The 66,999-nt window shown below is 57.5% G+C and overlaps 1 protein-coding gene across 1 annotated transcript; it reads right to left on the bottom strand.

Annotated features, from left to right (window-relative positions):
• Positions 1-21,981: 21,981 nt before the first annotated feature.
• RASAL3 (RAS protein activator like 3) lies at positions 21,982-59,660 on the bottom strand. Its single transcript, XM_065419743.1, has 17 exons — positions 59,628-59,660; positions 58,391-58,475; positions 47,356-47,453; positions 46,830-46,918; positions 45,884-46,016; positions 45,403-45,501; positions 44,271-44,816; positions 43,320-43,464; positions 42,135-42,279; positions 39,457-39,693; positions 37,557-37,758; positions 32,947-33,047; positions 27,717-28,041; positions 26,971-27,093; positions 26,176-26,375; positions 23,368-23,443; positions 21,982-22,453 (listed from the first exon to the last, which is right to left on the bottom strand). The coding sequence occupies exons 1-17, from the start codon at positions 59,643-59,645 to the stop codon at positions 22,310-22,312; spliced, it is 2,766 nt and encodes a 921-aa protein (XP_065275815.1). The 5' UTR covers positions 59,646-59,660; the 3' UTR covers positions 21,982-22,309.
• Between the last annotated feature and the right edge of the window lie 7,339 nt (positions 59,661-66,999).

A 66,999-nucleotide genomic window follows, 5' to 3' on the forward strand; every position in this document is an offset into this window, starting at 1 on the left:
TGACCTTTGCCTCCTTAATAAATCTCTCACTCCCTCGCCATGCCTCAGGCCTGAGATAACTGGTGAGCTCATCACCTCCTCCCATACTACTGGAGACGATGGGGTTGGCATTAGCCACTGCTGTGCTTGCACGCACCTGGACTTAAGGTGGTGCTGTTGTGGCTTGTTTCAGCCTGGGTACTTAGAGTAATGGAGTTGGCATGTACCGTGACATTTGGGGTTGCTAGTTTTGGGCTGCCCTTCAGGGTTGGGCAATCTGGTTTCATGAGGCCAAGCACACCACAGTGATTTAACCTGTTTGTTTTTGAGGTGAGAGTTCCTAACCTCTGGATCCCAGTGAGCTCCTCTATAAGAGTCAGGGCCAGGTTTACTTCTAAATCCTTCCCTCCTCTTGAACTGGGGAGAATGGTGATTAATTTTCCCCTGGGGTTTACATCCTTCCCGAGCCCTGTTTTGGGTATGGGCATCTGCAATTTCCACAGCCTGTAGGACTGACTCAGGGTCCCTATCACACACAGCTGCTCTCACATGGTCAGGAACAATGTCTAAGAACTGTTCCAAAGTTATTAAATCCAGCAATTTTTCAAAACTCCCATGTGCCTTTGCTCCCACAACCCACTTTTAACAAAACCCATCAGCTTATGAGCACATTCTACAAAAGTACAATTATTAGACATTTTAAACTTTCTAAACTTAACCCTGTAAGACTCAGGAGTGACCTTGAATTGCCTTAACACAGAATTTTTAAACAGCACATAATCTAAGGCTTCTTGTTCCCTTAATTCATTAAATACTTCCCAGCATTCGCTGCTCATCTGGGATCCCACGCAGAGTGCCTAGATGTTCGAAGGTAGACAAAAACTCCTTTATGTCTTCAGTATCTTTGTAAATGGGACGGATCCTTTCCCAGTTTCTTTCGTTATGGTGGGAAAGCGGAGTACCAGGTGGCGATGACTTTTTCTGCTCTTTCAATACTTGGAGCTGAAGTTGGTGAGCCAGATGTCTTTTATGATCCCTTTCCTCTCTTTCATCAGCTTCCTTCTTTCTTTCAGCAGCTTCTCTTTCTAATTCAGCATTCCTTTCCTTAGCTTCTTTTTCTAATTCAGCATTCTTTTGCTTTTCCAACAATCAAATGTCTGCTAGTCTTTGTTCATACTCAAGTTGCAGTTTACTTGCTGCCTTTTGCATTCTAATTCCTTTTGCAGCTTCTGTAGTATCAGGTAAGGGCTGTGCTCCTTCCTTCTGATCACTGGCCATTAACAGATCTTTCCGTTCTTGAATTGTAGCTTTCTTTTTAAAGCTTATCCCCTTTTCTGAATACAAATCTTCCAGGGCTTTTTTTGTCAAGGCCCTCATACACTTTTTGCTAACCCATTGCAACTGCTCTTTAACCAACCAAACTCTCAATACCAAAATTCAAATTTGGATAGCGTGGGGTTCTGATCCAAAGCTTAATTGAACTGGTTCTGTGGATCCTGCCGACTACGCCACTGTAACGATGCTGCCTTTGGTGGGACACAACTGAGAGTATCAATTCAGGACAAATGGCTTAGAGCAGGGCAGTCACAGCCCAAGGCTGGTGGTTCTCCACCTCTGAGGCACACCAAACCAGCCAAACAGAGAGGACTTCAGTCTTACTCCCACTGGCTAATCGTAAGTCATACAAGCAATTCCCTTAGACCGGGGTCTCAAACACACGGGCCGCGGGCTGCATGTGGCCTGCAGAGTTATTTCCTGCGGCCTGCCATAGGCGCCGACTCCACTAGCAGCCAAGCTTCCCTTTATGGAAGGATGGGAAGCCTCAGTTTCAGATTTGCCCTGGGGTCCCTAAAACCTCTGTGCAGCCCTGAAGGTGGTGGAGGATATGCGATCCAGCAAGTGCAGCTTCCTCCTGACACAGCACAGGCCTCCCAGCAGGCTCTGAGCACTGGCTGCTCCACACGCATCTCCCCTAGATCTCACTGGGCCCCATGGGGTTGGTTACTAGACCAGCTGCTTAGCCACCGTACCAGCCTCTCCCCTGCCCAGAACTGTCCGGTCGGGTCCTGCTCCTCCCAGGAGTGGAGGCCTCTTGGAGCCGTTGGGAATCAGTTACTCTGTTCAGAGGACACCGGGGGGTGAGGCCCACGTTCACAGCATCTAACTCCAGGGCAACCCAGCTCACTTTACAGTTATGATTAAGGCCCTATGTAATTTGTGATATTGTAGATCCCACCGCAATTTTGTCAGCCGGGAGGCTCCTGCCGTCAGCCGCGGGCATTAATGACTGTAATATAGTTGCAGCAAAATGTCTGGTTATTAAAAAAATTAGTAGGCACAACAGAATACAAGAGTGTTTATATTGTTCCAGCAAAGTTTTCTTAAACAAATAGCTCTTCTCTGGCCTTTCCAAATTACCACAATTAACAAAGGTCCATTATTACTTTTCCATGATTTTCCATGTCTTGTCCGCAACTCAGCCACAAGTATCTGACAATCATCCCGCGATTCAGTAGGGCCTTAGCTATGATGGTTTCTCTCCCTGTCACTGCTGCACACCGCCTGGCATGGCCGGGGTTGCTGGGCTCCTCCCAGCACACGTACAGGCCCAGGAATGGGGGCTGTCAGCCATACTGTGCCCAGCGAGACCAGAGGACCTTTCTGCCTTCACTGGGGCTGCGAGGGTGTCCCCAAGGGCAGCGTTTGGAGAGCTGGGGGCTGCATGGGTGGCGCTGCCACTGGGTCCCTTTGTTACAAACTGTATTGTTGCTGTGTGGGCCAGGAAAGAACCCCCTCCCCCAGCCAGCCAATAGCCCTTCCTGCTCCTTCCCCCATCCCAGTTCCTCCCTCTCAGCCAATAGCTCTTCCTGCTCCTCACCCCCACCCCAGTTCCCCCCCACAGCCAATAGCCCTTCCTGCTCCTTCCCCCATCCCAGTTCCTCCCTCTCAGCCAATAGCTCTTCCTGCTCCTCACCCCCCCACTTCCACCACACAGCCAATAGCCCTTCCTGCTCCTTCCCCCACCCCAGTTCCCCCCCACAGCCAATAGCCCTTCCTGCTCCTTCCCCCACCCCAGTTCCCTCCCACAGCCAATAGCCCTTCCTGTTCCCCAGAGGCGATGTGTGTGGGGGTCACACGGGGTCACATGTCTCCCTCCCCCCAGACTCCTGCCAGGGTTTATATCCACTGGAGCCACCTGACTCTTCCCCAGGGCAGAGGCTGGGGCTGGCTGGTGTATGAGACCCGCCACCAACTTCTCCTCTCCTCACACAGGCCTGGGGTCTGTAAAACTGCCATGGAGCTTCCCCTGAGTGGGCAGGGCACTTGGCAGCAGGGCGCTGGCTCCCTCGACCCTCGCCATGCTGCAGAGTGGAGAGTGCTCGCACCTGCCCTCCGCAGTGCCCACAGCACCTCTTCCCGGCTCACCTCCGCTGCACCGCTGGCTCCTGCTCCCTTTCTCTGCCCCCCCCCCCCACAGCTGGCTCTAGCCCTCAGTGCCCTGCACCTGTTCCCCACCTCCCCGGCAAGTCTGGTGCTGCCAACGAGGGACTTTCCAAGCTTGCGTCCCAGTGGGCTGTAACCTCAGGAGCAGCTCCCTGCTAGACCGGTCTCCAGCTGCTAGGACACAGAATTGTTAACATGGCATCCAAAGTTACTCTAGAAACCAAAACTCCTTTGTCTCTGGAATAACTGCCCTGAACCCCACTGCGTACCCTAGGTGAAACTTCCACCTTGCGCCCCCCCCAGCCCTGTGGCAGCTCCCCGCCTCCGCCCTGAGGCGCCCCCCCCCGCGGCAGCTCCCCCCCCGCTCTGAGGCGCCCCCCCGTGGCAGCTCCCCGGGGAGCCGTGCGGCAGCTCCCCACCCCAGCTCACCTCTGCTCTGCCTCCTCCCCGAGCACGCCGCCCCCACTCTAATTCTCCTCCCCTCCCAGGCTTGCGGTGCCAAACAGCTGATTGGTGCCTCAAGCCTGGGAGGCGGGAGAAGTGGAGCGGCCGCTGCGCTGGGAGAGGGAGTCTGAGCCGCACATGTCAGCGCGCCGCTGGCAGCCCAGCCCAGGAACGCTGTAAAAAAAAAATTGGGGGTACCGCTTTTTGGAGCCCCCAAATCTTGGCGCCCTAGGCAACTGCCTAGTTTGCCTTAATGGTAGCACCGGCCCTGAGCCTGGGGAATAAACAAGAGTAGCTGGAGACACTCAGGTAAGAGAGGACACACAACACGGTTGGTATTACTGAAACTTGCTGGATTGGATTTGTGATTGGAACGTTAAAAATCAATAGTTACAACTTGGTCAGTAAGGACAGAATGGGAAAAAGGGGAGAGGTGGTACTTTACCTCAAAGACACCGTTACCTGTCACAGACAATGCAGAATCACAGGACCACAAAGGCTAATGGATTAAAGTTCTCACTGGTAAAAGTAAAACTGGGGATGGGGAGGAAGGGGGTACTGGTGGGCGTCTGTTACAGACCACCTAATCTCACCAGGGAACAGAACAAACGGCTTCTTAAGCATCCGTCCATAATGTGTAGGAAGAAACACTGTGTTATCATGGGTAACTTCAACCTGGGAACATTTGCTCCACATTTCCTTTGGCCGGTAACAAAACTTCCTTGGGGTGTATAAAAATACTAGATGATAATTTCCTAACACAGAGAATCCTGCACCCAACACAAAGGAACTCAGTATTGAACCTCGTTCTGAGGGACAAAGAATGGTTAATCACTGAGCTGAACATTAGCAGTTGGCAAGGTACCAGTGATCATGATCCGGTTGCATTTACTTTGTGCAAACAGAATACGGCACCAACTAGGGCCACGTGTTCTTGGAATTCTAAAGGGCCAACTTCCCAAAGCTTTAAGCAGCGGCTGGCCACCATTCCTGGGGTGGTGAGATCCTGGGACAGAGAGAACTGTCACCAGGGCAGCTTGGGAAGAAAATTCTAACCACCGGGTAATGCCCACTTACTTGCCAGATAGTTGGAGACTTCCAGAAAATAACACAAACACATACAATATATTCAACACAATAATTATATTAAACAGGAGACAAATATAACATAACAGGGTCAAACACTATTCTTAGGGTCACCGGTACCCATGCTGATAATACCCTTGACTTTCCCCAGTCACGTTACCTGATGTAGCAAATGTAAGATTAGTGTCCCGTTGGTATGTGTACTTTGTTGGGGCCCTTGATGACCTATGATCACAATATCTTCTCTGCAGTGGTTTAGCAGTGTGGCTGACTAGGTTCAGTACAGCCCAAAGGACTCACAAGTGGGAAAAAGTGATAAGTCCCTCCACAGGTTTAATATGCAGCAGGTTATAAAATCCCCAAATCCTTACTCCCTGGCTTGAGGACACAGTTCAGGGAGTAGGGGGTCCCCAAAACAATTTCCCTGACTGACTGACTAACTAAAAGATGGTGAACTCACAAACTCCATGAATGATCCTCAGGTTCAGAGATGACTCTGGACTCCACAGTCGCTGCAGAGGGGCTGATCTCTGCTGGCAGGGATCCTCTTCAGGCAGGAGTCAGGCTCTTTGGTCCCAGGATTTCCCCTCACCACAAAGGGGTGCCGGGCTCAAGATGCAGATTACACAACTGAACTAAAATCCAAACTGTCGTCTCCTATTCCAGCATCCAGACACACTCACAGCAGACAGCAGCCCTGGACTAGCAGCCAGAGCAGAGCTGACCATGTGGTGACTGGTCTCACCTAGGGAGCTGGAGGGCGAACTCAGCCTGACTGGGGAAGTTTCCCAGCAAAACGCTACAAACTGGGAGTCATCAGTTGAGAGGGGAAAGTCCAGCTGTGGGATCTTGCTTTCAGGACACTAGAGGACAGTTCTCGGGGAACCCTGCATGCAGGCCTGGGACTCTCCAGCTCCCCACACAGCCAGTTCTGCCCTTGCCCTGTCTGGCTCCAGACTGACTCAAAAGTGGCTTCTCCCCTTTCCTGAGCTCCCTAGGAAAGGCATCTCACTCCCTCTTGGTTGCCAGGCAGACAGTGTGCCTCTCCCTGAGCTGCCAGGAGACAGAGCTCCAGGAATCTAGGTAATCTCCTTGGGGGTTACACTAAGAATAGGCCCAGGCCTTTATTGGGATGGAGGGGCACTACCGGAGGTTCGTGCCCCACTTTAGCTCTGGGTCAGCTCCCATCACTGAGCTATGCAAGAAGGGTAAGTCAGACAAGCTGGTCTGGACTGGGCCGTGCCAGAGGGCTCTCTGCACGCTGAAGGAGGATCAGGATATGACAAAGTGGGGGGTTATTCATCGTGTTATGTTGCATGTGACTAAGAGAACCAGGCAGAGGAAAAGACGGGCTAGTGAAGGAGAAATAGAGCTCAGGAACAGGTTTGTGGAGTTGGAAAATGAAGAAGGGGCACAGCAGGTGGTCGCTGAAGGTGAGAGGGCAAGGAAGAAGAGAAGAGCAGCTAGTCCTATAGGAAGAGGGGAAGAGTCAATGGAGATAACAACACCAAATATGAGCCCCAGGAGGATACGGGATGGGTTGCGGAGGATTGCAAGGGGCAATAGAAATTGAGAGGACTTGCAGCCAGAGGGAACAGGGAATCGACCGGAGAATCGCACCATCACCAGGAAAAGGCAGGTCTACGTGATTGGGGACTCCTTACTGCGAAGAATAGACAGGCCTGTAACCAGAGCTGATCCGGAGAACAGAAGGGTGTGCTGTCTGCCAGGTGCTAAGATACGGTATGTGGATCTGAGGCTGAAAAGGATCCTAACGGGAGCGATAAAGAATCCGCTGATTGTCCTTCATGTGGGAACAAATGATACAGCTAGATTCTCGCTGGAATCTATCAAGGGAGACTATGCCAGGCTGGGGAAGACGCTTAAGGAAATCGAGACTCAGGTGATCTTCAGTGGGATTCTGCCTGTTCCTAGAGAAGGGCAACAAAGGTTTGACAAGATTATGGCGATGAACAGATGGCTCAGGCAGTGGTGCTATAAGGAGGGCTTTGGGATGTATGGCCACTGGGAAGCATTCATGGACAGAGGACTGTTCTCTCGGGATGGACTTCACCTGAGTAAGGAGGGAAATAGACTTCTAGGATGGAGGCTGGCACAACTGATTAAGAGAGCTTTAAACTAGGAATTTGGGGGAGATTGGGAGATGTTCAGGTAATCTCCATGCCGGAATTTAACATTGAGAGGGAAGAAAACAAAGTAAGAAAGGATACAGCCGTGGGTATGAGAAAGGACATAAGGAGGAAGGGTAGTGTAGATACCAGTCTAATAGGTGATACTGGTGGTAGAATGTCTGTGCCTAATCAGGTAAAGAATGTCAGTGAAGCCAAATGGCAAAAATTAAGATGTTTGTACACTAACGCGAGAAGCCTAGGTAACAAACTGGAGGAACTAGAGCTACTGGTGCAGGAAGTGAAACCAGATATTATAGGGATAACAGAAACATGGTGGAATAGTAGTCATGACTGGAGTACAGGTATTGAAGGCTATGTGCTGTTTAGGAAAGACAGAAATAAAGGTAAAGGTGGTGGAGTAGCATTCTATATCAATGATGAGATAGACTGTAAAGAAATAAGAAGTGATGGAATGGATAAGACAGAGTCTGTCTGGGCAAAAATCACATTGGGAAAGAAAGCTACTAGAGCCTCCCCTGAGATAGTGCTTGGGGTGTGCTACAGACCGCCGGGATCCGATTTGGATATGGATAGAGACCTTTTTAATGAAATAAACACTAATGGGAATTGTGTGATCATGGGAGACTTTAACTTCCCAAGTATAGACTGGAGGACAAGTGCTAGTAATAATAATAGGGCTCAGATTTTCCTGGATGCGATAGCGGATGGATTCCTTCACCAAGTAGTTGAAGAACCAACAAGAGGGGATGCCATTTTAGATTTGGTTTTGGTGAGTAGGGAGGATCTCATAGAAGAAATGGTTGTAGGGGACAACCTTGGTTCGAGTGATCATGAGCTAATTCAGTTCAAACTAGATGGAAGGATAAACAAAAATAGATCTGGGACTAGGGTTTTTGATTTCAAAGGCGCTAACTTTAAAGAATTAAGGAAATTAGTTAGGGAAGTGTATTGGACTGAAGAACTTGTGGATCTAAAGGCGGAGGAGGCCTGGAATTACTTCAAGTCAAAGTTGCAGAAACTATCAGAAGCCTGCATCCCAAGAAAGGGGGGGGAATTCATAGGCAGGAGTTGTAGACCAAGCATCTCAGAGAGGTGATTAAGAAAAAGCAGAAAGCCTACAAGGAGTGGAAGATGGGAGGGATCAGCAAGGAACGCTACCTTATTGAGGTCAGAACATGTAGGGATAAAGTGAGAAAGGCCAAAAGCCATGTAGAGTTGGACCTTGCAAAGAGAATTAAAACCAATAGTAAAAGGTTCTATAGTCATATAAATAAGAAGAAAACAAAGAAAGAAGAAGTGGGACTGCTAAACACTGAGGATGGAGTGGAGGTTAAGGATAATCTAGCATAGCCCAATATCTAAACAAATACTTTGCCTCAGTCTTTAATGAGGCTAATGAGGAGATTAGGGATAATGGTAGGATGACAAATGGGAATGAGGATATGGAGGTAGATATTACCACATCCGAGGTAGAAGCCAAACTCGAAAAGCTTAATGGGACTTAATTGGGAGGCCCAGATAATCTTCATCCAGGAATATTAAAAGAACTGGCACATGAAATTGCAAGCCCATTAGCAAGAATTTTTAATGAATCAGTAAACTCAGGGGTTGTACCGTACAACTGGAGAATTGCTAACATAGTGCTTATTTTTAAGAAAGGAAAAAATAGTGATCCGAGTAACTATAGGCCTGTTAGTTTGACATCTGTAGTATGCAAGGTCTTGGAAAAATTTTTGAAGGAGAAAGTAGTTAAGGACATTGAGGTCAATGGTAACTGGGACAAAATACAACATGGTTTTACAAAAGGTAGATCGTGCCAAACCAACCTGATCTCCTTCTTTGAGAAGGTAACAGATCTTTTAGACAAAGGAAATGCAGTGGATCTAATTTACCTCAATTTCAGTAAGACATTTGATACGGTTCCACATGGGGAATTATTCGTTAAATTGGAAAAGATGGGGATCAATATGAAAATTGAAAGGTGGATAAGGAACTGGTTAAAGGGGAGACTACAACAGGTCATACTGAAAGGTGAACTGTCAGGCTGGAGGGAGGTTACTAGTGGAGTTCCTCAGGGATTGGTTTTGGGACCAATCTTATTTAATCTTTTTATTACTGACCTTGGCACAAAAAGCGGGAATGTGCTAATAAAGTTTGCGGATGACACAAAGCTGGGAGGTATTGCCAATACAGAGAAGGACCGGGATAACATTTTCTTCTTTTCCACCCTGTAGGAGAAAGAGCCTATTCCATGTAATGTGTGCATGCTGTGAGCACGTGGATGCATAAAAAATTGGAATTGGAAAATGATGAGGGTGTAACCGTGTCTTTGTGGGTCACAGCTGAGAATACCAAATTCAGGACAAACTGCTGAGAAATAGGGAGGACTCACCCCAAAACTGGAGGTTATTCTACCATGAGAGAAACCAAACCAGCAACAAAAGTAAACTTCTGTTTCACCACACTGGCTAACAAGAAGTCATAAAAGCAGTTTCCTTAGGCATTCCAGTCCTTATATTACCACCAAGAACACTAGACCAAGGGCTTGTCTACACCACGCAGCTTTTGGCGACAAAGCTGTGTTGACACAGTCATGTCGCTAAAAGTCAGCGTGTGTAAACGCTCTTTGTCGGTACTTTGTCAGCACTTTTGCCGACAAAATACTTCCAGCCCCAGGAGCGGTGTTAGCTTTGTTGGCAGGAGAGCACCACATTCACACTGCCACTTGCGTCAGCAAAACTTTTGTCTTTCACGGGGGGTGGGGGGGTGGGGTGGGGAAGGGGTTAAGTACCCGTGAAAGACCAAAGTTTTGTCGACAACTTCACAGTGTAGACAAACCCTTAGAGATGAGTGGTTCTTTAAAACTAATCTCCTCATATAAAAGGTTCTTCTGATCCCAAAGGACCAGCCACACACCCAGGTCAATATATAACTCAGATCTTACCCAAAAATCACACTGTTGACAATACTTTGGTATCTAAAATCGAAAGGTTTATTTATAGAAAGAAAGAAAGAAAGAAAGAAAGAAAGAAAGAAAGAAAGAAAGAAAGAAAGGTGACAGTTAAAATTGGTTAAAGGAATCAAATACATACAATAATTGCAAAGTTCTTGGTTCAGGCTTGTAGCAGTGATGGCATAAACTGCTGGCTTAAGTCAAGTCTCTGGCTGCTTCCAAATCATTGGAAAGACCTCAGGCCCTTGGTTAGAATGCTCCTATTAATATAAGTCCATAGTCCAGAGGTTTGAGCAGGAAAGAGGCAAAATGGAGATGTTTCCAGGGCCTTTTATAGCTTCTGCCACGTGTGGAGGGAAACCCATTGTTTCAAACAAAATTCTTGGCACAACTAATGGAAAATTACAGGTAAAAGATGGGAGTTTGGAGTCACATGGGCAAGTCACCTGTCCATGCCGGATTTTGCTTAGTTGTAGCTGGAAGTCATTACCTATACTTCAGATGGAACGTTCACAGAAAAGTCCATTCAGTTTAGATGGGTGTCTCCCATGGTCCATTGTGAGTTAAGTGTCCTTTTGATGGGCCATTCAATTTGAACAGTCCCTCCAAGATGTGCTGGCTAAGTACTTTGTGGGCGTTACCCCAAGTGCAAACATTTGAAATCCAGGTATAGAGCCAATACTCATAACTTCAAATACAAAAATGATACATGCATACAGATAGCATAATCATAACCAGCAAATCATAACCTTTTCATAGACATCTTACATGCCACATTTTGTACAAGATTTTTTGCAAATATATAACAGTGGTTGCAACAATGCTCTATATGGTCATATTTTAATCAGATAACATCACAGGGGGGCATGGAACAGCTTCCAGATGAGGAGCGATTAAAAAGACTGGGCCCCTTCAGCTTGGAAAAGAGACAAAGATGGGGACATGATAGAGTCTATAAAATCATGACTGGTGTGGAGAAAATAAATAGGGAATTTGTTATTTACACCTTCTCATAACACAAGTAGAGGTCACCAAATGAAATTAATAGGCAGCAGGTTTAAAAGAAACAAACGGAAGTATTTCTTCACACAACGCACAGTCTATCTGGGGAACTCTTTGCCAGAGGATGTTGTGAAGGCCAAGACTATAACAGGGTTCAAAAAAGAACTAGATACATTCATAGAATCATAGAATCATAGGACTGGAAGGGACCTCGAGAGGTCATCTAGTCCAGTCCCCTGCACTCATGGCAGGACTGAGTATTATCTAGACCATTCCTGACAGGTGTTTGTCTAACCTGTTCTTAAAAATCTCCAATGATGGAGATTCCACAACCTCCCTAGGCAATTTATTCCAGTGCTTAACCACCCTGAAAGTTAGGAAGTTTTCCCTAATGTCCAACCTAAACCTCCCTTGCTGCAATGTAAGCCCATTGCTTCTTGTCCTATCCTCAGCAGTTAAGAAGAACAATTTTTCTCCGTCCTCCTTGTAACAACCTTTTATATACTTGAAAACTGTTATCATGTCCCCTCTCAGTCTTCTCTTTTCCAGACTAAACAAACCCAGTTTTTTCAATCTTTCCTCATAGGTCATATTTTCTAGATCTTTAATCATTTTTGTTGCTCTTCTCTGGGCTTTCTCCAATTTGTCCACATCTTTCCTGAAATGTGGCACCCAGAACTGGACACAATCGTTCAGTTGAGGCCTAATCAGCGTGGAGTAGAGCAGAAGAATTACTTCTCATGTTTTGCTTACAACACTCCAAGAGCTAGAATCCAAGAGCTTTTCTATGCCCATGTGCTGAGAGCTTGTGTTTGGGACAAAGGATGTACAACTACATGGCAAAGGATATAAAAGGCAGCTGCATCTTCTCCATTTTGTCTTCAGTCCTGCTTCTCACCTGTGGAGTAACTTCTCTACAAACTGAAGCTTTGAAGACAGGACTGATAGACCCATCTAAGCTTTGGATGTGTTCCAGAGGAACTTTCAAGCCAGCAAACTCACCAGCATTGCTAAGAACCTGATATATGGACTCTGAAGTCATATGGATGTATCTGACTGCTTTAACATTTAACAACTCTCTTCTCATTTTTTTCTTTTCTAATAAACCTTTAGTTTTAGATACTAAAGGACTGGCTGGCAGTGTGGTATCTTGGGTAATATCCAAATTAGGGTTGATCTAGTAATGTGCTTGGCCTTTTGGGGTCAGAAGAACATTTTGTATAGTGAGCACAGTTTTAAATAACTTCTCACTTTACTGTACCTATTTGCTGATTGGGAGCTAGAGAACTGGAATGCAGCAAAGGGGACTGTGTCATTTCTTTTTTTTTTTTTTTTCAGCTTCTCGATAACCAGTGTGGGGGATCCGGAGCACAGTTTGTCACTGGTTGGTGAATCTAACTGCCGTGTTAACCACCAGTTTGGGGAGAATCTGCTCTCCTTTTTGCAGCTTACCCTGACCTTGGCATTTTCAGTGTGGGCTACTCTAGGCATCTCAGGTCACACTGCATAAATAAATGTGGACTCTGTGTCTGTGCACATGCGAGCACATGTGTACACTGTGCACACATGTAGTATGGAGCAGGGACCGTCTTTTTGTTCTGTGTTTTTACAGCACCTGTCACAATGGGGTCCTGGTCAAAGACCGAGCCTCCAAGGGGCCACCATAATACACCTAATAAATAATAATTGTGTGTGTGTGTACGCTGTGGGGGGGGGGAGAGGGAGGGTACTTGTGTGCAGTATGTGTTTGGTATAGTGTGTGTGTGTGCACCATGTGAATCTGTACACTGTGTGCATGAATGTGGAGTCTGTGTGCACATGTGTGTAGAATTTCCTGGGGGGAAGCTGAGTCTCGGAAGGAGCTGCGCTTCAGAGTTGCCAGCTAAGCTCTCACAATTTTATCACATGTCTTATGATCTTGGTGTGTTTTTCTTAACCACACACACCCCAGCTGGACTCATGCAGGAGAAACTCAAATGGCATTTTAAAAAATGTCAGTTTCCAGCCTTGGTGGTTGCAGAGAAAAGCTGGGCAAGGTGCCCAAGTGCAGCCCAGTGGCTCAGAGACCCCCAGGGGAGGAACCAGCGCCCAGCGAGCAATTCATTTTAAAACTATCTGGTGATTCTGGGGGTCTGGCTGCTGGTTTCTGATAGTTGGAGGCTGGCAATGCAGGGGTGGCAGTGAGCTCTGAGCGCAGTGGGCCCTGGGGGTCTCCTCTGTGTTGTGGGGCCCGATTCCATAGTCCAGCTCCTGTGAAAGTCCAGCCTCTGGCACTGCCACCCCCGTCACGGTCAGCAGTTCCATTGTCACTGGAACAGAACTGATGCTGCTTTCGGGTAGCAGGGCCTGTCCCACGCAGAACACTGAATATTAACACAGAGGCCTTGAACTAGGCCCTAGACCACTTGGGGTATGTGCAGGCGGGAGGGGAACAGCATCTGGTGTTGCTGAGCAGAGGGGCTGCTGCGTCCTAGGGTGTGCATATTGATAACTGTGTTAAATTGACAAGCTATCAATTTAAATTCGCTGGCCTTTTGCTGGTCCTGCTTGCAGGTATGGGGCACTCTAGGGAAGGATGTGACCTGGTCTCCTAACAGCACAGCAGTCAGTCTGCCCCCAGCCAGACTGGAGCAAAGGGGGATAAGTTGTGCCCCCCTGCGTTAGAGAGCAGCCTGCTTTGTCTCTCTCTGGTTTGGGGTTCTTTTGTGATATCGTTCTGGAGTCTATGAAATAAAGTTGTGTTACAGCACAGCCTTCCGGACAGACAATACTTTATGTTTTTGTCTCACTGCTTTGTGTGTGTGTGCACGTACGTGTGCCGTGAACATAGCAGGGCATGGATAATAATTAGAGCAAGGAGATAGGGAAACTATGGGGGCTGAGAGCACCCCTCTCCCGGAAGACAGGTGGGGATCCGTGGGGAAGAGGGCACAGCCAACCCATAGCACCCTCTTCTGTGCAAACATGGCGCCGCTGGCCCTCCCTGCCTCAGCTTCCTTCCCCGAGATGGGTCTCCTTGGCTCTCCACACACAAATCAGTGGTGGTAGCCATGGCTCAGCCCTCTGCCAGGTTGCCAACAAACCCCTCCCGGGCAGGGCCGGTGCAAGGATATTTTGCGCCCTAGGCGAAACTTCCACCTTGTATCCCACCCCCCTCCAACCTCCGAAAACTAGTAAACTTAGCATTATAAACAGCCTGTCAGAACCAGAACGGGTAAGGGCTTTGTAATGTTTCTTTTTTACCTTTAAGGCATTTCAATTGTTTGCCATTGCCTCTGATGGTGTCCCATTCAAAGGCTTAGTATTGTGCAAAGCTAAACAATTGAGCCTTGCATTGTGTAAGGGGACTGTTGCCCCCTTACTAACATTCAGCTGGCGTGCTTTGGTTGGCTAGCTCCCAGCACTAAAAGATTGGGGAGAGGCCAATGCTCCAGGTCAGCCTCAGTCTCTGAGCCTGATTGACAGGGCGGGCAGGCTAATCAGGGAGTCAGGAGGCCAGGGGGTCCCATCCTCCATGTGAGCTGGAATTGCCTGGGCCAGAGTGGGGCCGAGCTAAGGAGAAAGCAGGGGCCCAAGCTGAGCTGGGGAGCAGAGCCGTGCCAGATCCAGAGCGGGCAGAAAAGCAGGTCAGGAAGCAGGTCAGAGTTGGGAGCAGAGCCAGAGACAGCCCAGGGAGAGCAGATCCTGTGCTGGGAGCAGAGCTGCAGCCACAGAGCCAGGTGTGGTGAGCAAGTGGGGCCAGCCAAGGGGGGACCTTGGGCAAAGGGCCCAGCACAGAAAGACACCCCCAGACAAGGGCCCTTGCAGGCCAGACCGGGAGGGGGACCGTAACCTGACGGGGGGCTGACGCTGGGAAGAAGGGTCCCACCACTCAAAGCCCGGAGGTGTGTGGCCACCACCATTGCAAGTGTCCAACCCGCAGCATCCCTGCAGCACAGCCAGCGCCTGAGAAGGAGACCTGGGACCTACAAGGAATAGACTGTGAAGTTCCCTGATGTCCAGAGACACTGTTTGTGATGTTCCCTGCCACAGAGCGGGGTGATGTGTTTTCCTTTAACCTTTCCCATTTTTCCTCATTCTTTTTTTAAATTAATTGTTAATTAAACAACTTGTATTTGCTTTAAATTGTATGAAATGATCAGTGAGTCACGGAGGTGCCCAGTGCAGAGAGAGTACCCTGGAGTGGGGACACCCTAGTCCCTGTTCCAGGTGACCACAGCAGAGTTGGGGGTTGAGCCCCCCAGGAATCCTGGGCCCAGCCTTGTCGGGGTTACGAGGACTCTGCCAGACAGGAGAGTGGAAGGGGAGTCCTCGAGGGCAGGGAGGTCTCTGGGTAAAGGAAGTGGGAGCGAGGACTCAGATCCTTTCGCTAGCCCACTTCACCAGGATAGTGCAGAAGCCAGGAAAGTTCCCCACAATAGTGGGACCATTGCCCCGCTTACAATTGCATCACCAGCCAGGTTAGGCAGGGTGACAAATCCCCCTTGCCCCAAAGGGCCATTATCCCCTGGTGACTAATTTTACTCCAAGTCTATAAAGCAGACTTTTAAGGTAAATACATTATTCCTTCAATATTACCCATGCACACATCTCACAAAGATTCTCACTCTTGACAAGTTACCAGCCTTGTGTAGATCCCTTCCACGTTCCTCTTTGTGGGGAAGTGCCCTGTAAGACACGTGTGGGGTGCAGTGAGTTTATCAGGCCTGCGGTGACAGCTATTTGTGAAGATCAGGGGGCCCTTTGCCAAGGGGTGCTGGTGTCACAGTGAGCTTGGGGTGGCTGACAGTATGGGGCAGGGCACTGAGGCTGGTGGGGCAAGTAACACTCACTGGCTGGGGGGCAGGCGATGCCAGGATGGGGCAGGGGCAGGGGCAGGTACCTGTCGGTCTCCAGCGCTCGGGCCGCACCAGCAGCCTCTTCACCTCAGAGTCTCCCCAGCTTGCCTGGGGGGCCACTCCTCCTCTCAGGCTCCCTGGCTGCTGCCGCCGCGGCCGCCCGGGAGGACGCAGGTTGGGGGTGCCACCGCGGAGGAGACGCAAGGGGTTGGGCTCGGCTGGGGCCCCGCACCTGCCAGCCGAGAGCAGCAGGAACTGGGCGCTGCTCCGGGGCAGCTGGGCGGCCCAAGCCCAGGGCGGTGGCAGCCTCCGCAGCAGCAGGGGCAGGCATGGAGCGTAGCCCGCCATGGGGCAGGAGAGGCCGTGCTGCTGCTGCTGTTTCCCACCTACAGCCGTCCTTCTCCTATGCCCGGGAGCCGCAGAACCCGAGTGCGGCGAGGCGGGAGCCAGGTGCCGCACGGGGGCTGCCACCCGCATGCATCAGCTACTCCCCACTAGCGGCGCTGCCACCTTTGCAGGGCTGCTGCCCACCTGCGCTGCGCCAGCTCCTCCATGGCTGGGGCTCGCCGCCCCCGCAAGCCGACGCTCTGGCTCTCCGGTCCTCCGGAAGGTGGCTCCTCCCTGCCAAGCCAGGGCACCGCTTTTTGGCGCCCCCAACCACTTGGCGCCCTAGGTGACCACCTAGTTCGCCCTGAGCCCACGTGGCCTCCCCGCCTCCGAGACTGAGCCCCTGGGCTCCAGCCCTCCTGCTGCACCCCGTGAGCTCCGCCCGGCGTATCCAGCTGAGAAAGACGCCTGGCCAGAGACTTGCCAACTCCTCAGGGCCCAGCACACCCTGGCAAGGATGTGCAGCGACACCAGGCGACATTTTCAAACTGAGTCGGGTTTATTAGTTGGCTGAAACCAGGCCGGGAAGTCCCCAGGTTAGCGCAGAGAAGCAAAGGCTAAGACACCATCCATCCTGGCCAAGCCAGCACGCCACCCAGCCATGGACTCCACTTTTGGTCCTCTCCCCCTGGCAGTCCCTGATGAGAGCTTGGTGTCTCTCCCAAAGCCAGATCTTGTCCCCCGCTGCAGATCCCTGCTGAGTTCACATGTTCTGCCCACAAGACGCTCATGGGTAGGTGTCAATTGTTGGGGCTCCCTTTGTCTTTCCAGACCCTCCATTGACATGGGTTGGCCTGAAAGGACCCCTTCACTCCACCCCAGACAGTCACATGACCTAACACCTCATGGCTCCTGCTCTGCCCCAAGAGCAGCCTTTTAACCCTTTTGCACCCACTGGGCAGCAACATAAAGTGCAGAGGGAAGTTGAGGCACACACAGGCATAAAAATATTCCAGACAATTCTGACTTTGCCACCCCCTGTGATGGGGGGTTGTTGGAAGGGCCCTTCCCAGGAGGAGGGAACTCTCTGTGAGTGTGGGGGTGCGTGGAAGAGCCCCTCCATGAGGGAGAAGGGGAAGCAGCCCAAGGGGGGATGAGAATCCCCAGCAGTGGATCCTCTGGGGCGCTTCAGTTCAGGGCACCCTCCTGCCTGCCCCTTGGTGCACATCAGTGCCTCAAACTTCCCTGCACTCGGACTGTGGAGCCCTTGCCTCAGCCAAAGGCTGGTACCTGGCACCCCCCCAGCCTGGCGCATAGCAATTGGGCACAACGATGCCCTGCTCTCAAATCAAACTGATAGGTGCTCCACAGCTCTGAAGGCCTCTTTCCAGCCAGAGATCAACCCCTGCCCCAGTGTGGGGCTGGATCAAGCCCAAGGCGACAGGGGGCTGGAGGCCTACAAGGTCCCCATCCCCACCCCCATCCTCCTCATCCTCCAGTCTCACACTGTAAAACAAAATATCCTCTCTCTGGGCACACCCCCAATGGCTGACTTGCTTAGCCAGTCCGGCTGCTCCAGTGGATGCTGCCTGAGTCCTGCAAACCAGGCCCCTTACAGGGCCCAAGTTGGGGAGCCAGCCAGCCCCACAAGGCACTTGGGAAAATCTTGGCCCAAGGCTAGGAAGTGCAGGCAGGTCAGAGCTAGGGGGATTCGAATGGAAATATGCCTGCAGACCTCTCCCCTTCCCCTCCCTCCCCCCACATGGACACACTGGCACATGGACACCAGGGCTGCTGGCTGCCATGTAGAAGAGCACAGGAGGAGCCCTTTGTCTGTGTCTTCACAGCAGCGACCGCCCTGAGAGTGGGACAGGGGAGCCAGTGTCTGGAGACTGCAGTGCTCCAGTGCTCGCTGCTCCCAGACAGCCTGCCTGACCCGTGGAGGCAGGCAGCCCCCCGAGGTTGCTGGGCCGGAGCACGGAGCTCCCAGCCAGGCTTCATTCTCTTGTTCTGCCATTTATCAGGAGATGCTCTGGCTGAGCCCTTCCAGACTGCGGAAGCACTGCGGGCCCCGGCTTCTCATTACAATGTTCAGGGCTCAGTGAAACTCTCTGCCTGCCAGAGACTCTCCTGAAATCCAGCCAAACGGGCATCCTGGGGCTGCAGGTCTCTGCATCATCCCCCTCCCCCCCCCTTAGCTCCCTGCAGGGGCTGCCCTCCCCCTCCCCTGAACCACCAGGGAATTTGCTCTACTAAGCTGGCCTTTGGGGCAGGACATGGCGGGTAGGAGAAACAGAGAGGAAGGATGGCCCGCTCTGTGCACCAGGGATGCCAGCCCTGCCCTGCCCCAGAGGGGCCTGGATCCCTGGGTGATGGGGCCAGACCAGAACCTCAGATTCCTGGGTCCCTTTCCTCAGGCTCCATGCTGGGCTGACGTTATTCACCCAACACAGCCTGGGGGGGAGGGGGGTTGGCACATCTGTGTGCCACGGCCCTTCCCTTGCAAGGTGACAGCTGCTGGGATCTCACAAGAGTTTGTGTTGGTGTCACAGCAGCTGAACTGTATCCCACGGAGCTGGGGACAGGGTGTGTGTGTGTGTATGTGTGTGTCCCTAAGTGGTGCTGCTCCAGCCCCCTCTGTTAACCCAAAAGCCCAGAGGCATCTAGGTCCAGCTCCTCAATGCGATTCAGGTGCCTAGCTCCTGTTGAAGCCAATGGAAGTGAGCCCTGATCTACACTACTAAGCTGGGTCCTAGTCACTTGCCCTCAGAGCAGTGGAGACAGGTTCCCTCCCGCTTAGATCCTCCCTCCCAACTGCTCACCCCTCCCTCTCCCACCTGGCTCCATGCTGCGGCTTCCCCTCCCTGCAGTCATGAGCCCGGCCGGACCCCTCCAGGACCAGAATGCACCTGTCCTCAGGAAGGCAACTCCTACAGGTGCTAGGAAACATTGGGGAGACACAGCGGCGTATTATCGCCTAGGCCAACAAGGCCTAGGCCTAGGGTGGCAAATTTGCAGAGGCGGCAAATTTGCTCGCTCCCCCCAACTCCGCCCCTTCCCCAAATCCCCGGCCCGCCTCCCCCCCGGGCACGCCACGCTTCCCTCCTTCCGCCTCCCTCCCAGGCTTGCTGCGCGAAAGTGCTGGGAGGGAAGGAGGAGAAGCGAGTAGCGGCGCGCTCAGAGGAGGAGGCGGAGCGGAGGTGAGCTGGGGCCGGCGGGCGCGGGGAGTAACCCTTGGGGGTGGGGCACGGAACCGCTCCCCGCCCCAGCTCACCTCCGCTCCACCGCCGCCATCCCCCGAGCGCGCCGCAAAGCCCCTTCTCCCCCCTCCCTCCCAGGCTTGCCGCGGGGGAGCGGAGGTGAGCTGGCGCGCAGGGAGGGTGGGGGCAATTTTTTCAGGGCCTAGGGGAGGCAAATTTGTTAATCCGCCACTGGGGAGACAGGCTGCAGGAGTCACCCCAAGACCCTGACTATCATCCCACTGCAAATGCACAGGCCAGCCCCGGCAGACAGGCTGGTTCCTAGGGGCTGAGGGGCGAGCTGGCTCTGTCTGTGCGTTGCTGGACTGTCATGGGAGCAGAAGCCAGCTGTAGCTCTGAGACGGAGTGGTTTCCATTCTAAGGCTTTGTCTACACTGGACTTTCGTCAGTAAAACCTTTGTCATTCGGGGGTGTGAAAAAAACACTCCCCTCCCCCGAACGACGCAAGTTTTACTGACAAAAAGTGCTCTCCTGCCAACAGAGCTACCGCCGCTCGTTGGGGGGGACGTTTTTTGTCGGTGGGAGAGCTCTCTCCTGTCGACAGAGCTACCGTCGCTCGTTGGGGGGGACGTTTTTTGTCGGTGGGAGAGCTCTCTCCTGTCGACAGAGCTACCGCCGCTCGTTGGGGTGGACGTTTTTTGTCGGTGGGAGAGCTCTCTCCTGTCGACAGAGCTACCGTCGCTCGTTGGGGTGGACGTTTTTTGTTGGTGGGAGAGCTCTCTCCTGCCGACAGAGCTACCGCCACTCGTTGGGGTGGACGTTTTTTGTCGGTGGGAGAGCTCTCTCCTGCCAACAGAGCTACCGCCGCTCGTTGGGGTGGACGTTTTTTGTCGGTGGGAGAGCTCTCTCCTGCCAACAGAGCTACCGCCGCTCGTTGGGGGGGACGTTTTTTGTCGGTGGGAGAGCTCTCTCCTGTCGACAGAGCTACCGTCGCTCGTTGGGGTGGACGTTTTTTGTCGGTGGGAGAGCTCTCTCCTGCCGACAGAGCTACCGCTGCTCGTTGGGGGGGACGTTTTTTGTCGGTGGGAGAGCTCTCTCCTGCCAACAGAGCTACCGCCGCTCGTTGGGGGGGACGTTTTTTGTCGGTGGGAGAGCTCTCTCCTGCCAACAGAGCTACCGCCGCTCGTTGTGGGGGACGTTTTTTGTCGGTGGGAGAGCTCTCTCCTGCCGACAGAGCTACCGCCGCTCGTTGGGGTGGACGTTTTTTGTCGGTGGGAGAGCTCTCTCCTGCTGACAGAGCTACCGCCGCTCATTGGGGGGGACGTTTTTTGTCGGTGGGAGAGCTCTCTCCTGCCGACAAAGAGCAGCTACGCTGTGTGCCTTTTAGCGGCAAAAGCTATGTTGCTAAGAGGTGCGTAGTGTAGTCATAGCCTAACTCCCTGAATTTGATGACCCTTCCCAGCTGGCCTGCCCCAGACCCAGCCTGCAGGGGACAGGGAACCAGTCTGGAGTTTGGGCCAAGTCAGGTCACCCATTTTGGAGGATGAGAAGAGCTCACTCCCGCCTCCAATATCCCCATTATTCTCATTTTGCCCAGTGCCAGGGTCCCAGTGGTGGGGGACAGAGCTGGGAATGGCCCCAGTATGCAGGGGACATGGGGACCTGGGGGAAGCTGGCTTGGAATTCAGCAAATGATAAACCTTTGCAAGTGACAGCCAGCCCTGCCGTGCCCTCCCAGGTGTGCACTGCACACACTCTGGGTGCCAGCTGTGACGGGGTCTCAGCCCTGCATGCCTTGGAAGGTGTCTGTGTGAGCGCTCTGGGGCGCAGGGAGAGACTTGCAGAAGTGCTTGGCCCCCAGCAGCACCCACTGAGAACAAAGTGAGCCGCACATGTGTGTGCACAGGTTGTGCCATGTGTGTGCGCACACATACATGTGTGTTGTTCCTGTGTGTGCTTGTGCACGTGTGTATGTGTGTGTGCATGAACAGCAGGGCTGGGAGGTTCTCCATTGTTCTCAATAGGAGCTGGGCTTTTCTGAAACCTGGCCCTGTGGCAAGAGGCTCTCGGAGCTTGGTGCCTGCCATGCTTTCCTCTGAATCCTTGGGCCCTGGCCTGTCTGGTCCCGTGTGGTGAGTGCTCCGGGCTCCAACCCACATGCTCGTCACAAAAGGCACCATGTTTACTGCCTGGCTGCAGGGGACCCTCAGAGACAAGGAAGGTTTTGACAAAGCAGCCACTGCATTTCTGGCTCTGCAGGGAGTCGTGGCCCAAGCACGAACCCGGAGACAAGTTCACTGTGGCAGCCCATCCCTGAATCCCCCAAGAGCCAAATGAGGCCTGAATACTGGTCTGGGGGCATCCCTTCTAGTCAGCCCCCTGGCCCAGGGCTGGGCCTGTCAGCAGTCACTGGGCAGTGGCCCTGGGCAGCTGGTGCTATGTAGCAGCCAGAGCCCCAGGGAAGCTTGGGCATGTTGGGGCAATGTTCCACTACTGGCAGCATGGGTACGATGGAGGGGGCAGCAAGGCATCGGGAGTGTGTGTGTGTGGGGGGGGGGTTCAGAAGGAAGCACCTGGGGACCCTTTGGATGCAGGGATAGGGAGGGGAACCCCAGCTGGGCTGAGAGAGGGCCTCTCACAAATCCAATCACTCTCCACCACCCCAGCTCCCTGGGACTCCATTATCTGGAACAACATCCCTGGCAGACTCAGGACCCTCCCAGGCTGGACTCATACCAGGCAAGGGCTGCTGGGCTTCGGTCTGTGACAAATTTCTAGAGACAAGGTCTGGCTGGCAGGGTATCCAAAGCGGGTGGTAGCTGCTGGGGTGGGGTGCGTCCCACGCAGGGCCCAGGGGCTGGCCGTCTGGGCCCACCAAGCTGGCTAAACCTCCTGCCAGTCCTCGGCCCCATCCGGTGGCGCTGGCATCAGCAGTGAGTTGGGTGGCTTGTCCTGGAGTCCAGGCCGCTGGCTGATGGCACAGAGCAGCTCGGCGTGTTCCAGCTCCAGGGCTGACAGGCGGCGCTCCTACAGGGACAAAGGGCTCAGTTACCCCAGCCTGCTGCCCTGTTCCCCTAGTCAGACGCCCAAAGCCGGCAGCACACGCCACGCTGCACGGGGCTCTGACACCAAAGGCAACTAGCACCATCACCCTTCACTCCTGGGCAAGGTCTGGGGCAGCTCCCTTCATTCCCAGGGTCTCCCTCTTCCACGCTCCACCCCAGGAGAGACTGCCGTAAGGGACCCTCCCCAACCCTCCCCATCCCCTTTAGTGCTGCCTTCTTAGCCACCCTTCCACGCAGCCCCGCAGGAGCTGTGGCTGAACTTACCCCACTCCCATGAGGTCTAGGAGACAAAGAGTATCAGGTGGGTCAGAGCAGGGGGGGCTGGGAGTCAGGACTCCTGGGTTCTATTCCCAATGCTGGTAGGGGAGTGCGGGCTGGTGGGCAGAGCAAGGACTACTTCACCCCACTAATATCGGCCCTCCTAGCTCAACGGCTCTAGGTATTTTCCCGCTCTCTGAGCGCTGAGCAGGGATCGGCCATAAGGGTGGGTGGAGGACACTGGTCCCTCTTGTTTGACTCACTGTGGGTGTAGGAGGAGCTCAGGTGCTGGGGGTCCTGGTCCTTCCACCTCAGGGCCCGGGGGTCCCCAGCTCTGCTGGATGCAGGTGCTGGGGGTCACCCATGGGCAACCTTGGGCCCTGTGTGACTGGGCGGGAGGGGCGCGGACATCACACACTCCTGGGGCTAACTCCCCCTGCCTCCCCTCCTCCTCCCCACGCAGTGAAAGCAATGGGGCTGCACAGGCTGGAGCTGGGATCCAGCGTGCCCCATAATACATTGTGCAGGGTGGCTCCCAGAATCCCCTCGGTTACTCCCTGATAGACCAATGGGGCGGAGTCGCTGGGCTCGTCAGCCTCAGGGGGCCGTGGATCTTACCAGACGCTTCGTCCTCTCCTCGCTGGCCTTCAGCTTCTCCTGGTCCTTCCTCCGGCTGCCCTCTGCCGCCGCCACCCTGCAGGAGGGAGGGTGTCAGTGGAGCCTGCAGCTTGCTCTGCCTGGCTGCGAGAGCCCCGGCACTGGACACCTCCCTCTGCCCTGGCCCCAGGCACTTCACCGCATTGCTTCCCAGGCACCTCCCCACCCCCAAGCACCTCCCTGCCCCTGGACACCTCACTGCCCCACCCCTGGACACCTCACTGCCCCTGGACACCTCACTGCCCCACCCCTGGGCACCTCACTGCCCTGCCCCCAGGCACCTCCCCGCCCTTGGACACCTCACTGCCCCGCCCCCAGCACCACCCTGCCCCTGGACACCTCACTGCCCCACCCCTGGACACCTCACTGCCCCACCCCTGGACACCTCACTGCCCCACCCCTGGGCACCTCACTGCCCCTGGACACCTCACTGCCCCACCCCTGGGCACCTCACTGCCCTGCCCCCAGGCACCTCACTGCCCCTGGACACCTCACTGCCCCACCCCTGGGCACCTCACTGCCCTGCCCCCAGGCACCTCACTGCCCCTGGACACCTCACTGCCCCACCCCTGGGCACCTCACTGCCCTGCCCCCAGGCACCTCCCCGCCCTTGGACACCTCACTGCCCCGCCCCCAGCACCACCCTGCCCCTGGGCACCTCACTGCCCCTGGACACCTCACTGCCCCACCCCTGGGCACCTCACTGCCCTGCCCCCAGGCACCTCACTGCCCCTGGACACCTCACTGCCCCACCCCTGGGCACCTCACTGCCCTGCCCCCAGGCACCTCCCCGCCCTTGGACACCTCACTGCCCCGCCCCCAGCACCACCCTGCCCCTGGACACCTCACTGCCCCACCCCTGGGCACCTCACTGCCCTGCCCCCAGGCACCTCCCCGCCCTTGGACACCTCACTGCCCCGCCCCCAGCACCACCCTGCCCCTGGACACCTCACTGCCCCACCCCTGGGCACCTCACTGCCCTGCCCCCAGGCACCTCCCCGCCCTTGGACACCTCACTGCCCCGCCCCCAGCACCACCCTGCCCCTGGACACCTCACTGCCCCACCCCTGGGCACCTCACTGCCCTGCCCCCAGGCACCTCCCCGCCCTTGGACACCTCACTGCCCCGCCCCCAGCACCACCCTGCCCCTGGACACCTCACTGCCCCACCCCTGGGCACCTCACTGCCCTGCCCCCAGGCACCTCCCCGCCCTTGGACACCTCACTGCCCCGCCCCCAGGCACCACCCTGCCCCTGGACACCTCACTGCCCCACCCCTGGGCACCTCACTGCCCTGCCCCCAGGCACCTCCCCGCCCTTGGACACCTCACTGCCCCGCCCCCAGGCACCTCCCTGCCCCTGGACACCTCACTGCCCCGCTCCCAGGCACCTCCCTGCCCCTGGACACCTCACTGCCCCACCCCCAGGCACCTCCCCGCCCCTGGACACCTCACTGCCCCACCCCTGGGCACCTCACTGCCCCGCCCCCAGGCACCTGATCATCCTGCCCAGGGCTCACCGCCCTGCCCCTGGGCACGTCACCACCTTGACACCTCACTGTCCTGCCCCTTGGCACATGCTCCCAAACACCTCATCGCCTCACCCCCGGGCACCTTATCACCCAACCCTGCCCCCGGGCACCTCCCCACCTCTGGACACCTCACTGCCCTGTCCCCGGCACCTCCCCCTTACCTGCCCCCAAACACCACATCGCCCCACCCCTGGGCACGTGATTGCCCCACCCCCGGACACATCATTGCCCCAACCCTGGGCACCTCCCCCTGCCCTGCCCCCAACACCTCATCACTCTGCCCCCAAGCACCTCATCGCCCCACCCCCGTGCACTTCACCACCCTGCCCTCGTGCACCTCACCGCCCCACCCCTAGGCACCTCACTGCCACGCATGTGTGAATATACTCCTGGCCCCTGGGCACCTCCCCCTGCCCTGCCCTCGGGCACCTCACCATCCCACCCCTGGACACCTCATCGTCCCACCTCCTGGCACCTCACTGTCCTGCCCCTGGGCACTTCCCCCTGTCCTGGCCCTGGGCACCTCACTGCCCCACCCACTGGCACCTCACTGTCTCACACCTGGGCACCTCCCCCTGCCACGCCCCTGAGCACCTCAATGCACTGCCTCTGGGCACCTCCCCCTGCTCCTGGAAAATCTCACCCCACCTCACTCCGCACTGTTCCTGGGGTACCTCCCCATATCCCCTGGGAACCTGCCCCCATTCCATCATGGGGCACCTCCCCGCACAAAATGGAATCAGATTATCCGAGGGCCCTGACAGCTGCTGAACCTACCCCGAACTGTGCAGGGGTGGGAGGGACCATCCTGGGGGCAGGTTGTGCCAGCCTTCCTGCCCCTTCCCAACTGCTGTCAGCATCAGGAGAGAGCTAGCCAGGCCCTTGTGGGAACTCATGGGCCAGCTGCCATGGCCCTCGGCTCGGCCAGACCCACCTGGGCAGAAAGTTCCAGAGTCCCCTGAGAGCCGTCAGCAAGTGCCCAGCCCATCTTGGCTGGCATCTGAATCGGCCAGGACCCAAGCCAGGGAGGGGCCTGAGCTGCTCCTGGGGACCCACTAGAAGCTAGTGCAACGCGTGGAGGATGCACTCTGCTCTCCTCGTGGCCTGGCTGCCCTGCATATGCCTGGGCCATGGAGGGCCACCCAGGGCTCTCTGCTGAGCCAGCACCCAGCATCACCCAGAGGCTCAGCAGGACCATGGTGCCCCGGTGCTGCCTTTCTCCCTGACGGGCTCCCTTACCTGGTGCTGAGGTTTGCCAGGTGGGTTTCCAGGTGCTCCAGCTGCCTCCGGAGTCTCTCCTCCTGCCCCTGGCTCTTGGCCTGCTCCTCCAGCAGTGTCTGATTCTGGGTGACCAGCATTTCCAGCTGGCTCTCAAAGAGCCTCTGCTTCTCCCTGGACTCTGCCAGCTCCTTCCTCAGCTCCTCAATTTGCTTCCCATGCTAGGGCAGCCCAAGACAAGGTCAGCTCGTCATGGGGCGTGCAGCACTCCGCGGGCATAGAGAGGGAGTGCAGCACTCCACAGGCACAGAGAGGGCGTGCAGCACTCCACAGGCACAGAGAGGGCGTGCAGCACTCCACGGGCACAGAGAGGGCGTGCAGCACTCCACAGGCACAGAGAGGGCACCGCTCTGCCACCTGGGCTCCTTACCCAGCTGCAGAAAGGTTGAGGCCCAGCAGAGGATGGCAGCAGGAGAGGGGCCTAGTGGTTAGAGCAGTGGGGGCTGGGAGTCAGGACTCCTGGTTGTGTGTGTGAGGAGCTCTAGCATCCTGGCCTGGAGGCCAGAGGGTTGGGGAAAGGATGGTGAGGCATCTGCTGCCCCCTACCAGGCTAATGTGGTGAGGCTGGGGGGATGGCACTGCCCTCCCCATTGCAAGCATGGGGGCTGGTTCTGTGGACTGGGGTGGGTAGCAGTGATGCACCAGCACCCTGTCAGAGGCTGGGCATTGAGGTGGGGAGAGGGACCCTGGCATGGCCCTATAGGGCCTGCTCTGGAGCCTGTATTGCCTGGGGTCTCTAGGGGTGCAGAGTGTTACCTTCTCCAGCGGCCGCATGGCGTACAGCTCAGTCTGCGCCTTGGCCGCTTCCTCAGCGTGGCGCTGCCAGGGCACCGTGGATTTCCGGGGCAGTGAGGCAGATTGGCGGAGATTGGATCGCCCCTAGAACACACAGCACAGAGCCCTTCAGGGCGCTGCGGGCAGCACGGGCTGGCAGGGGGCCAGGGCTCTGCCTGTCAGTGACATGGGGCCAGACGCCTCCCGGTTCCTCTCGGGATAGGCTGGAACAACTGGTGATTCCCGCTGGAGCCGATCACCAAACCCTACCCAGTGGCAAGGGAATGGGGACAATGACGGCTCCAGGCCCAGCCCTGCCCTGCGCCTCTCTGCACAGAATGGGCTCCGGGCTCCGGTGCCAGCTCTCTGGGGCTGGGGTGGGGCCCTGGCACTGATAGTGCCCCAGGAAGGGCAGCCCTTGTTCTCCAGAGAGCAGGCTGTGGCTGGCCCCTGGGGGGCGGGGCACGAGGGGTGAGTGTGCTCAGCTCCATTCCCCCTGCCCTCAGTCCCCAGCAGGCATCAGGCAGAGCGCGGCCTCTGTGGGGGTGGCTCTGGCAGTGATCACTTTGCGGCTTGAGCAGCCTGCATGGGTCGGAGAAGGGGCGGGCAGCTGGGTGCCAGGACCCCCTTTCCAGGTGAACTCAGACCCCCTTATGGGGTGGGCTCGGCCGTCCCCCGGGGTGGGAGCTGCCCAGAGCCCCTTACTGGGTGGGCTCGGACCCCCTTACCGGGTGGGCTCGGCCATCCCGTGGGCGGGAGGTAGAGGGGCGAGGGCTCCCATCGTGACTCTCTTCTCCCTGGGACTCAACCACGTGCTCCATGCTGCTCTGCGTCTGCAGCCTGCGTCCTGCCTTGCTCTGGGCTGGCACGCTCTGCGTGCGCTGCACCTTCCTCCTCTCCCAGGCCTGGCGTGGGGAGGCGGGCAGCTGCTGGAGGTGCTGCTCGTCCTCCTTCCCCCGGCCCTTCTGGATGTTGGTCATGGAGTGGCTCTTGACCAGGGGGCTGTACTTGCTCAGCTCCCTCGGGGGCAGGAATCCTGGCTTCTCGCCAGGGCTGAAACACAACGGTTGGGGCTGAGTGTCATTGGAGAGAGCTAGAAGCACTGTGCTGCCCGGGGCCCACAGTCTGGACCAGAACCCAGAACCATCCCATGAACCAGACCCTAGAATCGGAACTATCCCCTGAACCTCAATCCAAAGCGAAACCGTTCCCTGAACTGGAACCTAGAACCAGAATCATCCCTGAACCAGAACCGGAAACATCCCCCAAACCGAACTATCCCCTGAACCCCAAACCGAACCAGAACCGCAATCCTCACCTGAACCAAAACCAGTAACCACACCCAAACTGAACTGGAGTCATCACCAGAACCAGAACCATTACCCAAATTGAACCAGAACCATCCCCTGAACCCAGCCTGAATCAGAACCAAACTGCCAGCTACAGTCACCCCAAATTCAAACCCAGCCTGTCACCAGCCCTTCAAGCAAACCCTTGGACTGGAGCCACCACCTGAATCTCCCACCCAACCCATTATCTGAGGCCTTGGCTACTCTTGCGAGTTACAGCGCTGTAAAGCCGCCCCCAGCGCTGTAACTCACTCCCCGTCCACACTGGCAAGGCATTTGCAGCGCTGTATCTCCGTGGTTGCAGCGCTGCATGTACTCCACGTCCCCGAGAGGAATAGCAAGTATTGCGCTGCCGCTGCAGCGCTGCGGCGCCAGTGTGGCCGCTCAATGCGCAGTGAATGGCCTCCAGAAGTATTCAGCAGTATCCCACAATGCCTGTTCTAGCCACTCTGGTCATCAGTTCAAACTCGACTGCCCTGGCCTCAGGTAACCAACCATGTGACCCACCCTTTACATTCCCCGGGAATTTTAAAAATCCCCTTCCTGTTTGCTCAGCCCGGCGTGGCGTGGTGTGGAGTGCTATCAGCGAATCTTTCCAGGTGACCATGCCTCCACGCGCCAAGCGAGCCCCAGCATGGAGCAATGGCGAGTTGCTGGACCTCATCAGTGTTTGGGGGGAGGAAGCTGTACAGTCCCAGCTGCGCTCCAGCCGTAGGAATTACGATATCTTCGGGAAGGTATCAAAGGACATGATGGAAAGGGGCCATGACCGGGACGCCCTGCAGTGCAGGATTAAAGTGAAGGAGCTGCGGAGTGCCTACTGCAAAGCCCGCGACGCAAACGGCCGCTCGGGTGCTCCCCCCGCGACCTGCCGATTCTACAAAGAGCTGGATGCGATACTTGGGGTTAACCCCACCTCCACTCCGAGCACCACCATGGACACTTCAGAGCCGGTGTGGGGGGGGGGAGGAGGAAGAGAAGGAGGAGGAGGAAAACGGGAGTGATGGTGGTGGGCCGGATGGAGACACCCCGGAATCCCTGGAGCCATGCAGCCAGGAGCTCTTCTCGAGCCAGGAGGAAGGTAGCCAGTCACAGCGGCCGGTACTTGGTGGAGGACAAACGGAAGAGCAGGTTCCTGGTAAGCGGGTTTTTTTTTCGGGAAGGAATTTTTTCGGTGCGGGCTCTTTGGGAGAGGAGGGTTAGGCATGCATGCCTAGATGCGGAATAGTGCACTGATGTGGTTTATCACATCGTGGTAATCAGCCTCGGTAATCTCCTCGAATGTCTCATCCAGAACGTGTGCAATGTGCTTGCGCAGGTTTATCGGGAGAGCCACCGTGGTCCTTGTCCCAGCCAGGCTAACGTGTCCGCGCCACTGTGCCGCGAGGGGCGGGGGGACCATTGCTGCACACAGGCAAGCTGCATACGGGCCAGGGCGGAAGCCGCATTGCAGTAGAAGACCCTCCCTTGCTTCCCAGATCACCCTCAGCAGCGAGATATCGTCCAGGACAAACTCCTGTGGAAAATGTTGGGACAGTGTTCAGTGTAGGTGCCCCCTGAAACTGTTGGCTCTTCCCAAGGCACAGAAACCCAGAGGACAGTGCAGCCCTGAAACAATCAGTCCCCCTTACTCACCATTTTGAGGCTCCCGTGGGATATGTGTGCTCTGTTTCGGACGGGAAAATTATGCTATTGTGTAGACCCTGTGTGTTTTCTACTCCTTAAGTGCGGGGGGAATCATTACTCTGTCTGGTATAAACAGTGCTGCCTCTGTTGAATGTTGCATTTTGCCTATACAGCAGCATCAACCTTGAGACCTCAGCCGTCCCTTTTATCGCCTGCTCAGAGACTTCAAAGACTCAGGAAGAGACCGCGAAAAAGCAAAGAAGACATGCTGCAAGAAGTGATGCGGCAATCTATTAAAGAGAATGAGAAAGCACAGAACTGGAGGGAGAGAGAAAGCAGGATCCGCCAGGAAAACGCAGCGCACCGGTGGCAAAGCACCGAGCACCGGCAGCAAAGCACTGATCGGCTCATAAGCATCCTGGAGCGCCAAGCAGACGCTATCCAGGAGCTCGTAGCCATGCAGAAAGAGGAGCAGTACCGCAAACGCAAACGCCACCCCCCCCCACAGCCCTTGTCCCAAAAATCTTTCCGTTGTGCCCCACTGTCACCTCCAACCCACTTTCCCCAACTTCCGTGTTCTTCACGCCACCAGCTGCCTCCAACACCAGTATCTTCACCACCCAGCCCCGAAAACCACGACCCTTACCCTCTGCACTCAACCCCCATCACCATGCAGAATAGCTATCCTGAAGAGCAGCACTCACTGCACAGCACACCAGACAGGACATACGCGAATCTGTGATTGTACCGTTCTCCACTCCACCCCCTTGTTTCTTTTCAATAAATAATTTTTTTTCTTTTCAATAAATGGATTTTTTGGCTTTGAAAACATTCTTTATTATTACATAAAGTAAAAGACTCTTTAGCCCAGGAAATAAACAGGCATTGCAAGTCTGCTTGTCTGCTTAGCAAACACTGATTCCTAAAGATTGGAACTACTGCACTTCACTCCCATGCAGGGCACCAGATATCACTGCTGGTTTTCAGCCTCAAATTGCTCCCTCAAGGCATCCCTAATCCTTGCAGCCCCGCGCTGGCCCCCTGTAATAGCCCTGCTCTCTGGCTGTGCAAATTCAGCCTCCAGGTGTTGAACCTCGGAGGTCCATGCCTGAGTGAAGCTTTCACCCTTCCCTTCACAAATATTATGGAGGGCACAGCACGCGGATATAACCGCGGGGATGCTGTTTTCGGCCAAGTCCAGCTTCCCATACAGAGATCGCCAGCGGTCCTTTAAATGGCCAAAGCCACATTCCACAGTCATTCGGCACCGGCTCAGCCTGTAGTTGAACTGTTCCTTGCTGCTGTCAAGGCTCCCTGTGTAGGGTTTCATGAGCCACGGCATTAATGGGTAAGCGGGATTTCCAAGGATCACAATGGGCATTTCAACTTCCCCTACCATGATCTTCCGCTCTGGGAAAAAAGTCCCGGCCTGCATCTTCCTGAACAGCCAAGTGTTCCGAAAGATGCGTGCGTAATGCACCTTTCCGGGCCAGCCGGTGTTAATGTCAATGAAACGCCCACAGTGATCCACAAGCGCCTGGAGAACCATAGAGAAATACCCCTTCCGATTAACGTACTCGGATCCTAGGTGGGGTGGTGCCAGAATAGGAATGTGCGTCCCACCTATCGCCCCTCCAGAGTTAGGGAACCCCATTTGTGCAAAGCCATCCACTATTTCCTGCACGTTACCCAGAGTCACGGTTCTTCTGAGTAGGATGTGATTAATGGCCTTGCAAACTTGCATCAACACGATTCCAACGGTCGACTTTCCCACTCCAAACTGGTTTGCGACCGACCGGTAGTTGTCTGGAGTTGCCAGCTTCCAGATTGCAATAGCCACCCGCTTCTCCACTGGCAGGGCAGCTCTCAATCTCGTGTCCTTGCGCCGCAGGATGGGGTCAAGCTCCTCACACAGTCCCATGAAAGTGGTTTTTCTCATCTGAAAGTTCTGCAGCCACTGCTTGTCATCCCAGACTTCCATGACGATGTGATCCCACCACTCGGTGCTTGTTTCCCGAGCCCAAAAGCGGCGTTCCACGGTGCTGAGCATGTCCGTGAATGCCACAAGCAATTTCGGGTCGTACGCGTTACGCAGCTCGATAGCATCGTCGGACTCCTCACTCTCACTGTCACTTTGAACCTTAAGGAATAGTTCGACAGCCAAACGTGACGTGCTGGCGAGATAAGTCAGCATACGCCTCAGCAGTTCAGACTCCATTTCCCAGAAACCGTTGAAAGATGGCGCCAAAGGTGGACGGAAACAAAGGGATTTCTGGGATGCGAAGCGATGCATCACGGGGCGTTGGGACAGGACCCAGAATTCCCCGCACCCACGCCCCCTTCCCACAACCCGCGGCGCCAGAATGGGAAGAGATGCTCTGTGGGATAGCTGCCCATAATGCACCGCTCCCAATAGCGCTGCAATTGCCGCAAATGTGGCCACGACAGTGCGCTAGGCAGCTGTCAGTGTGGACAGACTACAGCGCTTTCCCTACTCAGCTGCACGAAGTCAGGTTTAACTCACAGCGCTGTACATCTGCAAGTGTAGCCAAGGCCTTAGTCTCCGCTCCCTGCTGTCCCTCTTCCCCGTCCACCTGGCCCAGGAACCCAAAGCCACAGCCCAGCTTTGGTCCTGAGACTCCAGACCCAAACCCTCTCCAGGCCCACACCTGAGCTGCCTCCTAACCCCCCACATAAGCTCAAACCCTTCCCCGGGCCTTATGATGGCCAGGCCCCACCCCCACGAGCCAGAGCACCATCACTTGTCTGAGCCCCACTGGCAGGATCAGGCCAGTCTGGAGCACATCTTGCGGGGAGTGGATTTCCCAAGACTCATCTCCCAACATCACCACACAGTGCCAAGCTCTTCTGGCAACTCCAACAGCCCTGTCCTGCTCCTGCTGCTGTCAATGACAGAACCCCCCAGGCCCATGGAGTCCTGCACTGCCTGGACCACCGCTCATGGGGAGGGGAGAGGAGGTACCTGTCCATGCCGGGGCCAAGTTTGATGGAGACAGGCACTGGCGTCCCCTCTTTGATGGCATTGAGGATGGTCGGCAGGGGCTCTAACTGCTCCCTCGTTCGCTGCCGGGAAACACAAAGGGAGAAGATTCACCACTGTGGGTTTGCCAATAGCGGTGTCCCTCAGTCTCGTGTGAGACAAACCCAGCTTGGCCATGCCAGCTCTGTTGGAGGAGCTTTGCTCAATGCGGCTCTGACTGGCACGGCCGGGGGCAGCAGTACCAGATGCTTATCTCCCTGTCTCGTCGCACGTGTCTGGCGTATTGTCTGCTTCCCAGTGGAGGTCTATTTGCACACTTAACTGGATGATAATCAAGATTGCAAAATCAAGGTGAGAGGAAAGCTATAGAAGACTCAATCAGCCAGGCTGTTCTGTTTAGGAATAAGGATGAAGGACTGCTCTGATGTATCTAGGGGTACCAAAAGATGCCCTGGATCCTTCACTGAGGTGGCAATGTGGTTTGCTTCATGAAAAAGGGTCACAACCCGAGTGGCTGTGAAGCTCTAGTGAGCAATGTTATCCGAAATTGGGTCAGCTAGTAAAGCTTAGGGAGGACTAATGACCCAAGAGAGTTTGGCAGAAAGCAGCACGTTTATTATATTGATAGCTAAGGTCAAAAGAAGGGGGGAGAGGGTGTCACACTCACACTCGCATACTCATGCTCCCAGGACAGGCACGGCACTGGAGATGTCAGGATCCTTTAAGGTAAGTGTCCCACAGCACAGCGATGGATGGTGTGATGAAGGTAAGTCTTCCTGAGGCACGATGGAATGCAACGCAGTGAACCACTGGCCAGGTAGTCCGGGCAAAGGGCCTTCACGGGAGGTACAAGCTTGTGAGTGCACTCCTGAGCCCCTTCCCCTTTTAAGGACCTGCTCCTCATGGCCTGCGACTAGAGAGGACTTGGCCACATCTGGTTGGTCACACTCCACCTTGGGCACTGTCCATGCATTGGGTGTGTGAGTGCTGCCTAATCAAAATGTCATAGCCTGCGACTAGAGATGACTTGGCCGTGTCTGGTTGGTCACACTCCACCTCAGCCAGTGTCCATGCACTGGGGGTGTGAGTGCTGTCTAATTAGAGTCCCAGACACCTTGTCCACCTGGGAGCTCTTCTGATCTTCCAGCTGTTTAAGCAGCCCATTCATCCCACAAGCATTCCAGGAGGGAGGGGTGGGGGAAAGCCACTTCACAGGTAGATATTCAGAGAGGGAGAGGAGACAAGGTGTGTGTGTGGGGGGGAAGTGTAACAGACCTTTTGAGCCTACAGGTTATACACAGCATACAGATCACTGCTGCTCCTACAACAAGCAATACTTGATTAGCCAGGAGAGTAGCTTGCTAACTAAGTCTGGGTTCTAGAATGTGTTACGATTTTATTTGATATGAAGCCATTAGTTTCCAATCCTTTTCCTTGCTATTACTCAAATCTCTGCTTTGTTAAGTAAACCTATTGTGGATTTCACTCTAGTCATATCTGTGCTGTGTGTTAAACAGAGCACTGATCTCAGTTGGGACTGGTAAGCAGGGGTGGATTGTTCCTTTGGAAGCAGTGAATCTGAATACTGCGGTGTCCAGTGGACCAGGGACTGGACACTCCAGGGACACACTCAGGGGCCTTGGGGCCTGGGGTGTGCCAATTGCTAACCGGCAGAGAGAGCAGGGCCTGCAGAGGCCTAGAGGGCAGTGCTTGTGTTGCCTGTGGCTGATGGAGTCGGGGAGCTGAACCCGGCAAGATGCCACCCCAACCCTGGTTACCAGTGGAAAGTGTCACAGGGGCAATGCCCAGCTGGGTCGGCTCAGCACAGCTCCCATCAGCACATCCAAGGGGCGATGCCCAGCTGGGTCCAGCTCAGCATGGTTCCAACTGGAACAGCCACAGAGAGACAGTTCCCAGCTCAGACCAACCCAGCGTGGCCCATGCAGGCCCTACAGTCTCCGCTGACGGAGATGCTCGAGGATGCTAGCAGGTTCCAGACATACACAGCAACACCGGTCGCTGGCTGTGGGACCCTGCAGTGGATAAGCCCTTTCTACCTTCTGGCCACAAGGGGGCAGATGTGCTCTGTCAATGCACTTCCATCCCATCATGGGCGCCATTTCACATTGGGGGGGGGGGGCAACTTTGACCGTGATTCCAAAGGCTACTTGGGCACCTGAAAACTTTCTTATTTTTTTGCAGATAATAACTTAGATACAGTGCTCCTGTCAGATAATAATTTCTAATTCCTATATAAAGAAAGAAAATTAAATAAATATTAGACGCATTCAGCTCTAATACTTGTTCTGACATCTTGTGTCAATTCACTTAAGGGACACTAGTTAGGTTTAAAAATTAATGTATATTCTTACTTTACTAACTCTTGAATACAACAATTGAAACAATTGTAGAAAAACCTAGATGACTTTCTATCACTTTCTTGTAGTTCATCAAGCTTAGAATAGATCATTTAACTTTTGGAAACATCCTATTAGGGCAAGGTCCCGTGAGTTTATATTGCACCTGCCTGGGGCTGTAGGGGTGTTACCCCACTACAAATGATAGACTAGAAAATGACTTTAAACAGGAGTGAGTGAAACTGACACTTTCAAGTCACTTTCATAGTATTGCCAACCCCAAATGTTCAAAAATCAAGAATCAGGCTCACCAAAAATCATGAGATTGGCTTTAAAATAATGAGATTATGTAAAAATAATAGATTTTGAGTTCTTTTTATTTACATTCTGCTTTTTGAGCCTTTAGGGTGCACTGGGGTCACATTTTGAAGCTTTCTCCACAGCCACAAGGGCTAGAAACTTCATTTTTCTTTAAGAATGAAGGCTGAAATCATCACACATCACTTGACTCCAGGAGCTGGGGCTTTAAGGAAAACAATAATTATCATGAGACTCATGACAAAATCATGAGAGTTGGCAACGCTGCTTTCACTTCTGTTTAAAAGCTAGTTACTTTCCAGAAGGCCCCTAAATACTACAGTGATTGAGTTGCAGTTTTCACAGGAGAATATTTTAAATCAAACACCAAGAAAATTCAACATTTTAAAGTTGGGGGGGAAATTGAGACTTCTGAGGTATATCAGGGTCACTGCAGGTAGGAAAGGAAAATAAACAGACACAGGAGCTCTGGGTAGCTCTTCCTCTTGAAAGAAAGTTGGAGGGTCAAATCTTCTAGTCCTTAATCAAGTAAAACTTCTATTGTCATCAGCGCCTCCACTCATCGATATAAACATCACAGTGAACATGTGATAACATGTGGGGTCAATAACTATACACTTCTTACTTAAATATCTGAGCCATCTTATCCAGAGTTACACATCTTATATGCACTGGCTCAGGGACTACATTTTCTGGCATATTCTGAACAGTGCTGAGCACACAGATGGTGCCCTGTGAATAACACAAATCATGACAATAATGGTCGACTTTATGGACTCTGTGGATCAATTTCTGTTCTTAGTTCTGGAATTGGCCTGAATACAGCTGAAACCCTAAGAATCTGATGTATAATCACATCTGATACTCATATGACACTTTCTCATTCCTTCCTTTTCTCAAACTCAGAACAAAAAACGACAAAACAAATGGTTTTCAGTTAAAATCTAAAATTGCACAGCAGGCACTGCTGTACAACCCAGCCTGGGGCAGAACCTGTCACCCATTGGCCATTAAATGATCTCCTCTCATTTGACTCTCATTCTCTTTCTTTCTTCATCCTTCCTGACCTCTGTGCTGCTTTTGATACTGTCAGCCATGACATTGTTCCCAATCATCTAGGACCGTGTGCTGGAGTCTCAGTGAACTGGCCTTCTTGGTTTTGCTCCCATCTATCAAAGGCCTCTTTTTTGCAGCATGGAGCAGAGAGAAAGGCTGGTCCAACGGATAGGGAGCTAGCCCTGAGAAACCTGCGTTCTACTCCCCCCTCCCCTCCCCAATGGACGTCCCTGTATGACGTTTTGCGTCATAATATGGTTTTTTAGGCACCCAAAGATGCAGGCGCTTTTGAAAATCCCACTAGGTGCCTAAATACATATAAAAAACTGGCTGTTAGTGTCTCTGTGCCTCAGTGCCCCATCTGTACCATGGGGATAACAGCACTGCTCTACCTCCCCAAGGGGCTGTGATGTGAGGCGCGCAGATACTACAGTGATGGGGCCACATAAGTACCAGAGGTAGAGTGGGAACTTCTCTATACCATTGCTAGCCCTTTCCTGGGTTTTGGCCCCTTCTTTTCACTTATGCCCCTTACATCTTCCTCTTTTCTGAATGTAACCTTGGCTCAGAAGGCTTGGCTCTATCCCCCCCGCCCCCCATTTTGTTCATCTAACAACTTCCAGATCCTTAATTTAATTACCTGCCTCTGTCTGTAAACAAAACACTGACTCCCTGCCCCAGGGACACAAGCTGGGAGAAGCACCTCTCTGCAGAACTCACGTTTCACACTAATGCTGAGCAGTTCAGAGCTCCGCCTGGGAGCACACCTCCTGTATGAAACTGGGGGGCGGGGGGAACGGACAGCCCCCACTCTGCCCTACCTAACTGGCTCTTTTGCACTCCACCCCCAGCCCGCAGTACCTGGTCCAGGCCGGTGAATATGTCGCAGAGCAGCGAGTGCAGGGTGGAGAGCTCCAGCGCCAGGTCCACATAGCCGTCGTAAGCCACCAGGTGGGCACTGCCGTCAGGGTTGGCCACGCTCTGCAGGAACGACTTCATGCGGCTCCAGTTGTGCTTCAGGAATTCGTTCATGAACCCCATGTACGCCTCCTTCTCACCGAACCTGCGGGAGCCACAATGTCACGTGGGTGTCACGCACACGGCACGGGCATGCACATAGCGCGGACATCATGCACACGGCATGGGCATCACGCACACAGCACAGGCGTCACACATGGTGCGGGCGTCACGCACACGGTGGTATTGCACAGGCGTCACGCATACGGCATGGATGTCACGCACACGGTGGTGCTGTGTGGGCGTCATGCACACAACACGGGCATCACACACACGGCATGGTCAGCATGCGCACAGCACGGGTGTCACACACACGGTGCAGGCCTCACACACATGGCATGGGGTCATGCACATAGAGGGGCAAGCACATTCCCACACATCCATACATGTGAGCTCTAGGAGCCAGGGTCAGGTGAGTTGGCCCATGCTGAACAGTCCCATACTGAACAGTGGCTTTGCAGGGGACAGCACGCCGCTGGTGAGGGGTTGTGACTAGCATTGCTGGAGACGTGAATGCTGCAGCCTTATGCTGCCCTCTCCTGGTGGGGGAACCACAGATCCAGGTAATCACACTGCTCAAGTGCCCCTGCGCATGGGGGCATCACAGCCACGTCTCCCTGCCTTCTGCCCAGTGTCTCTGCCTGGCTGCTGGGTGAATGGTCCACACAAACCATAGGAGAAAGTGAGAAGCTGACTCTGCAAGGGAAACTGAGCCCACCCCACATGCTGCTAAAGTGATGGGCACTGTAGTGCCTGGCTAGCGCTTGGGCTCTCAGGGCTACTGGGAACCATAGCCAAGAAGCTGCTGGTAGCTGAAGGATGGCCCTTTGGTTTGTGCACTAGCCTATGAGTCAGGAGACCTGGGATCAAGCCCCTGATCTGACACAGACTCATTGTGCGTCCAAGTCACTCTGTGCCTCAGGTCCCCTCAGCCCCATGGGGACAGTAGCCCTGTCCCAGGGCGATGAGGGAGGAGAAGGGTGCTGGTGATTGTGAGGTGCTCAGGTACTATGATAATGGGTGGCAAATGAGTGTGAGGGGGAAGCCTGGGGGTTACACAGCACTGGCCTTTTGAATTGCTCTGGAGCGCACCATGCATTTCAAGATGACCTACCTGGGGTTCCTGCGCGGCCTTTGCTAGTTGAGGAGGCTGGAAGGGTTTTTCCTGCTTCTTTTAATAATGTGACTTTGGGCCCCTGGCAAATAACCAGATCCTGGCACCATGAGCCCCAGGGCCGGAGCCCAGCATCACAACTCCAAGGCCTGAGTAATGGAGATGGGGGCTGGGTGTTGTTCAGGCTCTTAAAGCTCTTTGGGGCTTGGTTACAGCTCTTCAACTTGGGCCAGAGCTCAGAGTGACCTGGATTCAGCTCCTGCCTGCTGGGAACCTCCCAGCCCACATATCTATCAGGCCAAGCACCAAGCCCAGGGCTAGGATCCAGCTGGGACCACCCCACATTTCTACAGGAACCCCCCAAAGTTTCTTCATCCCCTTTCCTCGCCGGGGCCCTCAAAACGCTAGTAGGAAGGGGAAGACCCGGGCAGACTGAGGTAAGGGACTCAGAGTGACACTGGACACAGCCTGGCTCTCTCGCCCAGAGCTGGGTCCACACCACAGGGACCAGAGCTGTGTGCAAGATACAGACAGGATTGCCCCGCAGAGGGGCAGAGCCGAGCCGTGATACAGACGTGATCACCCCACAGAGGGGCAGGGACCTGGGCAGAGCCAAGCCATGATACATACGTAGCAAAATTGGCCAGGTTCTGGATGACTTTTGCCACCAGGGTGAGGGTGCGGGAGGTGGCATCATCTGGGTACTCCTGGGTGAGGCCAAACAGGCTGGGGGACATGATGGCCGGGCACAGGAAGCGCAGGAAGAGCGAGGCCGAGATGAGTCGCTGCCCAATGTCCTCCTTGTCCCGCTCCAGGCACTCCCCCTGCCATGCTGCAAAGATCTCGCTGAGCTCCGCTGGGAAGGCGCTGAGGAGACAGGCACAGACGGTGAGGGGGAGGGGGACAGTGCCAGCTAAACACCAGCATCTCTCAGACAATCCCTGACAGCCAATGGGACCAGAGGTCCTCACGGAGCCTCCATGAGAAACAGCCTGGGGAAGAAGGGGTTAACCTCCCCATGTCCACAGGGGCCAGCACTGCCCCTGGGGTCCCAGAGCCGGGCCTCACCCCAATGTTCTGCTCATGCTCCCATGTCCCTTGTTTCCCCTGAGGTCAGGCCTGGCTTCCCATTACTGTGTTGGCCCAGCTCCCACCCAGATTCGGGGTGATGGGAGCATAGTGGGCGATCCTCCAGACCCCCCCCCTCTAACTCTAGGGCCGTGGCTCCCAGCACAGACTGTCCAGTAGTGGCTCCCTCCCCTCAGGGCTTCCCCGGGAAACACAGGCTCCCTGCAAATGGGCAGCCCTGAGGGATGCCGGCTGGGGTTCCGCTGCCCCTGCAATGGCCTCAGCTGGGGAGAAACAGGCCCCATGGCCACCCACCAGGAGACCCCACAGTGCCCACAGGAGCTGAGGAGGGGGAAATCCTTCCTGTGGCCAGCCCAGCCACTGGGGTCAGGGAAGGAGAGACGTTAGTTCAGCAGGAGTTTTGGGGAACCCCCGGTGGGGGCTTGGGACCCTAACAACCCCTTAGTGTCAACTGGCAAAGGGTTCCCTGGTCTGTAACAGCAACGCCTACCAGGCCTGACAAACTCACTGCACCTAACACATTGCTGTCATAGTATTTATCTGCAGAGAGTGTTGTGTGGAGTGTCAAATGAAAGCTTATTGCACACTGGTCATTGTAAGCACTGTGAGATGTACGTACAGTCGGCACGTAAGAAGTTATGTGTATCTACTACAATATGTTCTAAACTATGGAACTAGGCCGAGCTGACAAACAAGTTTTCTTCCAGACACAGTATATTTCTTCTCCTACCCCTGACGTAGATGATGCACTGTAAAGCCAACACAATGGGGACCCCATTTACGTGTGAAAGTCAACACAAAAAACAGGTTGACAGGGGGCTATGTAACAAACGGGAGTGTGGGAGCACTCCCTGGGACCAGCACCCCAGGAAGGGAACCACACAGGTCAGCCTGGCTTCGGGGGACAAAACAGTGAGTTTGGGGAAAGCTAAAGAGAAGCAAAAGGACATTTGAGCATCCATTTGCTAAGGAAACCCCTTGAAGGGGGTGGGGAGTCATGAAACCCTGGATCTTGGTTGTGGCTGAAAACTAGCAGCTCTGTCCAAGGCTGTATCCGTGGGAGAGAATCTACTCTATTAAACTGGAAAGGCCGCCATGAGTGCGTGTGGGCCTGGGATTGTGGTTCATGGTTTGTTTTATCTGTGTACCCAGTTCTGCCTCCAATATCCTTATGACTCATCCGAGGCTTTGAATCTTTGTAAGTAAACGTATTCTTGTTTTATCATAAACATACCTCAGTGTTATGGTATTAGGCAGTGAGAATCCTCAGCTGAACCACACCAGCTGGTGTGTGCACTGTTCCCTTTGGGGGACAGCGAGCCTAGTAACGCCGGCGAGTGCCCAGTAACAGGGGCTGGATATTACAGGGCTACGCTCTTCAAAGGGAGCTCGGGGATGGAGAGCACCGACTGTTAACCTACAAGCACAGTAGGACTGGCAAAGTCCTGAGAAGAGGGCGTGAGCAGCTGGAAGGCTGGTGGTGCCAGGGAGCTGACTCCCAGCTACCACAAGAAAGACTCCTTCATACTGGAGGCAACAGGGTGGCAAGAAAGCATCACAGGGCTGCTGGGACTTGTCCATGTGGGAGGACACTGAGCCTCTGCTTACCATAGGCGCCAACTTTCTCCGGCGCCGGTGGGTGTCCATGCCCCCCCCACCCGGCCCCGCCCCTGACCCCATCCCGACTCCACCCTTTCCCTGCCCCGCCCCCATTCCAACCCCATCCCCAAAGTCCCTGCCCTAACTCCGCCCCTCCCTGCCCCTATTGGATCCCTTCCCCAAATCCCCGCTCCGGCCCCGCCTCTTCCCCCAGCACGCCGCATTCCCTCTCATTCCCCCTCCCTCCCTGCCCCGCGAATCAGCTGTTTCACGGCGCAAGGGCTGGGAGGGAGGGGGGAGAAAGACGTGGCGGCGCGCGTTTGCAGAGGAGGTGGAGGCGGAGGTAAGCTGGAGCAGGGGGGGCGGGACAGGGAGCTACCGGTGGGTGCTGAGCACCCACCAATTTTTTTCTGTGGGTGCTCCAGCCCCGGAGCACCCATGGAATCGGCGCCTATGCTGCTTACCCCTTTCCTTCCCCCCCCCCGCCAGGCAAGCCCAGCCCTGCATTGCCCCCCAGGCAAGCCTGGCCCTGCTTTCGCCCCTCCCTCCCTGCAAGCCAAGTCCCATCCCTTCTCCCGCAGGTAAGCCCAGCCCCCCGTCCCCCAAGGGTTCTCCCTCACTCGCAGGAGTTGATGATTCTCTGGAAGACCTCCTCACACGCCTGCCGCAGGTTGTTCTGGTTGTCAGACAGGTCATTGGCTGCACACTTGCTGGGGTCAACTTCACAGCTATCCTCCGACTCGTACAACTGGGCAATAGCCTCCCCTGCAACACACATGGAAGAGCCCAGACTGACACGGAGCCTGGGCGGGGTCCAGAGATGAGGTGCCAGGGCTGCGGCCAGACAGGACACAACGGGCATAGTACAATCGAGCTGGCCATTTGGAGACGCCCAAAGAATGTGCCCACTTGTGTGTGAGTATATGAGAGTGTGCATGCACGTGTGTGTACATACATGTACAAGTGGGCTCATGTGTGCATGTGTATATGTACAAGTATGTGTTTGCACAAGTGCATGTGTATGTGTTTGTACAAGTGTGTGTGTGTGCATGTATGTGCATGAGTGGTGTATATGCACATACAAGAGTGCACATGTGTGTATGAGCATGTGTGTATGCACACATGTACAAATGTGCATGTGTGGATGTGTACAAGGGTGTGCATGTATGCACATGTACCTGTGTGGTCATGCACGAGTGTGTACGTGTGTTAACAGCTGCACTCTACTGCTGCCCTATGCTGGGTGAGGTCTGGCTAAGAATGGCATTGGTTGCCCCTGCCCCATCTTGGGCACTGCGTGGCCAGAGCCAGGACTCTCTGATCAGAGCTGAAGGGCCAACGCTCAGCCTGATGCAAATGCATTTGGCCATGGGGGCTGAGGGAGCAGGACGGGGACATTGCTGGCAGAAAGGAGAAAGCAAAGTACTGCAAGGAACAGGCCCTGGAGGCCCATCTTGCTCCAAAGCCAGCATCCTCTCTCTGCACACCCCCCTGCAATGTGTATTGCCCCCCTGGGGCATTAGCCTGCCACTACAAACTCACCAGTGCATTAGCTGGCCCATTACACCCCACCACGTGTTAGCCAACTGACCTATTACACACACAAACACACACACACCCCGTGGGCTAGCCGCCAACCCATTTCCCCCCCAGTCCATTAGCCAAATGACCCATCTCTCTCTCTCTCTCTCTCTCACACACACACACACACACACACACACATGTGCGTTAGCCCATCAGCCCATAGGTCACTCACCACCAACTGTTACCATCCCCCCCCAGTGCGTTTGCTGGCTGGCCCGTACCCAGTGTGTCCAGCAGGTACTGCCCCCCCACCAGCTTCATGTATTCGTCGATGGCCTTGGTCGCCAGTGTGTTCTCGCGGAAGATCAGTGCCTCTCTGTCGTCGAAGCGGTCCAGCTCCGCCACCCCCAGGTCGATGAGAAATGCCTATGGGGCCAGAGAGGGTGGGGTCACTGGGATCCAGACTTTCCACCCCTGGCCCCCATCCCTGGGCCCACCCAGCCCCATCCCTGCAGCACACACCCAACCCAGGGTGCTGCAGCACTGCCAGGCTGGGTTTGGCTGTGGGGTGAGGGAGGGGGTGCTGCTAATGACCATTTGCCCCTCCGGGCCCTGAGGGAAGCAGCCGCGGGCTGCGCAGCTGGGGAAGGACCCTAACTACCCTCTCCCAGGGACCTGTGAACGACTCACTGCCCAGCACATGCCCCATCACAGTGCCACCCCCAGCCCCCTCCCCTCCCCTCCCCCTGCCAGGCAGGACAGCCCTTCCTCTCCGGGCTGAGCCCCCCAGTTATACCCCAGAAGGTGATGCTGGGCAGCCCACCACCCACATCCTGGGGCAGCAGGGGGCCCGACTGGAATACTCGGCAGCGGTCCAGGGCTTCGGCAGCACTTCGGCGGCGGGAGGTCCGCTCCGGGTTTTTCGCAGCACCGAAGGCCCCCCCGCCGCCGAAATGCCGCCGAAGACCCCCGGAGCGGGGCCCCCTTAGGCGCTGGCATGGGGCCCGATTCTGGGGAATCGGGTGAATCGGCTTAAAGCCAGCCCCGCCCCCCAGAGCCCTGCAGAACAGCTCCCTGCCCCCTGCAGCGGGTCGTGCCCTAGCTCCTGCCCCTAGGAGCACAGCAGGGCTCTCTGGCCCACATGGGGGCTGCTGAGCCGGCTCTACCTCAGGCTCTCCTGTACAGTTCAGATGGCCTGGGACTGAGAGCGCCCCCTGGTGGCTCAGCCATACCTTAGCTTTGCCCGTGCTCTGCAGCACATGCACCAGGGCACTGGCAAGCTCTTCTTTGTGGCGCACAGCAATAGCAGGCTCCAGCCCGGCACACAGCTCCCGGTAGTGGAAGGTGATATACTCGGCGAACTCCTTGTAGCTCACGATGGGCAGCACCTGGATCTCCTGGTAGCGCCCACGCAGCCGCAGAGCAGGTGCCCGGCTGGGGGCAGCTCCGCACAGAGGGTACCATTTCTCCAAGGGCTGGCGCGAGGCGGCCAGCTCCCCCAGCGGGATGGTCACGGTGCCCAGGGGGCTGGCCTCCCGCCGCCGCCCCTCTTCCTCCCGCAGCACGCTGATGTGCAGCTCCCGGGCTGCAGGCAGTGTGGCCAGCTCAAAGAGCTCGCCCCAGAAGAGTGCCCCGTCCGCACCCGCTGACTTGGCCGTAGTGCGGGCGTACAGGGCGCCATCCAGGTGCAGCTGGCAGAAGTAGCGCTTCTTGGGGGGCAGGTCTCGGGCCTCGTACACCCAGAGACTAAGGGTGTTCTCCACACGCTCGCAGTTGTCCTGGGGGAACGGCACAGCATGAGGGGTGTGGACACGCCTCGGCAATGCAAGCGAAGGGAGAGCTCCCCTGCTCACATGGAGGGGGAGCAGCTCGTGGGGAGGGAGAAAGCCGGGGTGCTGTGGGGCAGGGCAAGGGTGGGGGGGGCTCTGAGGGGCCAGGTGATGTGAAGGGCAACTGGCAGAGGGTGAATTCCTTGTGCCCGGTGTACATGGGAGTGGCTGCACTCCCCCGCCCCAGCTGGTGAGTCGGGGGGGACACAGCCGTTCCCCAGCTGACGTATCGGGGTGGGGGGGAACACAGCTACTTCCCAGCTCGCATGTTGGGGGGTGTAGATGGTATTTCAAGGACTGGGGGACATAGCCGTTCCCCACCTGGCATTTCGGGAGGGCGCAGCTGCTCCCTAGCTGACATTGCAGGGAGGATAGCCACTCCCCAGCTGGCATTGCGGGGGGGACAGCCATTCCCCAGCTGGCATTTCGGGGGGACATAGCTGTTCCCCAGCTAGTGTTTGGGGGGGCGCAGCCGCTCCCCAGCTGACATGGGGGGGATAACTGCTCCGCAGCTGGCGTTTTGGGGCCATCTCACCTTGTTGGGCTGCACGGTTCTGCGTAAGTTCTCAATCCACCGGTCCCGCTCAGCCACCGACGTGCAGCCGAAACAGCGGCTCCCCTCAGCATTGATTATCTGCGGGGGGAGGGGGAGGTAGTCAGTGGGGGGAGCACAGCTGCAGTAAAGCCGAGGGGACCTGGTGCGGGGTCATGCTGGGTCAGTGGCCAGCATTGCCATGGGGGGGGGGGGGAGGAGGGGATGAGAATCTGCTCGGGCTTGTCCTGTGCTTCCAGGACAGGGCTGGTGCTCATGGGTTGGGGCTGGTGCCTTGGAGCTAGGGCCTGTCCTGCTCCATGGGTGACCCCCATTCAATCCTTGCCCTTGGTGCCCCAGGGCAACAATGCGCTCTGGCCCTGGAGGGGCTGGTCCCTAGGGCGCGCTGCCCTGGGAGGCGCCCTGGGAGCACGGGGGAGGCAGGGAGACCCACCCCGCGTCCCTGGCCCAGCAGCACCATTACCTGGAAGCAGAACTTCTCGCCCAGGATGCTGCTGTGCAACGGGCGGATCACTACGTCCTCGCCACTCAGCTCCAGCTCAGCTGCACTCGGTGCCGGCAGCAGGGACTCACGGGAGCCGTGCCGGCTCGGCAGCCTGGGGGGAGAATGAGCCGGTCACGGCCCACCCAGCCCGCCTGCCGGTCCCAACCCAGTCTCTGCCCACAGCAAGGGGGCCGAGTCCAGAGCCTCTCCTGGAGCAGTGATCAGCATTTGCCCACCCCCGCCCCCTCCCCGCTGGAGAGACCAGCTTCCTGGTGCACAGAGCACTGGGGCGGGTTCTGGTGCCGTGGATAAATGCTGCACAGGATCCTTTGGCACCACTGGACCCAGCTCCTCACTGTGGGGAGTTATTCCACCCATCTGCCCAGGCCCCAGCCTCTGGGGGGGCACACACTTGCAGCAGGGCCCCTGGGGGACACAGGGATGGCCTGCTCTAGGCCTAGGAAGGGAGGAGGCTGCAGGGTGGGGGCACTTCCCAGGGGCATCCACACTTTCAGTCCTGTCTGGGGGGCAGGGCCGGTGCAACCCATTAGGCGACCTAGGCAGTCGCCTATGGCACTACAATTTGGGGGGCAGCGACCGCAGCAGTATTTCGGCGGCGGGACCTTCCGCCGCCTAGGGCGGCAGAAAAGCTGGCGACGCTCCTGCTGGGGGGGGAACCCCCAGCACCCTGCTCACTGGGGGCTGCTGTTCTACTGAACCCTATACAGGTTGTTACACCGCCCGCACAACTAGGGCATCTGATCACCCCCACTGGTCCCCTTGTAGGGGTGCCCACGGGCTTTGCTCAGAGGAGGTACGCTCCCCAAACTCCCCAGATCCTAGGGCCCTCCCCACAGCCTTGGCCGAGCAGGGGAAGATGGGGCTGAGTCTTCTTGCTCTCATGCCAGGGGCAGCGGTGGTGTACCTGTCGCCGTCCGTAAGGGGCGCTGTTGGGGAGTCGGGCTTGGATGCAGTCCGGCCCTTCCGTTCTCTTAGCCTCTTCCATATCAGCCCCTAGGATGAGGAATAGCCAACAGTAACAAGGCTCTCGTGCCACTCAGCCAGCGCTGAAACATAGCCACCTCGGGGGGCGGGGGGGGGGGCGGGGAGAAGAGCTACCCCGATAGCTAGGGAAGGGGACCAGACAAGGGCTGTGAGCCCAGGACAATGCTGGGGGGCCAGAGAGGCAGGAAGGAGTCAACCAGACCAGTTGGGCACCTGGTAGTCTGCATGGCCGCTGGGCTCAAGGTGCAGGTCTCTGTGTGCTCCTACATAGCCCTATGGGCATGTGTGAGCGTCCTTGAGTGTCCCCAGGGAGATGTGGGATCTGTGTCCCTCTCCGGAGTTATGTCCCTGGGGTGTGACACCGGGGGCCTGTCCCCTCTCCCATTCCCAGCTCCCCGGGTCAGGGCAAAATTCTAGTCCTAGCTCAGCAGCTGGGATTTTCTTACCTTCACGTTACTGAACTGGGAGCCGGTTGACACGTCGTTCTCAGTGCCTCTTCCCGGGGCCCGGGGGCTGGGCGAGCTCTTCCCCTCGGAGGAGAGATCTACAAGAATCAGCCACACTCAGCAAGAGATCCCAGCCCTCCGGGGGGTCAGCTCGGGGAGGGGACTGGAGAAGGGCTGTGAGCCCAGTGTGGCGTTGCAGTCTATATGGTTTTATAAAAATATGCTAATGAGTGAATATAATGTAACTGGAATATGCTTCATGCAAAAGGTCTCTTGTAAGGTATCATTACAAAGCTTATAACCTACTGAGTGTGATCATCCTATTTGTATAAATGTATCACTCTTCTATCTGAAACTAGAAATATAAAATATAACTCTGAGGGCCTATTGTAATTATGCAAAGTGTGGGCCATTAATGGTGGTTTGGAATCTTGATGACTCCCATTAACCAGGACAATTGTCTTCAGCTGGCTAAAGAGAGAGCCTCTCCACCCCCCAGGATACCTGAGAGAAGACTGGAACAAAGGGAAGTGACTGCAAGGGGTGTGAGTGATTGCTGGACCCAGGCTAAAAGGAGATTAGTCTGTAAAAGGGAGCATTCTGGAACTGGTGAGGATCTTATCTGTATTCAGTTTGATTAGACATGGATTTGCGCGTTTTATTTTATTTTGCTTGGTGACTTACTTTGTTCTGTCTGTTACTACTTGGAACCACTTAAATCCTACTTTCTATATTTAATAAAATCACTTTTTACTTATTAATTAACCCAGAGTATGTATTAATACCTGGGGAAGCAAACAACTGTGCATCTCTCTCTATCAGTGTTATAGAGGGCGAACAATTTATGAGTTTACCCTGTATAAGCTTTATACAGGATAAAACGGATTTATTTGGGTTTAGACCCCATTGGGAGTTGGGCATCTGAGTGTTAAAGACAGGAACACTTCTGTTAGCTGCTTTCAGGTAAACCTGAATCTTTTGGGGCAAGTAATTCAGACCCTGGGTCTTTGTTGGAGCAGACGGGAGTGTGTGGCTCAGCAGGACAGGGTGCTGGGGTCCCGAGCTGGCAGGGAAGGCAGGAGTAGAGGTAGTCTTGGCACATCGGGTGGCAGCTCCCAAGGGGGTTTCTGTGATCCAACCCGTCACACCCAGGACACTGCTGGGGAGTCAGAGAGGCAGAAGGGAGTCAACCGAACCAGCTGGGTACCTGGGAGAGGGGCCCTGGGAGCCTGAATGGCCACTGGGCTTGGGAATGTCACTGTGCACGACTCCCCCCAGCTCTTCCGGTGCCCCTCTGTCCTGGTCCGCAGTCCCCTGGTATCCCAGCTGTGGGCTCTCCCCACAGCTCAGCCAGTGCCCCTCAATCCCAACCCACAGCCCCTGCCATCCCAGCTGAGGGCTTCCCCTGCAGCTCTGCTAATGCCCCTTGGGCCCAACGCATAGCCCCCTGCTATGCCAGCCCTGCCCCCTCCTCCCCCACCCTCCCCACAGCTCTTCTTGTGCCCCTCAGTCCTGAGCTCTCAATTGTCATGCTGGATCAGAGAGGATGGAATTCTCCCACCACTGACCCTGGCCAGCACCAGATGTTCCCAAGGAAGGTACAGAGCTCCCCTTCGTGGCCAACTCTGGAATAACCGGCCTGTAGGGGGCATTTGTCCCAATGCCAGCCCTTACGGGGCAACTCAGGGGACCAAGGCAGGAGGGTTTGATCTCTTCTGCCTTTCTCAGTGACTGTTCTGGCTCTGAGCTTCCCCTGGCCCCTGCTCCGCTCAGCACCCTCCCCAGCAGCCTCCACATCCATCACCCTGGCCCGCACCGCTCCCCTCTCATGCAGAATTGATTCCCAGGATCCCTGGAGCTGCCCGTGCGATGCTGGGACTAAGAAGACTAATGCCAGTGTATAGACAGAGCAGTCGAGGAACAGCAGGCCAGGAACCGGACCCAGTCTCCAGTGATGGGCTCCCCAGTGCCAGATCCAGCAGTAAGACTCCCTGCTGCTCCTCGATAGCTCTGTCTATACCAGGGATGGGCAAACTTTTTGGCCTGAGGGCCACACCAGGGAATAGAAATTGTATGGCGGGCCATGAATGCTCACAAAATTGTGGTTGGGGTGCAGGAGGGGGTGAAAACTCTGGTTGGGGGTGCAGGCTCTGGGGTGGAGCTGGGGATGAGGAGTTTGGGGTGTAGGAGGGTGCTCCGGGCTGGGATCAAGGGGTTTGGAGAGTGGGAGGAGGATGAGGGCTGGGGCAGGGGATTGGGGCATGGGGAGAGGCTCAGGGGTGCAGGCTCCGAGCGGCGCTTACCTCAAGCAGCTCCTGGAAGCAGTGGCATGTCCCTTCTCTGGCTCCTACACATGGAGCGGCCCCCGACTCTGCTAGCACCGGAGCAGGACCATGCGGCTGCTTCCGGGAGCCGCCTGGTACGGCCCCCGACCCTGCGCCCTGGAGCGGGGCCATGCCACAGTTTCTGGGAGCCGAGTGGTGTGGCCCCCGACCTGACACCCCGTCTGGAGCGCCGGAGCGGGGCAAGTCCCATACTCTGCTCCCCAGCAGAAGCTTGGGGGCCGGCTTAAAATGGCTCGCGGCCTGGATCCGGCCCGCGGGCCATAGTTTGTCCACCCCTGGTCTATACCCTGCCATTAGCCCTCTCAGTCCCAGTATCGCACGGGCAGCTCCTGGGCACTCGTGACCCCCTAAGTCCCTTCCAGTTGCTGCTCTCCAGGATGCAGCCCACCCCACCCCAGCAATGGGACCTGTATCCCCCTAGGGGACGTGCAGTTCCTGCCCTGGGGACATGGTGAGGCCCTTGCTATGCAGGGGAGAGCAGGGGATTCCTTGTTTGTTTCTTTGCTGGGGGGAGTCTCCCAGGCGAGGGGAGTCTGGAGGATCCTGAGGGGCAGATTGTGGGGCTGCCATTTAGGCGTAGGGCAGGTGTCTCAAACTCAAACAACCACGAGGGCCACATGAGGACTAGTACATTGGCCCGAGGGCCGCATTACTGACACCTCCCCCCCGCCACCCTTGGCCCCGCCCCCACTCCACCCCTTCCATGAGGCCCCTTCCCTGCTCCTATTCCAACCCATTCCCTGAAATCCCCACCCCAACTCTGCCCCCTCCCTGGCCCCATGGGGTGCAGGAGAGGTGTGGGATGTGGTGGGGGCTCAGGGCAGAGAGTTGGGGTGTGGGGTGCAGGAGGGGTGAGGGGTGCAGCAGGGCGTCAGGGTGCAGGGTGCGGCAGGGGGCTCAGGGCAGGGGGTTGGAGTGTAGGAGGGGTGTGGGGTGCAGCAGGGGGCTTAGGGCAGGGGGTTGGGCTGCAGGAGGGGTGTGGGGTACGGCAGGGGGTTGGGGTGCAGGAGGCGTGTGGGGTGCGGCAGGGGGCTCAGGGCAGGGGGTTGGGGTGCAGGAGGGGTGCGGGGTGTGGCAGGGGGCTCAGGGCAGGGGGTTCGGCTGCAGGAGAGGTTCAGGGGGCGGGCTCTGGCCCGGCGCCGCCCCAGGAAGTGGCCGGAACCTGAGGGAAGGGGGGCACAGGGGTCTGTGTGTTGCTGTTGCTTCAGGCACCGCCCCCAGCAGCTCCCATTGGCCGGGAACAGGGAACCAAGGCCAATGGGAGCTGCTGGAGGTGCTGCCTGAAGCAAGAGCAACACACAGACCCCTGTGCCCCCCATTTCCCACGTTCCGGCTGCTTCCCGGTGCGTGTAAGGCTGGAGCTGCTCTAGGTAAACGCTGGGGGACGGTGGGGGTGGGGGCTGCGAGGAGCTCGCGGGCCACAGAAAATAACCCCGCGGGCCGCGTGTTTGAGACCCCTGGCATAGGGTGACCAGATGTCCCGATTTTTGGGTCTTTTTCTTACAGGCTCCTATTACCCCCCATCCCCATCCCAATTTTTCACATTTGCTGTCTGGTCACCCTAGGCATGTCTGATCCAGGGCTGGAGCCTCCCAGGGCGGGCAGAGATGGGGTTACCGCTCCCCCTGGAGGGGATCAAGCCCCCACCAGTCCCAGTTCCTGCCCCCCCCCCATCAGTCGAGCTGCTCTGGGAGGAAGTGGGAGGTGCAGAGCCAGCCGCAGGGACAGGAAGAGGCTCAGCACAGAGCACCAGCCACTGAGTGCTCAGAAAGCGTCACCTGGGGCTCAGCCACCCTTTGAAGATGGCCCCATCCCAGATCTGGATGTCCTTGGGGGGAGCAGAGGGAGAGCAGGCACTGGGGGCAGGGCTGAGGAGGGGATCGGACCCCTGGAATGGGGAGGGTGTGATGGGGGAAGAGGAACCCAGGGAGGGGGGAAGGCAGAGTGTGGGGAAGTTAACCACCGGGGAGAGCTGGGCAAGGCAACGAGTGGGGAAGCTGACCCCCAGGGGTGGGGGGTTGGGCAGGGCAGGGTGGGGGTTGTTATAAAGGGCAGGGTGTGCGGGAGCTGACCCCCTGGGGCAGGGCTGGGCTGGGCAGGGCAGGGGGTGGGGGAGCTGACCCCCTGGGGCGGGGCTTGGCAGGACAAGGAGTAGGGGAGCTGACCCCCAGGGGTGGGTTGGGCAGGACAGGGGGCGGGGGAGCTGACCCTCTGGGGGGGTTGGGCAGGACAAGGGGCGGGGGAGCTGACCCCCTGGGGGGGTTGGGCAGGACAAGGGGTGGGGGAGCTGACCCCACTGGGGGCTGGGCAGGACAGGGTGTGGGGGAGCTGGCACCCAATAGGCAAGACAGGACGGTGGGGGGAGCAGATGGTACTCAGCCCCTTCTCAGAGCAAGGGATGAGGGTTCTTAAAGGGTCAGCACCAAATTTAAAAGTCATCTGAGTTACCAGCACTTGGTAGGACCCTGGGGACAATCATGTGTCCCATTCTGTCATGCAGCCCCTTTGGACAGCAGTGCCATCTACTGGTGGGTGGTGGTGTCACTGCCCAGCTCTCAGGTATTAGCACTGTGCTGCAATACCTGGGCTGGGTGTGCTCCAGGGAAGGGGGTTCACACAGGCACTAACTCAGAGGTGGGCAAACTACAGCCCGCGGGCCACATCTGGCCGCGGGACTGTCCTGCCCGGCCTTTGAGCTCCAGGCCAGGGAGGCTAGCCCCCGGCCCGTTCCTTGCTGTCCCCCTTCCCCGCAGCCTCAGCTCGCCGTGCCGCCAGCGCTTTGGGCGGCGGGGCTGCGAGCTCCTGCCAGCCTGCGCAGCTGTGAGAGCCGCTGGCCTGCCCCGGTGCTCTAGACTGCACGACGGTGTGGCTGGCTCTGACCGGGCGGCCCGGCTGACAGTCCTGCTGCTGTGAGTGGCCTGGTAAGGGGGTGGGGAGCGGGGGGGTTGGATAAGGGGCAGGGGATCCTGGGGGGCAGTCAGAAGACAGGGAGCAGGTTGGATCGGTGTGGGAGTCCCGGGGGGGGGGCTGTCAGGGGGCGGGGTTGTGGATAGGGGTTGGGGCAGTCAGGGGACAGGGAGCAGGGGGGGTTAGATGGGGGTGGGCTACCGGGGGGGCGGTTAGGGGCGGGGGATCCCGGGAGGGGGCGGTCAGGGGACAAGGAGCAGGGGGGGTTGGATGGCTCGGGGGGTTCTGAGGGGGCGGGAAGTGGGAAGGGGCGGACAGGGGGCGGGGACCAGGCTGTTTGGGGAGGCACAGCCTTCCCTACTCAGCCCTCCATACAGTTTCGGAACCCCGATGTGGCCCTCAGGCCAAAAAGTTTGCCCACCCCTGCATTAACTGCTGGATTTGGGGTTTGTTCCCAGAGCACAGTAGGGGTGAGATGAGACCCAGCCACATCTGGCAGGTGCCCAAAGCTTGGTGCCATCACAGACAGTGGGGAAACAGGGAGGGTCAAGTGACTTTCCGAGGATCCCCCAGAAAGTCTGGCCAAGCCAGGGATAAAACCCAGCTGGCCGAGGGCTTCTCGCCGCCCCCTAGCCCACTCTGCCCCCTGGCCGGACCCCTATGCACCTCCGGCTCCAGGCAGTCTCTGCTTCCCACCACCTGTGGGGCCCCACCTGTCTCCCCGGAGCTGAGCCGCCTGGGACTAGTGCGGAAGCCCAGCCAGTCTCAGCCAGGTGCGGGCGGGGGGAACAGTGTGGGGGGCTTGACTGGGCCCCTCCAGGCAAGTGCGTGTTGAGGGAGCCTGGTGACTGCAGCCGGGAGGCAGGGCATGCGGGAGTGGGTCTCTGGGATGTGGGGGGGATGGGCTGTGAGGGGACAGGGAAAATGTGTGTTGGGGCACTGGGGAGTGGGGGTTCTGTGGGGAGTGCTGGGCAGTTGTGGTGGGGCTGTGGGCAGGGGGGCGCTGTGCATTTGTGGGGTGAGGGGGCGCTGGGCATAGTGGGTCCAGAGGGATTCTGGCCATAGGGAGTCGGGGGGCGGGGAGAGCTGTGTGGCACGGCATGGGCCCGCCCCGAGGGGCAGGGGCACGCTGGCAGCACACAGCCGAGTGGGCCACTGTGCATCTGGCAACTGCCAGTTTGTAAATAGTGGCCTCGCAATGGGCTGGGCGGAGCGGTGCCACCCCTGCCATGCCAGGCCCCATTGCCCCTGGCTGGCCCCTCGCTCTGGGGACTGACCTCCCCGTGCCAGGCCCCACTGCCTCTGGCTGGCCCCTCGCTCTGGGGACTGACCTCCCCGTGCCAGGCCCCATTGCCCCGGGCTGGCCCCTCGCTCTGGGGACTGACCTCCCCGTGCCAGGCCCCATTGCCTCTGGCTGGCCCCTCGCTCTGGGGACTGACCTCCCCGTGCCAGGCCCCATTGCCTCTGGCTGGCCCCTCGCTCTGGGGACTGACCTCCCCGTGCCAGGCCCCACTGCCTCTGGCTGGCCCCTCGCTCTGGGGACTGACCTCCCCGTGCCAGGCCCCACTGCCCCTGGCTGGCCCCTCGCTCTGGGGACTGACCTCCCCGTGCCAGGCCCCATTGCCTCTGGCTGGCCCCTCGCTCTGGGGACTGACCTCCCCGTGCCAGGCCCCATTGCCCCGGGCTGGCCCCTCGCTCTGGCCCCTCGCTCTGGGGATTGACCTCCCCGTGCCAGGCCCCACTGCCCCTGGCTGGCCCCTTGCTCTGGGGACTGACCTCCCCGTGCCAGGCCCCACTGCCTCTGGCTGGCCCCTCGCTCTGGGGACTGACCTCCCCGTGCCAGGCCCCATTGCCCCTGGCTGGCCCCTTGCTCTGGGGACTGACCTCCCCGTGCCAGGCCCCACTGCCTCTGGCTGGCCCCTCGCTCTGGGGACTGACCTCCCCGTGCCAGGCCCCACTGCCCCTGGCTGGCCCCTTGCTCTGGGGACTGACCTCCCCGTGCCAGGCCCCACTGCCCCTGGCTGGCCCCTCGCTCTGGGGACTGACCTCCCCGTGCCAGGCCCCATTGCCTCTGGCTGGCCCCTTGCTCTGGGGACTGACCGCCCCGTGCCAGGCCCCACTGCCCCGGGCTGGCCCCTTGCTCTGGGGACTGACCTCCCCGTGCCAGGCCCCATTGCCTCTGGCTGGCCCCTCGCTCTGGGGACTGACCTCCCCGTGCCAGGCCCCATTGCCCCTGGCTGGCCCCTCGCTCTGGGGACTGACCTCCCCGTGCCAGGCCCCATTGCCCCTGGCTGGCCCCTTGCTCTGGGGACTGACCTCCCCGTGCCAGGCCCCATTGCCCCTGGCTGGCCCCTCGCTCTGGGGACTGACCTCCCCGTGCCAGGCCCCACTGCCTCTGGCTGGCCCCTGGCTCTGGGGACTGACTTCCCCGTGCCAGGCCCCACTGCCCCTGGCTGGCCCCTTGCTCTGGGGACTGACCTCCCCGTGCCAGGCCCCATTGCCCCGGGCTGGCCCCTTGCTCTGGGGACTGACCTCCCCGTGCCAGGCCCCACTGCCTCTGGCTGGCCCCTCGCTCTGGGGACTGACTTCCCCGTGCCAGGCCCCACTGCCCCTGGCTGGCCCCTTGCTCTGGGGACTGACCTCCCTGTGCCAGGCCCCATTGCCCCGGGCTGGCCCCTCGCTCTGGGGACTGACCTCCCCGTGCCAGGCCCCACTGCCCCTGGCTGGCCCCTTGCTCTGGGGACTGACCTCCCCGTGCCAGGCCCCACTGCCCCTGGCTGGCCCCTCGCTCTGGGGACTGACCTCCCCGTGCCATGCCCCACTGCCTCTGGCTGGCCCCTCGCTCTGGGGACTGACCTCCCCGTGCCAGGCCCCATTGCCCCTGGCTGGCCCCTTGCTCTGGGGACTGACCTCCCCGTGCCAGGCCCCATTGCCTCTGGCTGGCCCCTTGCTCTGGGGACTGACCTCCCCGTGCCAGGCCCCATTGCCCCGGGCTGGCCCCTCGCTCTGGGGACTGACCTCCCCGTGCCAGGCCCCACTGCCCCTGGCTGGCCCCTTGCTCTGGGGACTGACCTCCCCGTGCCATGCCCCACTGCCCCTGGCTGGCCCCTCGCTCTGGGGACTGACCTCCCCGTGCCATGCCCCACTGCCCCTGGCTGGCCCCTCGCTCTGGGGACTGACCTCCCCGTGCCATGCCCCACTGCCTCTGGCTGGCCCCTCGCTCTGGGGACTGACCTCCCCGTGCCATGCCCCACTGCCTCTGGCTGGCCCCTTGCTCTGGGGACTGACCTCCCCGTGCCAGGCCCCACTGCCCCGGGCTGGCCCCTCGCTCTGGGGACTGACCTCCCCGTGCCATGCCCCACTGCCTCTGGCTGGCCCCTTGCTCTGGGGACTGACCTCCCTGTGCCAGGCCCCATTGCCCCGGGCTGGCCCCTCGCTCTGGGGACTGACCTCCCTGTGCCAGGCCCCATTGCCCCTGGCTGGCCCCTCGCTCTGGGGACTGACCTCCCCGTGCCAGGCCCCATTGCCTCTGGCTGGCCCCTCGCTCTGGGGACTGACCTCCCCGTGCCAGGCCCCATTGCCCCGGGCTGGCCCCTTGCTCTGGGGACTGACCTCCCCGTGCCATGCCCCACTGCCTCTGGCTGGCCCCTCGCTCTGGGGACTGACCTCCCCGTGCCATGCCCCAGTGCCTCTGGCTGGCCCCTGGCTCCGGGGACTGACCTCCCCGTGCCAGGCCCCACTGCCCCTGGCTGGCCCCTTGCTCTGGGGACTGACCTCCCCGTGCCAGGCCCCACTGCCTCTGGCTGGCCCCTTGCTCTGGGGACTGACCTCCCCGTGCCAGGCCCCATTGCCCCTGGCTGGCCCCTTGCTCTGGGGACTTACCTCCCCGTGCCAGGCCCCACTGCCTCCAGGGGGGCCCAAAAATATGTTTGGCGCCGGCAGGGCCATCCCCTAGCCATTTGGGTGCCTTACGCAGCCCCCCCTGCAGGGGGGCTGTGTGGGCCCCAGGCCTCCCCCCCAGGTCTGGGAGGCAGGAGGTGTGGGGGGCCACTTTGGGGGGCTCCACAGGCCCAGAGTGTCCCAAGGGATTAGTGGGGGGCCAGGAGCAGCCTGCTCCTCTTCCCTTGCCCCAGCTCCAGCCGTGTCACTCGGGGGAGAAGGCTTGGGGGAAGGGATCCCTCCCCCCCCCCCTCACCGGCAGCAGCGGGAAGCGGAGCAACCCGGCCCCAGCCCGCTCTACTCTGCCAGCTCCCAGCCGCAGCACTCCGCTTCCCACCGCCGGTGAGAGCCGGGGGCAGTCGTTTCCCTAACCCGAGCGACATGGCTGGGGCTGGGGCAAGGGAAGCGGAGCGGACTGGAGCCGCATCTCTCCGCTTCCCGCCGCCGGTGAGTGCGGGGCGCATCCTTTCCCCGCACTCATCGGCGGCGGGAAGCAGAGCGCTGCGGCTGGGAGCTGGTGGAGTAGAGCGGGCTGGGGCCGGGTTGCTCCACTTCCCGCTGCTGCCGGTGAGTGCGGGGTCGCTGGGGGAAGTGGAGTGGGCCGGGGGCGGAGCAGGGGGGAAGGGTAAGAGGCAGGGCAGAGGGAGTTGTTCGGGGCCCCACACCCCCCTAGGGATGGCCCTTCCCCTTGCGGGGGGGGCGGCCGAGGGATAGGACTAGTCGCCAGGATTGGTGCTGCCATGTATGCTGCACGCAGTTGCCTAGGGCACCATGAAATTTGGGGCAATTTGGTGCCCTACGCAGCTGCGTATGCCTAAGGATGGCCCTGGGCACCGCCCGGGCCCACAAAAGATTAATCCTGGCCTGCCTGACTCCTAGACTATGCCGCCTTCTGGGCACAATGCAATCATCACAGCTGCAAAACCAATACAACCAGTCTCTGCTCCCATTAGTAATAAAAAAAACCCCACATGCCCCCAGTCCCCCACCTGCCAAGTGCCCTGGCACTGCATCCTGCCTGTGGATATAGTGGAGCTGTCCCTGCCCCTGTAATGCAGCTACCTTTGGGGTAGAGCCCACCAGCTGCCAAACAGCATCTTTTGCCCCCATGATGTCTCTCCAACAGGCTGCTCTGAGCTCAGCGGAGGGACAAAGGACCAATTCCCAAACTGAACCACTGGAGTGGATCCCCTCCCTGCCCCTGCACCCCCCCGCCCAGCTGGCGTGTTCCCCTTCAGGCCAAACTCAGCCCCAGCAGGAGCAGCTGTGGCTGGCAGGGGGAGGCTCCTAGTGGCCCTGCTCCCAGTGCCGAGGGGCAGGTGCCCGGAGGTGCTGGGGTGCCCATAGAGGGCAAGCTGGGCGGGGCTGCCCTGACTCACCTCTCCGTGTGGCACAGAGCAGCCAGCACCACGACCCCATCGCTCCAGCTGATCCCTGGGCTGGGGCGTCTCCCCCATCAGCGTCCAGGCAGCTGGGAGCCCTGGGGGGTGGGGAGGGGGAAGGAAACAGCCTGGCCCTATCTCTCAGGATCAGCACACGCAGCACAGAGGAAGCCATGACACATCCGAGACATCTCTGCTCAGAGCGCTTCCTCCCCAGAGCTGCATCTGCACAGCCCACTGCAGCATGGCTCACACACAGCACCAGGCAAGGGGCTACGGGTGGCATGTGTGTGTGCATGTATGTGAGAGTGCACGTGTAAGAATACACGTGTGAGTATGTGATTCTACCTGTGTGTGAGTATGAGTATGCATATAGGAGTGTGTGCCTATGAATGCATGCATGCACTCGTGTGTGTGTACATGTGTGTCAGTGTGCATGGCACTGTGTCAGGGCTCACTCACCGGTGTCCCTCCTGCTGCCCAGGGACGGATGAGCGTTGGTCTCCGAAATGGAGCTGCCAGTTCTGTTCCGGCTCTTGTACAAAACCTGGGAGTAAGGAGCAGAGCCTAGAACATCAGCAACTGACTGACCCCGGTGTCCATTCCTCCACTGGGCCTCCCTCCCTGTCGCCCCCATCCCTCTGCCGGCCCCTCTCCTTATCTGCCAACCCCATGGCCTCCATCCCTCCACTGGACCTCCGTCCCTCCCCATGACCCCCATCCCCTCTGCTGGGCCTCCCTCCCTACCGGTCCCATCCCCTGCACCTGGCCTCCCTCCCCACAGCCTCCATGCCCTCCACAGGGCTCCCTCCCATCCTGGCAATCCCATCCCCTCTGCCTGGCCTCCCTCCCCGCAATCTCCATCCCTCCACCCAGTCTCCATCCCTCCCTGCCACCCCCATCCCCTCCGCCCAGCCTCCCTCCCTGCTGCCTGCCCCGTCTCTCTATTCCCCATGCCCCACTCACCCCTCCATTGCTCACCCTTCCATTCCCCACACCTATCCCTGCCCAAGCCCAGACGGTCTGCAAGGCTGGGCCCTCTCCCAGTGGTGCCTCTCCAGCAGAGCAGAGTCTCCCCCCACCAGCCCTCCTGGGCAGTGGCTGCTGTGGGGCAGCTTCAGGCATTGGGTCCTCCCTGACCCCTGATGCCAATTCCACCCCGACAATACACAGGCCCGAGAACCTACCCCCGCCTCCAGCAGGGGGTTCAGGAACCAGCTCAGCCCAAGGGCAGCAGGTTCAGCCCCCAAGGGAGCCCTTGGCAGACTCTAAATCTGCTGGGTAGGGACCCCTGGGGCTGGAGCAGGCGGGTGAGGAGCCCTCCACAGATCCAGAGTCCAGTTGGGAGCACAGTGACCAATGGGGTGCAATGCTGGGAGCGACATCCCTGCCCCTACCACAGGCCCCTCACCTCCTCATCCCCTCAACCCCTCCACCCCACTTCCCAGGCCCCTCACATCCTCTTCCCCATCCCCCCCTCTGCCCCACCTCCCAGGCCCCGCACCTCCTCATCCCCTTCTCCTGGCCAGGCCCCTCACCTCCTTGTCCCCATCCCCACCACCCCCAAGCCCGTCACCTCCTTTCCCCATCCCCCCAACCCCCAGGCCCTTCATCTCATCATTCGCAACCTCTCGTCCCACCCCTCAAGCCCCACACCTCCTTTCCCCATCCCCCGCTTTATTCCCCCCAGACCCCTCACCTCCTCGTCCCTGGCCATCAGCACCAGCTGTCCATCCACCAGGGAGAAGTTCGAGACATCCCAGACAGGGACCTCGGGGGACGGGGCCAGCGGAATCCGCTGCACGGGGCGCACGCCATCTGGGGGGAGAGAGGCAGCTCGTCAGGAGGGTGACACCTGGCCTCAGGGATCAGATCCCCCCACATCTCCCGACTCCTCTCCACACCTGCCTCTGTCCATCTCTCCCCGCTCCTATCCATCCTTTCCCTCCCCGCCTCTCTTTACTCTTCCCCCTCCCTTCTCCTGTTTGGGTTTTTATACCATGCCCATCACTGTGGGATCTAGGCAGTGCTGCAGTCAGGCTCTGGGCCTGGATCCCCGCTATGCTGCACTATGTGTGAGCGGCTGCCCGGATGTAAGAGGCTGGCCTGGCTGTGGGCCCATGGACCCCATCACACCATGCCACACTCTGGGTCTGCCCCTCTGCCCCCTGGTGAGTTGTGGGTCTGTGTCCATCCCCTTTGGGCTGCACGCAGGCTCTGGCAGTGGCACTCTCTCTATAGATTGGCCTCACAGATCAGCGCCAGGGGACCTGGGGGACTTGTGGCAATTGGCAAGCCAGGTTATTGGCGGGTCAGGCAGGCCCAGTGTTCACCAGCAGTTAGGGCCTTTGGGTGGCACTGGGGCAGGTGCTGCCCAAGTCCTGGGTGTCGGAGCTTTCCTGGGCACCTCCCCCTGCATTCATGCTCCCAGCCGGCTGGGCTGCCCCTGCTCCCAGCAGCAGCATCAGGAGCAAGCAGCCCATGTCTGGGCTGGGATGGACTAGAGGGGGTGGGGACCAGGCCCCTCCTGTCCCCCAGGGGGACTCCTGCCTGCACTTGTGCATTGCAGGTGTGGGCTGCCAGGGCATGGAGCCGGTTACACTGGAATCGGTGGCGGGGGAAGGGGACGGGAAGCTGCAGGTTGTTGGGCACCTGCCAAGCCCAGGAGCTCAGTGTCTGGAACACACCCACTCTAGTTTCTACACACAGGGTGGTGCCCGGCAGAACCAGCCACGCTGCACATTTAAAATACCACTGCAGCCTGCTCGAAGGGGATCCCTAATGCCGAGTGTGGACCCACAGGGTCGATGCTAGGCCCTCAGCTGTGAGCCAGTCTCTTGGAGGAACTCCATCCCTGTGCCAGACCCCAAGGGGTCTCACTCTTCCTCCAGGGCACGCCACTCAGCCTCACTGACTCCTGAGACTGAACCACTGGGCTTCAGCGCTCCTTCCTCTCCCTGGGAACTCTGCTCAGTGAGTCCAGCTGAGAGAGACCCTGATAGAGACTTGTACATGCTTCAGGAATTAATGCCCCTCACCCCATAGTTACAGTGACACACAGCGCTGTCAAAACAGTCAGATTTATTAGTCTAGAACTCAGCATGGGAAGTCCTTAGGTCACCACAGAGCAGTGATGGTTAAAGCACAGACCATTCTGGTTAGCCCAGATCCCAGCCAAGCTGGGAACAGCCTCTGTTTGTCTCTCAGGCTGTCTACACTGCACTTTTGTCGATAAAACTTTTATCGGTCAAGGGTGTGAAAAAACACACCCCTGACCGACAAAAGTTTTATCGGCGAAAAGCACCGGTATCTCCCACCAACAAAGCTACCGCCGCTTGTTGGGGGTGGTTTTATTTTGCCGGCCGGAGAGCTCTTTCCTGCCAGCAAAGAGCGGCTACGCGGGAGACCTTTGTGCCGCTGTAAGGTACGCAGTGTAGACATAGCCTTAGTCTGACCTCCTTGGTCAGTTCCCAGGTGAGAGTCCAGCTTCCACCAGAAGCCAACATTTATCCCCCACCTCAGACCTTCCCAGTCCTTTGTTCTCAGGAGGGGGGAGGAGGGCAGTCTGGTCTGTGCTCACCTTCCCTGCTGAGAGAGTGGATCCAGGAGTCATTGGAGCTGGCATTGTCTCTCTGGACACCCTGTTGATCTGGGTCAGATTCAATTGATTCCTTAATTACTCTATTCATTCCACCCAGGGGCGGCTTTATGTTTTTTGCCTCCCCAAGCACGGCAGGCAGGCCGCCTTCGGCGGCACGCCTGCAGGAGGTCCGCTGGTAACGCGGATTCGGCGGCATGCCTGCAGGAAGTCCACCGGTCCTGCGGCTTCGGCATAGCCACCGCCAAATAGCCGCCGAAGCCATGGGACCGGCGGACCTCCCGCAGGCATGCTGCCAAAGGCAGTCTGACTGCCGCCCTTACGGCGACCAGCAGGCCGTAAGGCTTGGTGCGCTGGTGCCTGGAGCCGCCCCTGATTCCACCCAGACAGGGAGGTAACACACACACCTATGTCTCTTAGCCTTCCCTGAGAACAAACTTAGGCCATGTCTACACTATGAAGTTTTGTCAACAAAAGTTATACCACTTTAATTAAACTGCTGTTGCATGTCCACGTTAGCTCCTTGTGCCTACAGCGCCACTGTTTTGTCGACAAAAGCTGCCTTTTGCTGACAAAACTGTTTAATGTAAACAAGTCCTTTTTCCCGCCTCTGGGTAGCCATGCAACACATAGGGGAAACTGAAGCACACACAGGCTTCATAAAAAATATTACGATTCCCACTTTCTCACCGGCAGGCAGTGGTCCACAGAGCACAGTCCCAGGCAAGATCTGCCCTCACTGAGACTTGATCAGGCCTGATTTCCCCTCCTGAGGCTCCTGCCAAAGTTTTTTTTTTTTTTTTGGAGGGGGGGGGGGGGGCTGGTGGGAATAAATAATAATAACTATAACCTAGCTCTTATCTAGTGCAATTCATCTATAGATCTCAGCGATCAGTATCCCTATCCCCATTTAACAGGCACAGAAGAGGGCAAAGATACTTGCCCCAAACCACCCAACAGCCCAGTGGCAGGACTGGGCATAGAGGCCAGGTCTCCTGAGTTCCAGCCCTGTGCTCTATCCACTAGGCCACACTACCTCCCAGCAAACACATAAAGCAAAGAGTCTACACACCCCTGAGGGTGTAAATGTGTTCCACTCCCCACAGTGTGTTACAACTCCTCTTTGTGCCTGGTCATTGTGGAGGGTCTGCAGGGAGGGAGGGGATTAACCACGAGTGCCAGGACTGGCCTGAAATAAAATCAGGGCAGATGTGTGCTGACTATCGGGACAGCCTCCTGGCAGTGGGGAATGCGGCTGTGGGAAGGAGTGGGGAAGGTGCCCCGTTGCCAGCCAAGCCAATGTACAATGATGCACACGGTGGCTTTGCCACAGCAGGCAAGGAGCAGTGAGGTCCAGCCTCACTGCAGGTGCAATGTGCCTGCCCTTACTAGAAGAACCCTGTGGCAGGGGAGAGCTCGGGGCCTCCTTGCTGGGACCCGGACCTCTCCTGAACCTGTCCTAGGGAAGGTTTCCTTTGAGCTGGGGGCACTGTGCCACCCGTGCGAGGGCAGCTCTCAACGCATAGCGAGACGGCCTCACCAACAAAGCCACAAGGGCTGAGAGCCAAACATGTTGCGTGCCTTCCTGCACGTCAGCAGCCCGAGCCCCACAAGGCGCAGGGCACCCAGCAAGGGGCGGAATTTCCAAACAGCCCTGCCCCCAGCAGCTTCCATGCAGACTGACAGAGCAATCCCCTCGCACGTGACTGGCCAGAGGAGGCCTCACCCTTGCCTCAGTCCTGGCCTGGCCACAAAGAGGAACAAGGCTTGAGAAATCGCAGCGCAATGCACAGTGGAGATGCCCTTCCCCACCACACTGGCCAGGCCGGGCCCCTTTCTGGGCTTCTGGCTCAGGCCTCAAAACATGCAAGACTGAGCGCTGGCCCCAGGACTCCCCCCAACCAAGAGCAGCCCCCAAGGCCATGCTCCCTGTGAGTTCCCAGCCGGCTTCTCCCTGCTGTGGCTGTGGGAGGCACAGAGAGAGCAGGACTCTGAGAGGAAGCAGGGACAGAACTTCTTGGGCACAGAGCTTGCTGGAGGGGCGGGCCTGGAGATTTCTGAGCAAGAAAACTGCCAGCTGCTGTTTGTTCTGCTGAGGTCAGGGAAACTGGACTATGTGTAAATAAAAAGATCCCACTGAGAATACACTGACTAGGAGCAACGACTACTCCCCCTAACGGAAGCAACCTTGCAAAGCCCCAGCTATTTGCAAATTGCTCAGGCCAAAGGGGAACAGCCCATCACTACCATCCATACAAGGGGACGTGACAGAGCTAGGCAGAACGGCCCCAACCCAACATGGAACCTGCCATCTTGTGCTACAAACCCTGAGCTCAGCCCAGCCAGTCCGGGAATCCTGACATCGGTATAGCTGGCTGAGCTGGCAGGACTCCCATCACCCACTCTATGCGTGGGCAGCCCTGGAGAGTCAGCCTTGGCCTTTCTGTGACCAGGACTTGCTGAGTGTCCATCCCCAGAGATACAGTTCTCTCCAAAGACCCTGCCGCCCATTTCCCCCATCCCCAGGGGCCTAGCTGTGGTGTCCTGGCCAAGTCCCCTCTTCAGTTGCCCCAGAGTTCCAAAACCAGGATTCGGCTCCATGTCCCATCCGAAGCTGTTGTGTAGTGTGGCTGACTGGTGCTAAGCAGCTGCTGCATCCCACCCCCGAGATGGCTGCATTTCAATGGTGGGGGCAGTGAGCTCTCTTGGTGTGTTTAGCACTTGGGGACGTGCTCTGGCGGATGGTGCTCTAGAAACACCTGCTAGGTGTATCCGGAGGATGGAGGTGTCTGACACTGTGAGGCCCCCCAGCATCTAGCTTCTGACTAAAAGGAATTGTATGTCTGCTGTTTTTAGCTGCCCGGGTCTCAGGATTAGTCAGTCTCTCAGTTGTGAGATGATTCACACAAGACACAAATGGCTCCTAATGGCACCAACCTTCAGATCAGCCTTCAGCAGAGACCTGAAGTGCCATGCAAATAGGTCACGGCCTTGTCTGAGCCCCTGCGGGCCCCAGGAGAGCAAATCCCCAGCCCTGTCTGAGCCTCACTGGGCACCAGGACAGTGGATCCCCAGTCCTGTCTGAACTGTGCAGGGGCCCCAGGAAAGCAGCTCTAGGGGCTGCAGCCCACATAGTATTCAGCATCCTCCCTTCTTTGCAAATCCCTGCTGCCCACCTGATCCCTCCCCTCCCCTCCCTCAAGGGCTGTGCAGCGAGACGTCCCCCACACCACAGGCTGATCCCAGGGAATGCGAGTTCACGGGCTGAGTCGGGGCTGGGGGTGCCTGAAGAGATGTCAGCAGGGCAGGTGGGAGCAGCCCTAAAGGGCTCTCACTCACTGGGGGCAGGGGCAGGCCACAAGCAACACATGCAGGGCCCTTTTTCCATAGAACCCTTGTTCCATAGGAAGAACAGCTCAATGTCACTGATGCAGGGGTGGGAGGGGAGATTCGCTGGAGGAGAAGGGGCTGGGCAGGCAGTGGGGGGGCATGCCCCCTGCCAGGCATGCTGCAGGCCCCCTGCTGGGAGAAAGGGCAAGAGCTCCCTGGAGTGTTGGGGGGCCATGAGGGGGAACTGCTGCCAGATGGTGACTGTGGCAGGGGGCAGGACCGGCTCTAGGCACCAGCAAACCAAGCACGTGCTTGGGGCGGCACAATTACAGGGGCAGCATTCCAAGAGGTTTTTTTTTTTTTTTTGCTTCAGCAGTTGCGCTCTCAGAGGTGTTTGTTTTGTTTGGTGTTTGCTTGGGGTGGCAAAAAACCTAGAGCCGGCCCTGGCAGGGGGTGGGGGTGCGGCTGCTGTGACACCGCTATGCCCGGCAGCTAGGGGGGCTGCTGTGCCATCGCGCTGTACTTTGTGAGACGCTCTGCCTGTATGGACTCCACGGGGACCGGGACTGCCTGCCGATATGGACTCCACAGGGACTGGGCTGGGGCCCACTCATCCCCCTGTATGGACTCCACGGGGACCGGGACTGCCCGCCGATATGGACTCCACAGGGACTGGGCTGGGGCCCACTCATCCCCCTGTATGGACTCCACGGGGACCAGGACCGGGCCCACCTGCCCGTATGGACTCCACGGGGACCGGGACTGCCCGCCGATATGGACTCCACAGGGACTGGGCTGGGGCCCACTCATCCCCCTGTATGGACTCCACGGGGACCAGGACCGAGCCCACCTGCCCGTATGGACTCCACAAGGACTGGGACTGGGCCCGCCCGCATGCATGAACTCCACAGGGACCGGGACTGCCCGCTGATATGGACTCCACTCGGTGGATTTGATTTAAATCAAATTGATTTAAATCATGATTTAAATCACTAGTCAGGAAGACTCGATTTAATCATGGATTTCTACATAAAAGTGCATTCTTGTTGGTTGTTATAACCTTAATACAGGGGCGGGCAAACTTTTTGGCCTGAGGGCCACATTGGGTTTCCAAAATTGTATGGAGGGTCGGTTAGGGGAGGCTTATTTTCTTTTTCTTATGGCCAACGCCCCCTATCCAACTCCCCCGCTTCTCGCCCCCTCATGGCCCCCTCGGGACTCCTGCCCCATCCAACCCCCTGTTCCCTGTCCCCTGACGCCCCCCTCCTCCCCCGGGACTCCTGCCCCATCCACACACCCTCGCTTCCTGTCCCCTGACCACCCTGGACCTCCCTGTCCCCTGACTGCCCCCCACCGCCCCATCCAACCCCTCCTCTCATTCCTGACTGCCCCCCCCCCGGGACCTCTGCCCCATCCAACCACCCCTTCTCCCCAACCGCCCCAGAACCACTGCCCCTGACTGCCCCCCACTGCCCCATCCAACCCCCCCTCCTTCCTGACTGCCCTCCCCAGGACCCCTGCCCCCATGTTCCCCGCCCTCTGACCGCCCCGACCCCATCCACACCCCCGCCCCCTGACTACCACTCTGAACTTCCCTGCCCCCTTACTGTGCTGCCTGGAGCACCGGTGGCTGATGGTGCTACAGCCGCGCCACCTGGAGCACCAGGACAGGCAGCCACGCCACCGCGCAGCACAGAGCACCGGGTCAGGCCGTGGCTCTGCAGCTGCACTGCCCCAGGAGCTCGCAGCCCCACCGCCCAGCGCGTTGAGTTGGCGGCGCAGTGAGCTGAGGCTGTGGGGGAGGGGGAATAGCAGGGGAGGGGCCAAGGGCTCAGGGGCCGGGCAGGAGGGTCCCGCAGGCCAGATGTGGCCCACGGTCCAAAGTTTGCCCACCTCTGCCTTAATACATATTCTTCACAGGTAGAGGAACTTCATTAAAATATTCCCAAACTGGGTCTCTTTTATGGCCTGCTGCCATTATAGGTTCTCCCCTTCTAGTGAGAGAATGGTATGGTAGATCTCAAATCAATGAAGGCAACACTCAGAAAGACCTCAAGACTTCTGGAATACGCTGCTCAAACTGTTTCACTTTTGTTTCTACTGCCTGTTCCTCCCCTTCTCACATTTATCTCCAGACTTCTTC

This window comes from Emys orbicularis, chromosome 19, assembly GCF_028017835.1.
Source record: "Emys orbicularis isolate rEmyOrb1 chromosome 19, rEmyOrb1.hap1, whole genome shotgun sequence".
Classification (NCBI taxonomy): Eukaryota; Metazoa; Chordata; order Testudines; family Emydidae; genus Emys; species Emys orbicularis.

Excerpts from the sequence above, each read along its gene's own strand:
- RASAL3 (XM_065419743.1), bottom strand. Across the intron at positions 37,759-39,456 it reads AACCTGGCCAATTTTGCTAC|GTTCGGTGAGAAGGAGGCGT; the intron begins GTATGTATCATG and ends TGGCTCCCGCAG. Across the intron at positions 26,376-26,970 it reads CCATGCGGCCGCTGGAGAAG|CATGGGAAGCAAATTGAGGA; the intron begins GTAACACTCTGC and ends GGGCTGCCCTAG.